At 44.6% G+C, this 70861-nt stretch overlaps 6 protein-coding genes across 6 annotated transcripts; 3 read left to right on the top strand and 3 right to left on the bottom strand.

Annotated features, from left to right (window-relative positions):
* The first annotated feature begins 20586 nt into the window (after window positions 1-20586).
* On the top strand, window positions 20587-23742 carry LOC124675413 (calcium-dependent protein kinase 19-like). The gene is given in 9 exon segments (XM_047211490.1): window positions 20587-20758; window positions 20761-21390; window positions 21958-22101; window positions 22203-22355; window positions 22436-22548; window positions 22619-22786; window positions 22872-22999; window positions 23254-23353; window positions 23433-23742. Coding segments are annotated over 9 exon segments (1557 nt in total). The 5' UTR covers window positions 20587-20715; the 3' UTR covers window positions 23511-23742.
* Window positions 23743-24512: 770 nt separating this feature from the next.
* On the bottom strand, window positions 24513-32935 carry LOC124674068 (tRNA wybutosine-synthesizing protein 2/3/4). The gene is made up of 11 exons (XM_047210101.1): window positions 32477-32935; window positions 32199-32389; window positions 29576-29841; window positions 28700-29125; window positions 27379-28536; window positions 27114-27243; window positions 26535-26770; window positions 26310-26445; window positions 26153-26229; window positions 24840-24946; window positions 24513-24744 (listed from the first exon to the last, which is right to left on the bottom strand). The coding sequence occupies exons 1-11, from the start codon at window positions 32913-32915 to the stop codon at window positions 24644-24646; spliced, it is 3267 nt and encodes a 1088-aa protein (XP_047066057.1). The 5' UTR covers window positions 32916-32935; the 3' UTR covers window positions 24513-24643.
* A 3486-nt stretch (window positions 32936-36421) lies between these two features.
* On the bottom strand, window positions 36422-39808 carry LOC124674616 (pentatricopeptide repeat-containing protein At1g05670, mitochondrial). The gene is made up of 3 exons (XM_047210658.1): window positions 37444-39808; window positions 37233-37345; window positions 36422-36910 (listed from the first exon to the last, which is right to left on the bottom strand). The coding sequence occupies exon 1, from the start codon at window positions 39806-39808 to the stop codon at window positions 37652-37654; it is 2157 nt and encodes a 718-aa protein (XP_047066614.1). The 3' UTR covers window positions 36422-36910; window positions 37233-37345; window positions 37444-37651.
* Window positions 39809-41047: 1239 nt separating this feature from the next.
* On the bottom strand, window positions 41048-46084 carry LOC124675122 (trafficking protein particle complex subunit 5). The gene is made up of 8 exons (XM_047211193.1): window positions 45894-46084; window positions 44491-44579; window positions 43872-43935; window positions 43237-43314; window positions 42584-42660; window positions 42437-42503; window positions 42246-42353; window positions 41048-41153 (listed from the first exon to the last, which is right to left on the bottom strand). Exons 1-8 carry the CDS (start codon window positions 45963-45965, stop codon window positions 41124-41126), a joined length of 585 nt encoding a protein of 194 aa, XP_047067149.1. The 5' UTR covers window positions 45966-46084; the 3' UTR covers window positions 41048-41123.
* A 1139-nt stretch (window positions 46085-47223) lies between these two features.
* LOC124674184 (protein RRP6-like 3) lies at window positions 47224-55824 on the top strand. Its single transcript, XM_047210221.1, has 11 exons — window positions 47224-47470; window positions 47552-47650; window positions 48974-49057; window positions 50157-50243; window positions 51219-51339; window positions 52839-53017; window positions 53095-53133; window positions 53528-54036; window positions 54126-54624; window positions 54762-55396; window positions 55585-55824. Exons 1-11 carry the CDS (start codon window positions 47330-47332, stop codon window positions 55652-55654), a joined length of 2463 nt encoding a protein of 820 aa, XP_047066177.1. The 5' UTR covers window positions 47224-47329; the 3' UTR covers window positions 55655-55824.
* Window positions 55825-56071: 247 nt separating this feature from the next.
* LOC124674185 (ATP synthase subunit gamma, chloroplastic-like) lies at window positions 56072-57478 on the top strand. The gene has a single exon (XM_047210222.1). It carries the CDS (start codon window positions 56160-56162, stop codon window positions 57243-57245), a length of 1086 nt encoding a protein of 361 aa, XP_047066178.1. The 5' UTR covers window positions 56072-56159; the 3' UTR covers window positions 57246-57478.
* Window positions 57479-70861: the final 13383 nt, after the last annotated feature.

Genomic DNA, 70861 nt, shown 5'->3' with positions numbered 1-70861 from the left:
GAACCCTTCCAGAGCCGCCGCCATCGCGAAGCCAAGATCTAGGGGACAGAGGTCTCTGTTCCGGCACGCCGCCGGGACGGGGAAGTGCCCCCGGAAGGCATCTCCATCGACACCACCGCCATCTTCATCACCGCTGTTGTCTCCCATGAGGAGGGAGTAGTTCTCCATCGAGGCTAAGGGCTGTACCGGTAGCTATGTGGTTAATCTCTCTCCTATGTACTTCAATACAATGATCTCATGAGCTGCCTTACATGATTGGGATTCATATGAGCTTTGTATCACTATTCATCTATGTGCTACTCTAGTGATGTTATTAAAGTAGTCTATTCCTCCTCCATGATGTAATGGTGACAGTGTGTGCATCATGTAGTACTTGGCGTAGTTTATGATTGTAATCTCTTGTAGATTATGGAGTTAATTATTACTATGATGGTATTGATGTGATCTATTCCCCCTTCATAGCTTGATGGTGACAAGTGTGCATGCTATGTTAGTACTCGGTATAATTGCGTTGGTCTATCATGCACTCTAAGGTTATTTAAACATGAATATCGAATGTTGTGGAGCTTGTTAACTCCGGCATTGAGGTGCTCTTGTAGCCCTACACAATTAGTGGTGTTCATCATCCAACAAGAGAGTGTAGAGTGGTTTTATTATGTGATCAATGTTGAGAGTGTCCACTAGTGAAAGTATGATCCCTAGGCCTTGTTTCCAAATACCGCAATCGTCGCTTATTTACTCGTGTTACCGCATCTTTACTTCCCGCAATATTACTACCATCAACCGCACGCCAGACAAGCTATTTTCTCGGCGCCGTTACTACTGCTCATATTCATTCATACCACTTGTATTTCACTATCTCTTCGCCGAACTAGTGCACCTATACATCTGACAAGTGTATTGGGTGTGTTGGGGACACAAGAGACTTCTTGTATCGTGATTGCAGGGTTGCTTGAGAGGGATATCTTTGACCTCTTCCTCCCTGAGTTCGATAAACCTTGGGTGATTCACTTAAGGGAAACTTGTTGCTGTTCTACAAACCTCTGCTCTTGGAGGCCCAACACTGTCTACAGGAAAAGGAGTGTGCGTAGACATCAGTCTACGAGGAACCCGATCTTACCGGCGGAGTGGAAGGAGTAGACTATGGGATAGTCTACGGACCCGATGACACGGAGGTGGAGGAGTAGTGATAAACCCTAGCATCATAGAGCCGAGCAACGTAGAACTTACCTAAATAAGTTGTTGAGCTCTCTTTTACATATGGTTATGAGTTGTAATCGTACTTAAGTAGTATCTTAGGGTGTTCTCATAGGACCTGTGAGAATACCAACTTGTTAAGACAATGTTTGTAATAATATATGGAGTGTTATGACCTGCAATGTTTCTGTTGTACCACTCTGAGGGATATGGCAATTTGTGAAGAAGTCCCTTCACAAAGATCATATCAACGACTTGTATACTACAACATGCAGTGGTATGCTAGGTCACCGCAACTCCTGACGTCAACAGTTGCCTGTGGAATAAATGGACTACTACTACTACGCTACTTCGCTTCCGCTATGTGTTTTGTAATTGATCAATAGGTCATCTATTATTGTAATGAGACTAGATCATGTGATCCTTTAAGTTGTAAGACTATTATGTGTTGTAATGAATGATGTGTTGTGATATCAATCTATTATGTCTCGCAAAAACAATATTCATGGGATTGCGAGGAATGGCATAATAGGCATCTGGCTTAAAAATCCGGGTGTTGACAAGTTGGTATCAGAGCCATTGTTGACCTTAGGAGACCCTAGTTAGAATGGACGTCTGAAAAACTTAGTTCCAAAACCAATGAAGTGAATATTTGTGAAAACTTATTCTCACTCTTATCCTTGAGATCTTTTTCAAATGAGAAATTCATGCTCTACTTTTCCGGGTACTATTACGTAAAATTTTGCACACTTGACCACTTCTCTAACTTACTCATCTTAATTGCTCACAGATGGAGTACCAATGTGAGTCCTATCAACTTGGCCATGGAGGAAACCTGATGTTCGAGAAGGATTTGAAGCAGCTAGTGGAGTATTTAGGACGCCCGTATCCCGAGTTCTTCAGAATACCCCTCAACCATCCATCGGGAGGACCACCCCGGTGGGAAGTTACTGCAGATCTGAGAGGAAAGCTTGGAGCCCCAATATGGGAAACCATCTGGTTTTCTGTAACGGGAAACACTTGGAAGGATGGAATAGCCAAAGCCATGCAGGAAGCAATTGCCCGTCCGTGCGGACAGAATGAGAACAAGATCAAGAACACTCGCTTTGTTTACTATCCAAGACATGACCCCATGGGAAGGCCACTAACCATGCCACCGCACCCGGAGATGAACTACTATGTGGTATGCCTTGATTTCCTGCTGCACAAGACCCGCAAGGAGTTGGACAACGCCCTCGCCTTTCGCCAAGCACATTACCCGTGAAGACGAAGAAGCCACCCTGAAGAGTAGTATCATCAGATCACTATCGTAGCTGTGAGTTTGTATCAGGATCCCCTTGTATCGTAGAACGAATGAATGGTTCTTCAAATCAACGGCGCGTTAGATTTGTAATGTGTGATGTTTGGTATGAATGAAAAAGTGTTGTTGGTTTTTACCCCCGCAACACTACTCAAATTTTCAAGTTATGAACTTTTTAAACTTAACAAAACAAACCATAGAAATTTCCCTCTTATCCTATCATCTATCTCAATGTTCAGATGGCCCCACCAACCCGCAGCACCAACCAGGACGCAATGATGCAGATGCTCCAGATTATGATGGCACACCGTGAAGCCGAGAGAGCTGAAAGACAAGCCAACATAGCTGCACTGCAACAAATAGCTCAGAGCAATCAAGGCCATGGAAACCACGATCACCCTGGGTCGAAGCTGAAGAACTTTCAGAACACCAACCCACCCATGTTCAGCAAGACCGAAGAGCCTTTGGACGCAGATGACTGGCTCCAAACAATGGAGAACAACCTGGAAGTTGCGGGAGTTGAAGCCGCAGAGAAAGTACTGTTCGCCACCCACTATCTGTCAGGACCTGCCACAGCCTGGTGGAAAAGTGCCCGCGCAATGAATGCCGGACAAATGATGACCTGGGAAGACTTCAAGTTGAAGTTTAGCAAATACCATGTGCCCCAAGGACTGATCAAGAAGATGAGAGACGAGTTTCGAGAACTCAAACAAGGAAGGATGTCCGTGGTGGAATACCGCGACAGATTCCTCACGCTGTCAAGGTACGACCCGGATGAGACCGACATCAATGAGAAGACAAAAGAAAGATTTCTGAACGGACTGCATGACGAGATGCAAACTGTGTTAGTGAACATTCCGTTCGCTGACTTGGAAGCCCTGGTGGACTCAGCCATACAGATGGAAGGGAAGCTGCATCAAGACAACGAAAACTGTAAGAGAAGGATGATGAACCAGAGTGGACCCCACCATACCCAGAAGTACCGCAACAACTCCTCTAGAGGATTCACCCCAAGACACAACAAGCCAACTGCTCAGAGTTATCGCCCCAACTACACCAACAACAACGGAGGACCCCCGAAGCCCGGAGGCAACAACAACAACAGCCACAACAACAACCCCCACAACAGCAACAACAACAATGGGAACAACAATACCAACACTGGCCCAAGGACTGGGAGCAATGCTACCCCCATTGCCCCAAAGGACAAGTCAACAATAACCTGCTATGAATGTGGAACTGTGGGTCATTACTCCAATGAATGCCCCAAGAAGCTTGCCAAGACTGCCCCCAATACCACTACACCTGCTCAAAGAACAACGCCGCTTCGCAGGAAGAAGGAACCAGAACAACCACAACGGCCGTCTCTACCACATGAATGCCACTGAAGCCCAGGAAGCACCTCGTGCCATGCCAAGTATGTTTTCCTCGTTAATCAAATTGCTCAATCTCTCTTAGGAACCTAACTTTTCTTAAAATCTCAGGACGAGATTTGTTTAAGGGGGAAGGGTTTGTAACATCCCAAAAATTTCAAAACAAAGAAAATGAATTTCCCTTTTTCCAAATTTTGGAACCAACAAAAACTTTTCTTAAATTAAGTTTGATACATAGTACTCATGCTTAATTCTTGTGCTTTTGCCATGATTGTTTAATTATTATTTGAAATAATCTTAAACCCTAAACCTCACCCCTCCTTTCACCATCCAAGTTAAATCAAAATAAAAAGGAATTAAATAAGAAAAGGGCCTATGTGCCTATGACTATTTTTGTGGAACTTTTACTTAGACCTTTCTACCTTGTGTAGATGTTTTGAAAACATTAAATCAACCCTACCTAGTGCTCAACCAATCAAATCCAAGTTGAAAACCAAGTCTTTTTAAAAATAAAATAAAAATGCCATAGAGGCATATGAGAGTAAAATAGCAAATTTGTGAATTTGAGAATATTGACCCTAAGACTTGTTGTCAATGGTTGGATCACTCCTCTATACCATTTCAACACTAAACCACATCAAGTGGGTCAAGAAAAATCAAATTAAGAATCAAATGCAACATATGCATAGAGGCATATGTGGCACATAGCCATTTTTTCCAAACCTTGACCTATGCATTTATATCTTGAACAAATGGTGTGAAATCATCTCTAAACCTAATCTAACCCTAAATGGACCCTAACCCATGCCCAAGTAAAGCAAGATAAACAAAAGAGGAAAATAAGGAAAATTGACATATCACCTCTTATGTGTTTATGGCCATTTTTGCAAATCTTTGAACTAGACCTTTTGGAATGGTTTCAATGGTTTGGAAATGTTCCTAAACTAATAAGAATCACTTTGGAGTCAAGAAAAATCAAATCAAATAGAGATAAATGAAATAGTGAGAAAATTCCATTTTCACTCACATACACTTTAGCCAATTTTGCAAATCTTCAACCAAGGCCACATTTGCTTGGGCCATTGTTTGTAAAACACTTATATATCAATAACACACCCTTTTGAATCAAAGAAACCCAATTCAAATCAAAGAAAAATTCAAATTCAACATACATGTGATAATGGTCACTTTGCCCATTTATGAAATGTTACCCACTTTGCACCCCTGGTTTGGAAGTTTCGTAAACTAAACTTGGTCAACTCTTGCTACCTCATCCAATAACATGTCAAGGTGAACCACTTTGATGTTGACCACCAGTGTTGACTCTGCCTAGGTTGACCAGAATAGAGATGCCAAGTGGAGACATTGAATCAAAGAGAAGATCACCTCATATTTGAATCTTGCAAACCTTCACCAAATTGACCACCACCACCACCATTATACCTCTTTAAATATATGAATGAGATGCACCAAAAAGATTTTCAAAATTCAAATAAAAATCTCATGCGGCCATTGTGTCGAGCACTTGGCAGGCAACATTCCAAAATTGTGATATCCCTCAATACCCACTAGTTTTTGGGCTAAACCACTTTAATCTTGTGATGATGTTGCTCCTGTACCTCCTCTGTATCAAGCCCTACCCTTTTGCACCGATTAAAGTGAAGGAATGATCACAATCTTCACCATGCCGGCCATGATAGACACACTCATGCCAAACCCTACCCTGGACCTCACCTCTCCCTCCAACCTTGCCAAACTAGCCTCTCTCACTCTACTGAGCATGCTAGGAAAGATCCCAACTCCAAACCATGCACGACAAGCCCTGGCCGCGACGTGATCACCACGCCTGGGCGCGCCAGAGCGTGCATCGGCACGTTACTGGACGCGCCAGTACACCGCGTCGCCTGGTCGCGTCTGTCCTCCCCTCGCCTTCTCCCTTTGCACGCACGATCTCCACTGCACCAGCTACACCGTAGACAACCTCGCTAGCTCGAGGAAGCAACGTCGCCGTCGCCATGATCAAAGGATTTCCTGCCAGTACTGCAGCACTCATTTGCACGCGCCCGATCCATCCTGTCACCCTTTGGCAGCGCTAGCTAGACGTTGAGCATCGCCTAGCCGTCGCCTACCTAGCGCACCACCTCACCTGCCCCTTCACGCCCTCGAACGCCGTCGCCACCGATGACCTTGCTCGCACCCCTCGGCCTCAATGCTATATATAGAGCCACTCCCGCGCCTCCTTCTCTACACAAAACTTGCTCCCCTCCTCTCTCTGATCCTCCTCGACCTCTCTCCCATCCACATCGTCGCCAGTAGACCGCCAATCGACAGCTGAAGCCCGCGGCGGTGCTGCAGAAGAGGCCGACGATTGCCGCCACCATTGGAGTCACTGTCGGTACTAGACGAACCGCCGTCGTCCGCAACACCGCCGTGCATCGAAGCCGTTGATCGCCGGAGCCCCAGCTCGCCGCCGACCCCCTACCTCTGCCGTGCCCGCACCTCCCTCTCGTCGACGTAGACGACGCCTGTAAGCCGCACGATCTCCTTCTGATCCTACGTCCCACGTTCATCCATACCGATTCGGTATTAAAACTCGCTGACCGCTGGGTCCCACTGTCAGTTGGCCTGCAGCATTAGTTGGGCTGGCCCCTTTACCTTTTCAAACCAATTCGGCCCATCTGTGTTCCCGCCTAAGCCCAAGATTCAAGTTCGTTTAATCCCTTTTCAGTTCAAATTCAATACTGGTCTTTGTTAGAATTCAAATAGTTTCAAATATACAAACCCAAATTTAGTGATTTAAAATGTTCCAGAATCCTTATGAAATGATCTAACTAATCCCACTGGTTTGATCCCTAGAACTATTGTAGAATTTGAACAGAAAAAATAACAAGTCAGAGACTTTTCAGTTTTCAAATAAATCTAGAAATTCAACCATATTGAATTTTGAGGTGATTCCACCTCTCATAATTCACATTTCACAAACTCTAATTTAATATGTAAAAATATGATATGGGTTCTGTACATGATCATGGGCTAGAAGCAAAATATTGGCTATGTAGTCAATACTAGCCCATTTCAACTATTTCAAATTTTAGGAATTTAAATCTATGAGGTGTAGCACCTCATTTAAATCACCTTCCCAAGTGTTATGAAGTAATGTGATGTCCTTAGTTAGATGGTCTCACACTTGCTCACTTGAGGATATTAAATCACAAGGGTTATTTAAATTGCATGAGATGTTGAATCTCATTTAAATCATGTTTCTCAAATAATAAGTGAGAAGTGTTGACCTGGGTCAACATGTGATCATACATTGTTATTTGAGAAGGTTAAATATTAACAACTTTTCAATGAGAGGAAATTATTTCTCCACACTAAAGAGAAACCCTAATTCACATTTCAATGAGAGGAAATTATTTTCCTAACACTAAATAAGAAAACCCTAGCATAATTTTGGGTAGCAATGTTAAGTAGTGATGCTAGATCATTTGTGTGAGCCATTAAGGCTAATTAAGAGTACTTAAGTATTGTTTGGTGATTGTATCCTCGTATTCGTTTATAGACGCTAGTACCGGAGAATATCAAGAGGAGGAGGTATTCTACCAAGAGGAAGGAGAAGAAAACTTTGAGCACTACCCCAATCAAGGCAAGCTATTACCAATGCAAGCTAGACTAATGCAAAGCTCTACAAGAGCAAGGCACCATTACATTTTACTTTATGTCTATTGGTCCTATCCCAAATTTTACTTTACAAGCTTTATTGAATTTATCAAAGTTACTTTTTGATTCATGATTCACTTAGTTTAATTATGGAGTAGTACAAGAGCATCAAACTTAGCCTAGAGCAATACAAGTTGATTAGCACCCCTCAGGACTAGTTGCTAGTGCTAAACTAAAATTGACTACTATAGATGGGAACTTGTGAAAACCAATGACTTTGAAAACCTTGGAATGGTGAGTCATTCTACTGAAAGATTTTTGAAGGTGAATATGATTAGTGAATGACTTGGTGAAACTTACCAAAAACTGATGGTTGGGTTCGGATGCGATACCATTCCAATTCTTAAGTATCCCCACAATACCCGAATCCGGGTAAGGCTTAACTGGAAACTTATGTATTTTAGTATGGGTTCCCTCTGAACAAGCGTCATAGGGGTTATGCCGAGGCTGCCTCCCTCGAAAGTGAAATGACGTGAAATGATGTGAATGTCCTACCCAAGCCCTGTGCAGTTCCCAGGTTGATGGTTTGTTTTCACCGGGAGGCCAAGCTCATGGGGAGAGGTGCCTATACTAGGGTATGTAAAACACTGAGTGCGATAAATCAGGGCCAGTTACCCCTGACGGACTATTGCAATTATTGTGGCACAAGTGTACGACCTCTGCAGAGTGTAAACCTATTCGAATAGCCGCGTCCGCGGTCATGGACAGTTGGAAAGGCCATACTATTCCGTCATCAGAACTTTTCTAAAAATATGAATGGTGATTTGTGACTTGAATTGAAAGGCGACTTTGACTTTGAATCACAACTGAGTTGTGGGAATGACACTAATGTTCCCACCTGAGTTAAGTTAGGCAAATGAAGAGGCTTTGATTACTAAAGTGCTTATGAAATAAAACTGGCTTTATGCAAATGAAACTAGAGCTTAGCACCCCCTTACCATAGCTGCTAGTATTTACCTTAGTATTAGTTTGCGAGTACTTTAAAGTACTCATGGCTGTGTCCCTGGCTATTCAAATGGCCAGACTATGAAGACGAGTATCAGAACCCTGAAGAAGGACAGCAGGACGTCTACGACAACTAGGATCACTCCTGACGTCAACAGTTGCCTGTGGAATAAATGGACTACTACTACGCTACTTCGCTTCCGCTATGTGTTTTGTAATTGATCAATAGGTCATCTATTATTGTAATGAGACTGGATCATGTGATCCTTTAAGTTGTAAGACTATTATGTGTTGTAATGAATGATGTGTTGTGATATCAATCTATTATGTCTCGCAAAAACAATATTCCTGGGATTGCGAGGAATGGCATAATAGGCATCTGGACTTAAAAGTCCGGGTGTTGACACCAACCAAAACTGCAGTTCACTTCTACCAATCACACGGAACAACTCGAACTTTCAAACCTAACCAGGACGGAAACTCGCCGCCGGATGACACCCAAACCATGGCCGAGGGCATCACGCAAGCCACAAACGCGACACTGCCCACGTCACTTGTCGTGACGGTTTCCGACGGCAAGAAGGTTAGCCAAAGGACGGCGATCTACAACACTGAAGAGGACAAGTTGCTATGCAATGATTGTATAGAGATTTCACAAGATCCACTTTACTGTGACGAGCAAAAAAGATTTACCTGTTAGACCCGCGTGGGCAAGTACTTCCATTTGCATAAGAAGTTCCCGCCAAACCCCTTCTATAGTGAACGCAAACATCTCTCCCTTGCAAAGACGCGGGCTTCATCCATGTCGAGTGTACCTGGTTCCAAGGCTCATTCGAGACAGTGAAGGGAAGAGCAATAAGCGGTGTCTCGACCGTTGACATGGTAAACCTCTTCCCCTCTTCTCAATATTGCTAGCACATATGTGAGCATATATCATTGCTTGTTGTGTGTGTAGGTCGTTTATGCTTTGGAGCACTTCAAGTCCACCTACGACAACAAGGGCTTCACACCGAGCCATTGTTGGATGTTGCTTAAGGATGCCAAGAAGTGGGAAACAAGATACACCCTGTGGAGGAAACACGAGAACATGATTAAGAAGGGCAATATCAATGGCAATTCGTCAACGAATGGTACCATCGACCTCGAATACGATGGGCAAGGCCTAGGCGCCCGTTTCACCGATGAGGCAGGCGGTGGTGGCCGTACCAAACAGCCAGTAGGCCACAAGGTAACTAAGACCGACATGCACCATCAAACTTCCTCATTGGCGTTCCAAGACACCTGAAAGGAGTTGATGGTCAAGAAGGAAGAGACCATCGCCGAAAGGGAAGAGAGGTGGCGCAAATAGAAAGAGGCAACCGCCAAGAGCTTCGTTGATCTTCAATTTAGAGCTCGTGAGGTGAAATAGGCCCTTGCGAAGTCTAGGCTTGTCGAGGTCGAAGCCAAGGCTAGGCTCGTGGATGCTGATGCCAAGTCCAATTTCTTGGAGGCCGAAGCCAAAATCATGGCCGAGGAGAACCGGATCATGCTAACCGACTTGGCCACCATCTCCGATCCCGGACTTACATTGAGAAGAAGCAAAATCCTAGCTCGCGATGCTTGAAGAGGGAATTGGCATAGATGAATGCCATTTGGTAAAAGTAGGCACTTTTTGGGTGAAATCTATCATTTTTTGGACAAATTGTAAGATACAGTCTCATTTTGCACATTTGGGACAAAACTAGCCACTAGCTGCCTGGAGGGCAATGTCACATATTTGCCACATTATTTGGTTGCCAATTGATATGTTTTTGTGTTGCCATTTGAAATAGTTCTAAATGACATGCAAATAATTTTTGGTTGATTCAATTAGTAATCAAAGTTTGCCTAAAAAAATAAAATGGCCTTGTATTTAAGAACGGAGGAAGTACTTGAAACATGCGAGATGAGTTACGCGTGGATCCGGCCAACGTCGTGGACTCGTCGGCGGGTCAATGTATTCGAGACCAAGCATGAGATCCAACACCAATCCTTCTTCGCCACCTCGCCACCCCCATCCTAGTTTGACTCCAGCGACAATTCCATTGACTTTGACTACGTGGATTGTGTGAAGACCGAGGCCAATATAAGTGTGTGCCTCACAGGCAAGGCCATCCTGGTATCGGCGTTTCAGGGTCCGTTGCTAGCGCTGGTGGATGAGGCCGAGGAGTGGCCAAGCTAGGCGGATGTGCTTAGGGCGTCCCAAATGGAGGTGGCCCCGGCATTGGCGACAATCAACGAGTCCAAACTGGTCGTCATCAAGATCGAGTCCGACTCAAATTAGTAGAAACCCTAATTTTTAGTTTATTTAATGCTCTAGTTCAGGTTTTAAATTCTACACTAGTTTAAATCTTGAACTATTTATATAGTTACTTTTAAACTTGAAATATGTTTAAAAAGAGAGTGGACAAATGGAGGCCGAGCTACATGTAGCTCTTTATTTTCAAAAATTCAGAAATCATATTTATTAAGTTTCAAAAAAAATTGAGAAAAAATCTTGGATGTAGCCAATGATGGAATCTACACCCATGCAAAATCTTAATTTAAAATTCTTAGTACTTTAGGCTACACAAAAGTGACAAATGTGTGGATATGAGAATAGTGAATAGTGCACATTTCAAAACTATAAAACCTGTTAGATTTTATCATTTTTGTGTAGTCTATAATACAAAAAAAAATCACATTGAGATTTTGTACGTTTGTAGATTTCATCATTGTGTACATCCAAGATTTTTTTTTTCAGATTTTTTAAAATTTAAAACTATAGTTTCTGAATTTTTAAAAATAAAAGGTTACATGTAGCTCGACCTCCATTTGCAGTTTTCGGTTTTAAAATGATTAAAAACACGTTTTTGTCCATTTTGGGGGCACAATTGGATCATTGGCTGAACAGTGCGTGGACAATTGTCCGCCACCCGAAACAGGTGGAAACACAAGAGAGATAATAAAGGGAACTTTCTTTTTCATGTTACGAATGCCACAACTCATTTTTTGAACTAATGAATCGACTCCCTCGTTTGTAAAAGGATGTCTTAGATTTATCTAAATTCCGATGTATCCATACACTAAAGAATGTTTAAATACATCTAAATTTAGACAAATTTTATAGCATCCTTTTATAAACAAAACAGAGGTAGTATTTTTATAAACGGAGGTAGTACTTTTATAATAAGAATGTTGTGTGATCGTGCTTGGCGAAGGGATTGACCTGGTGTGATCACATTTGCGTACATGATTGACTGTTTCGTTTCCCATGTTTCTACGCATCAAATGATATCTTGTACAGTTGGATAGTCCTATCCAGTGTCATGTACGTGCAGCCGTGTAGGCGAACCACCTGATCATGCCAAATCTTGACAATCTTTGTTCTGTTTGTCAGCACCCGGTAAGCGAATAGGCGATACCTATTCTGAACACATGCAGCTACTTCCTTGACACTGCCGCTCGCCAATAACAAACTCAAAAAATCTTCGCACCTAGTCGATTGCGCCACGCGCGGGTTGGTGCTCCGCACGTTGCGCGTCAGTGAACAACTGCTCCAACTAAATAAAAGCGACACGGACAATGCTCCAACTAAATAAAACTGACATGAAGAGGGTGAAGGCTCGATAAACTCTTCACTAATCAGTACTCACTTTATTCTGAATTATTTTATATTTGAAATTTGTTTTAAAATAGTTTTATATTTAGATTTGTAATCAACAACGACACAGAAAGCGAAGCAATCCTGCCTTTTCTATTGGATGTCAATACTTTTAATGTAGCATGGATTGGTTTAGTTTACTGATAAATGGAGTATGACCGTATACTTAATTAGAATGGAGGGAGTACTACTACTGCTTAGAGCGGCTAAATGAAGGCCGAGCTAGACGTAACTCAATATTTAAAAAAATAAATCATATTTTAAAGTTTAAAAAACTAAAAACCCGTAGAGATAGCCAATAATGTATAGTACATACAAACATGCAAAATCTCAATACAAACTAATTTATAATTAAACTACACAAAAAAATAAAATCTAACAAATTATATAGTGTTCAAATGTGCACTATTACTATAAATTTTGTTAGATTTTGTTATTTTTGTGTAGCCTATAATAGAAAGTGGTCCGCATTGAGATTTTGTATGCATGCCTCACATATCATTAGCTAACTCTAGATTATACTCCCTCCGTTCTGAAGCACTCTACATTCTAAGTCTAAAATTTATCATGAATTACTCTACATTTTAGCTTTGTAATTAACAGCATAGAGAAAAGCAGTTTTGTTCTCTCTATTGAATGACACTACTTTCAATATAGTTTTGATTTGTTTAAGTAATATTAATAAATGTATCACTATTTTGTCTATATTTTTTAAATGTAGACTAAATTAGAATGAAGGAGTATATAAAACCATGTGGAGGGAAAGCTTTCAAACACGACGATAGCTTGATGTGACTAGGATGCACAATCGCAACAATCCATTTCAAAATCGCTAGCACCTATGGGGAGGGGGACCAAGAACCACGACAAGTGAAGTAGCCTATTCTTGGGAGTTTTTAGCTTAAGGAGTTATTTGGATATGCACAATCTACAAGATCAGCTTCCTTTAAAAAAAATACAAGATCAGCTAACGAAAACCCTTTGCACATGAGCAATAGTGCTTTTATTTTTTAAAAGAAACTGAAAACAACATTTCTGGGTATCAAAAAGTATTGAAAAATATATAGAACTACATATAGACATCTAGTACACATGCCATTTTTTTTTAAAAAATACGTTACATTTTGTACCACACGAAAAAGATAAATTGTGGGATAAAATGAGAGTACTTTATTCCCTTAGATCTCCACAGATTTGTGTTCTTAGCCTACATTAGAACTCTTTTTAATCGAAACTATACACAAGTATACAAAACATGTGCAGGTGTTCAGGTTATTTGTTTGGATTTTCTTGTTTCATTTTTTTCTTAAAAAACGAGCTCCAATGTGCCCGGGAGCACCAAATCATCACTCATCAGCTGATCTATTCAAACCAGGAAAATAGTCTAATGTAATGAAACCTTATTTGGATACTCTAACCACTCGTGGATCGATAAAACTTGATTTTACAGTCCCGATATTAAAATATGTGAAAAAATGGTGTTATCTTTTTACCCCAACAAAACATACGACTGCATATGTTTGATTGCAACATTTTGTTTGTTTGGCCTGATCAATCCACAACAACCTCATTGTTTTTTTTCTAAGGGAACCTGTCGATCTTCGATGCTTGCTATGTCACTGCTCGTAATAACTTTTACCTACTTGACTAAGATAATCTTGTTAGCATATGTGTGCTCATTGGCATTACTTAGTTTTTATGTTGAACTTTGTGTTTTTTCATGTGTTGATTTGATTCTATGATATAATTCGGACAACATGCTTGATGTGTCATATTTTTAACGACCCTTCTTGGTTCATCTGTTGTTATGTGTCTGATGGATATTGGAAGCTTCATGCATGCATATCTACAATATGCCTTCTCTTATGGTTTGATCACGTCCTTTGATTCAATATGTAGGAAAAACTCCATCATTTCTTTATTGGCTAAGATATGCATGCATTTAAAATTCATATACATATCTACATATTTGTGTGAAGTTGGTACTATGCTTTTTTATAGTTATTTAATATACTTCGGACCCAATGAGTTTGGAGACCAAAATGTACTTGAATGAGTTCTAGGTGCAATGGAGAAGTACTGAATGGTTGGCTCATGCACGAGAAATATGTGTGACAACATGTACAAATTGGGACCAAGCTAGGATAAACTTATGTCTATTGCATCATATACCAATGATTTCTCTGGAACAAGCTTCTCTCTTTTATACTGAAAGTATTCAATCTGCATCATGGTTTGAAAAACTATTTGCAAAAGGTTGTGTTTCTTGCAAGTCCTTAGAAAAACTCTTTATTGAAAATATGATCATTTTTGGAAATTATATATCATGGTCACAATTCATCAATCCTAAATATGTCAATTAAGAGTCTATTGGATATCGAATATCTGGATTAAACTAAGTCTATCATTCTAGTAATTCCTCCCTTTGTTTGAGGTTTGGAAACAAAACATTGTTTAATTATAGAAGAAACCAGCTACTCTAATTAACTGATCATCCGCATGCAAACCAGGTATACAACATTTTGCAAGGAAGAGTAAATTGAAAGCTAATTGCAACTAGACATTTGATATGACTATAAGCTCAACCAAAACTATGGTAGATGCAATTGTATATACATGTGAAATAACCTAAATGATATACACATGTACCGCAGTGTAATATCCCCTGAGGGTAATACCCAAAATAGTTTTTTGTTTTCTATTTTTTTTAATATAACCGTGACATCATCCTCTATGGAGAATAAATAATCTAACAGTAGACCAAAGGAATACATTTCAATAATAACATTTTCCGCGGTTGCCACCACTTCCTTTCTTCACTTGCACTGACACACAACAAACAAATAGTAAGAAGGATTATCGTAACGTAAGATAATACATTTTCACCATTGCACAAGATATCTTCTCTTACTATAATATTTTATTTTTGGTGTTAACAACCCCATTATTTTTGGAGCATGTAGTCAATAATTACTAGAGATAACTTAAGAGATGAATCACTGTACTCTATTTTTTTTCCTTTTGTCGAAGTGACTTGGAATAAAAAAATTACCTTGTTAACTATTGTACATGTTCTAACTCCTAAGGAAGGACTCAACTTTTGTGCTAAGAGTAGCGTGCTGAGGGATACCCCGTCTCACTAGCTGGATCTTCACGCATGTTGCAGCATTAAAATGTTTTTCCCTCTTGTTTAATGAATAAGGTACAGTATGTACTTCCTTTTATTTCAGAATAAGTGACCCAGTTTTATCTAGATATAGATGTACTTATAACTAATATAATTTTAAATATATCTAAATCATTTAGTTTCGAACAAAATAAATATATTATTTTGATGATTCAGAGGCCAGACCTTTTTTAAAAAGGCCAAGTTGGTTGATGTTTTGGACGACATGGCATCAGCCATGCACCCATGTGTCCTGGTCCAGTAATCACAGCGTGCGGCAAGCAAACAATATGCGTCATGTGCGCCTAACCAGAGGCATGGGCCCTTGTCGCCTCTGGCTCCTCCACTCTGATACCGACACCTAAGGGCATCTCCAACGCTACGACCTAAACGGATATACTTTTTCATCTTTTTTGTCCGTTTGGGTAGGCTCGAAACAGGAGGACATCCGGTTGTCCGTTTGGATCGCGTACAGACCCCAACGCTGCTGTCCTCCTTTTGCTTGCAAATAGTACTAGTACTAGTACTAGTCGTGGAGAGCTCCGACCCGGCGTGGTGACCAGCTGCTCCTAGGCCACGCACGAGCAAGAGGAACGACCCCAAGCTCGCGCTGGAGTTGGAGAGGAGCACGGCGGTCGGGCACGGCGAGCTCCAGCACGGCCGGGGACAGTCCGCAGCAGCGCGCGTCCTCCCCTGCCCGTGCCCGCGCATGCCCAACGCGGCCGGCGCCGCCCCTTTCCGTCCGCCCGTGCCCGCGCGTGCCCGCTCGTGGCCGACGCGGCCGGCGTCGAGGCGCGCACGGCCAGCTCCGGGCCCGCCCGTGGCCGCCGCGGCCGGCGCCGCCCCCGCCCGTGCCTCGCGCGGTTGGCTCCGCCACAGCCCGTGCGTGCCCGCCCGTGGCCGACGCGGCCGGCGGCCGCGCGCGCACGGCCAGCCGCGGCCCCGCCGGTGCGCCGGCTCCGCCCTCGCCGGGTGCCTCGCGCGGCCGGCTCGAGGGAGGCGAGCGTGGGCGGCCGGCGTCGTGGATGGCGACGCGCGGGGCAGCCGGCGTCGTGCCGAGGCGCCCTCGCCGTTCACCGCCGCGGCGCGGCCCCGTTCGCCGCCGCGGCCCCGCCGCTGCGGCGCGCCGCCCGCCGCCGCGCGCTGCCCGTCTCCGCGAGCGCAGCCTCGCCGCCGCCCGGCCGCCCCGTCTCCGCGGGCACGGCCTCGCTCGCCGCCGCGGCGCGTCGCCGCGGCGCCGTGTTCGCGGCCGCCTCGTCCCGTGTGTCCCGGCCCCGGCCCCGCAGCGGGCGTCATGGGCAGCCGGGCGGAGCGGCGCCTCCGGCCATGGCGCGGGCGTCCAGGGCAGAGCGGCGCGCTGCCGTCTTGGGCTCGGCCGTGGCGAGGCGCGCGGCCGCTCGTGGCTCGACTGCAAGGCGCCGCCCGTGCACGCGCCCTTGGCCGCCACCCTGCACATCGCCGTCGACGAGCTTTGCCGCCGGAGCTTTTTTTGAAGCAGCAACTTCCGGCATGGATGAAAAAAAGTGAGGAGTCGGCGACGGGGTGCGGCCGGCGTGGGCGACGGGAGCGATTGGCCGAGCCAGCCAAAATCCGGTGGCTATTCCGGTCATCTCCACGTGGAAAAAGAGGATAGAGGAGAGAGAACATGTGGGGTCATGTGGAGAAAAACGGACGTCCGAAGGTGTCCCGAGCCATCCGGACAGACGCAAAGTCCGCCCAGATTTTGGTCAGGTTTGGGTCGCCCCGGACTTAAATGGCGTCCGTTTTGCATTTGGGTCTGCGCGTTGGGACGCGTTTTTACCCAAACGGACGAAAGTGGTGTCCGTTTTTGGGTTTGGGTCTCCGCGTTGGAGATGCCCTAAGCACATTTGTTTTGCAGGGTACTTCGTCTTTTCTCCTACTCCGAACCAAGGTTAGGTATTTTAGGGCATCCGAGCGGCATCAACGCGCCGCTAAAAATGGTTCTGCATCTCAATCCAGCGGGCCTGATGTAAGCTGATTATGTTTGTTCGTGGAGACATAAACGCAACTCAAATTCATGATGTAAATGCGTTTTTTGGATGCTGCATGGTTAGCGCACGCGTCCGCCTTGTTTTCTTTTAGGTCCGCCTGCTAGTGATAGCATTTATTTCATCTTCCGCGTGTGAGTAATGGCTTCGATGAAGGTTCGGTTACTTACATCACGTTAATGGCGTTGTCTTGCCTCCATGCGCTCTAGTGTTGGCTCAGGCGACACTTGGACATTTCACCAGTTGAAAGCGGCGCCCAGCCTTTTAAATAGGGAGATTCTCGCCACACCTCGCCTACAACCAACCGCCACAGACATCGCCATGGGAAAGGGATGGCCGTTCCGCAAGATAAAGCACGACGCCAAGACCGGGTCCTCGGGCGCCAAGAAGAAGAAAACCCCGCGCAACCATCGATACGAGTCGGTGGAACACGCCCACCGGCTGTTCGAGGAGAACCAGCCGGTCCTTGGTGGGATGTGGGCATGCCGAGTGGTGGCTGGTACCTCAACCACCCCCGTGTCCCGGTGCCTCCGGTGTCGCACGAGGAATGCCAACGACGCTACTAGATCCGCCGCCGTAGTTTCATCCTCCCACCAGATCTACGCGATGATCCGACCTTCGTCCTCGACTCCTACAATTGGTCCACCATCATGAGGTGGGACTTCGACCCGTGCCGCCGCATGGGTTACCTAGGTGACGTCAACTTCTTCAACTAGAAGCTCCGCGCCCACTTCAAAGATGACGAGGATGGCGCCTTGGAGGAGGATGATGAACTCCAACTACCGAACCTCGCGGAGGACGAGGCCATGGAGATGGCCATCGACAATAGCGAGCTCGACGACCTCGCTAAGTGGGATAGCCTCGTCGTCCAACTACGAGCCTCCACGTTGGCCCAAGGGAGGCCATTGACTCCTCCAGCGCCTCCTCCCGTAGCAGCACCGCCTGCGGCCGCACCATCACCACCTCTGGCGCCACAACAGCCTCTTCATTGGCCGTGGCTTTGGGCGCCTTCGGTCTATATCGACCTCGTCGACAACGATGACAAGTAGGCAACCATGGCGCCCGTTCGGCTTCGTGGTTGTGCGACATCGCCGAGAAGTGGGTGGTGTGGCTAGGTTTTTTTCGGCGAGGGGATGAATGGTAACGAGATCGTCGAAGAGGTGGCTTAAAACAGGAGGTCGGTGTGTGCATTTGCTCGATGGTGGGAAGCTCTGTTGTCACATATTATTAGATTCATCTTTAAATATACCCTTAGATCCAAATTCAGTTATCTAAACATATGAATATGAATTAAAAATATATACCTCCACCATTCTAAAGAAAAAATATATACATCTAAATTTAGATAAATCTACGACAACATTTTTAGAATTGAGCGAATACAACAAATGCATTATAAGCGGATCCATCTTAAAGTCCAAACCAGGAAGTAATTTCAAATTCCATTAACGTGCGAAGGAACCGAGGAGGCGGCGGAAAAAAGGCACAAAACCCATCTAGGGTTCCGTCCTCCTCTCCGGTGATACCGTCGGTCCGCTCCGCCTCTGGTGGCCTTGGGGCCTTGTGGCGGACCATGGTCCCTCGCCAGCGGGGAGTTTCAGTTCTTATTTTAGTTTGCTTTTCAGTCTTTTTTTTTGGATGGTGAGGCGGCGGCTACATCCTGAAGTCAGAATAAGGTCCACCCCGTCCTATCCTCGCTCCGGTGGTGCATCTAGCACCGACGGAGGGCGCGTGAAGTTGTGTGCCGTCGGATCTCTTGGGATACGGTCGGTTTTCGTGTTTGTTGGTGTGGTTTCATGATAGTCTCTTCCGATCTACGGTTGTCATCATTGACGATGGTTCGTCGCTCCGGTGCGCCGGTCCTTTGGGACTTTAGCACGACGACTTCCCGTCTGTCTACTACAACAAGCTCTACTACGACAAGCTTTGCCTGACTTCGGCGATGGAGGGGCGTGGACAGCGGCGCGCCTTCGGCTCGTGCTAGTGTTTGTAATTGTCGCTAGGTGGTCCGAGTACCAATTTGTAATTTTCTTTACTTTTTGGTTTATTTATACTACTGTTGATGATTATTAATAGATCGGTGGATTTCTCGCAAAAAGAAAATTTCAAATTCCATTAAAAACTCTAAATGGTCTAAAAGACAATTCCCAAAACTCCTAACACGGTACGGCACTGCCCCATTTATTCTTCCCTTTTTCTCGTACAGTACCGAATTTTATTTCTTTATTTTCCTTGCCAAGATATCGTCTTGCCCGCGTGTCTTAGTCGCTGTCACGATAGGAATAGGGGCCCGACGCTAATCGCGGTGCCACCACCTGCAATCCACTACCGCGGTCGAGCTGTTCTTGCTCTGTCCTCCCTCCTACTCTTAAGATTTGTTCCTGATTAGACGCCGCAGGTTCCTGTGCGCGCTGGGACGGCGAAGAGCTTCAGAGCTAAGGATCTTTCTCGGTACGCGTCTCCGCCCCTGTTCTTGTTTCCTTACGCTTGCTCACGTATCTTTCCTTGGATTAGGCTGCTACTATTCCGCTTATGAAAAGATCAGGAGTAGGAATTCTCCCCGTGCTTCTTTTGGTAGGAGATTAAGAATTTGATCTGACTACGAAAAGCTTGCCCCTTCTTTGGATCTGACAGTGGTGCAACAGCTTGATGTAAAGCTCATTCCCCACGAGCGCTCTCCTTCTGCGCTTCTACCGAGCAATCTGTCCGTGTCTCCTTGCCGTGCTTATGTTCTTGGATTCAGTAGATTTCTGGTACTGATTCGTCTGCAGATTTGGTGAAACGATCCTGTGTGCTGTAGTTTTCTTCTTTTCCCCTGAGTGCCGCGTTGGCCACGTTGCTTTCTGTCGGCCCTTTCTTTTGTCTCTTGCCCAATTTGCGTGCATCCTTATCTCCTCTGCTTGTTGCTTCCGGCGTCACCAAAGCGACCGCCCAGCTACCTTGTCCTGCAAATTCCTGTGTTCCTTGTACCGGATTGGGAGGGGAAAGAGGTCAAACTTGTGTCAAAGGCAACTTCTTCTTTCCCCCTTCCGCTCTTCTTGTTTGAGTTCTGCTTCTAGATCCAGCTTTGGTTTTTCTTCCCTTGTTCTTGAATGATCTATTGTATTACTTTGTTGATGATTCGTGGATGAGTTCGTACTTGATTCAGTATAACAAATGTTTCTTCATTGTTTTGCTTGATCTCTGACAGAGGTTCTCTTGGGTTTTGCTTACAGATTCAGGTTTTGAATCTGCTCGGCCAACTGGGGTTGCAGATTCAGAACTGGAAGGAAGAATCTGAGTACAAATGGGGCAGTGTTGCAGCAGTGCTACTACCCCGGATTCAAACCAAGGAGGAGGAGCCAATGGCTATGGCTATTCTTCACAGCCAAAACAAGCGCAAACACCTCCTAGTTACAACAACAACAACAACAATGCTCAGCCACCACCACAGGGTGAGGTGAGGTACACACCGCCGGCGATGAACGCTCCGGTAGTCCCACCAGTTGTTGCCCCCTTGAAGCCCATGCCTGACACGATTCTCGGCAAGCAGTTCGAGGATGTGCGCTCTGTCTACACCCTTGGTAAGGAACTCGGAAGGGGGCAGTTCGGGGTGACGTACCTCTGCACCGAGATTACCACTGGCAGGCAGTACGCTTGCAAGTCCATCTCCAAGCGCAAGCTCGTGAGTAAGGCCGACAAGGAGGATATTCGCAGGGAGATCCAGATCATGCAGCATCTTTCTGGACAGCCAAACATAGTAGAGTTCTGCGGAGCGTATGAGGACAAGGGCAGCGTGCATGTCGTGATGGAGCTCTGCGCAGGCGGGGAGCTCTTTGATCGGATCATTGCTAAGGGACACTACTCAGAGCGGGCAGCTGCTACAATCTGCAGAGGAGTTGTGAATGTCGTCAATGTTTGCCATTTCATGGGAGTGATGCACCGTGATCTGAAGCCAGAGAACTTTTTGCTTGCAACCAAGGATGAGAATGCAGTGCTCAAGGCCACTGATTTTGGGCTCTCAGTCTTCATTGAAGAAGGTAACACACATATAATGTATAACATGCATATGCTTGTGAAAATTGTATTTTCTTGGTGGACAACTCTAATAGCAACTGGACATATATCTTGTAAAGTATTGTATAGCTGGAGTAGTATGTATTGATCACTTGGCCAGTTCAGATCAGACTCTCAATGTTCTTTAAACTTCATGCTTTTCAGTTTTTGGAATCTGCAAGCATTTTCTATCGCTAATGCAGATATAATAACACGGTGTTGTGGTTAGTGACTTGGTGGTGGCCGGTGATGTGATGGTGGAGGGATAGAGTTCCTCTGGTCTTTTTTCCCCTACATTTTTGCCATGTTATCTCCTATAGCGAGTATGGCGTGGCGCCATGGTCTATTTTATGACTTCATATCAGTAGTTTATCATCTGCCTCTGAAAGCATAACCACCAGCCTTTTTTTTATCCTGTAAGCCGTTTTGACTGATTCTTTGTTTAATCAAAGAGAATGTGATGTGACAAACTATTTAATCTTTCAAACTTTTGTTATTGTATACACATTAACTTATTTTCATGTGTACTAACTGTCTTCCAAATATATCAGGAAAAATGTATAGGGACATCGTCGGAAGTGCTTATTATGTTGCTCCTGAAGTGCTTAGGCGAAATTATGGTAAAGAGATAGATGTTTGGAGTGCAGGTGTTATTCTATACATTCTTCTCAGTGGTGTTCCTCCATTCTGGGCTGGTATGTTTGCCTCTCAAGTCCTGATGTACTTCCACCTTCTGAATTAAGGTATACAATTAAGCTGTAACATTTTGTTGTCATTCTTCTGTTTTACTTTGCAGAAACCGAGAAGGGAATATTTGATGCTATTCTTCAAGGGGAGATTGACTTTGAAAGTCAGCCATGGCCATCAATTTCTGAGAGTGCTAAAGACCTTGTGAGGAAGATGTTGGCACAAGACCCAAAGAAAAGAATTACTTCAGCCCAAGTTCTTCGTAAGCTTCTTGACAGTACATTAACCTTCAAATATTTGTTCCTTTCACCAAAATCTGATATTTTGTTTATGCTGGATCAGAACATCCATGGCTCAGAGAAGGAGAAGCATCAGATAAGCCCATTGACAGTGCTGTGCTTTCTAGGATGAAGCAATTCAGAGCAATGAATAAACTGAAAAAGATGGCTTTGAAGGTATTATTATCTTCATATGATAATTGAATGCCTTTTTCCCTCTGGTCCTTATAAGCAAATGTGTATGCAGGTTATAGCTTCAAACCTTAACGAGGAAGAGATCAAGGGCTTGAAGCAAATGTTTAGTAACATGGACACAGATAACAGTGGGACAATCACATATGAAGAACTCAAAGCAGGATTAGCCAAGCTTGGATCGAAGCTGTCAGAAGCTGAAGTAAAACAGTTGATGGAAGCAGTATGCACCGCTCCTGAGCTATTACAGTACCTTTCTCAAGCATGATATTGTTTACAATGTATGCTTACCTTCTGATCCATTCCAGGCTGACGTGGACGGCAATGGATCGATTGACTACGTTGAGTTCATAACAGCTACGATGCACAGACACAAGCTCGAAAGAGATGAGCATCTGTTCAAGGCATTCCAGTACTTTGATAAAGACAGCAGTGGGTGAGTATTTTTTTTCTGATAATGGGCTACGTCGCTTTCTACAGCGTCTGATTGTCACGAGTGATAGTTTTGTTTTCCAAATCAGATCTTATCACTAGTGAGGCATGATATTTACAGGTTCACACTTTACTTATGTTTGCTGAATTGCTTAATGGTGTGATACGACAACTTGGCCGGAATGATAGTTGTACAATGCACCCGCGCATGAAACCCCAGGATTTATTTGACTAAGGATTACCTTGATTTTTATGCAGCTTCATCACAAGGGATGAGCTGGAGACTGCTTTGATCGAGCATGAAATGGGTGACGCGGACACCATAAAGGACATCATATCAGAAGTCGATACGGATAATGTAAGTCTGCGTGTTGTCAGTACTTTCTCATGTTTGTTCCTTTCATTTCTTGATGGCGCTCTTGTGGCAAAATTTCCAGGACGGGAGGATCAACTATGAGGAGTTCTGCGCTATGATGAGAGGAGGGCTGCAGCAGCAGCCAGTAAGGCTCAAGTAGAGTCCGTTTCCTTGTAGAAAATGATGTACTGATAGCGAAACTGCTCTTGGTTCTTTCGTTTTTCCATGTTAGCTGGACGGATAAGAAGTTTTTTTGCTTTGCATTGTTGAGATGATTGTGTATATCTTGTGACTTTTTGCTCGTTGCACGGAGTTGCGCAAATGTTGTGGACGTACTTTGTTCTTCTGTAAGTTCGTTTTTTGCAAGTACATCTAATAAAAGAGTATTTTTTTTTTGCAATCCGTGCTTGTTACCCAGCGGAATGGCAGAAGCCTGTTTTGCAGGAAAGGAGTTCAATTTGGTCAGTTGTAAGAGCTTATTGGCCTTGTAAAAGGTAAACAGGTGTGCGTTCTTATTCTGTTTGATGCACACTCGACTGTTGGAAAATATGCCGACATGTGAAAGTGATCAATTGCATGGATGATGGACCGTGCTTGCAAGCGTCGAGCTTCAAATGTGTTCCGGCTGCACCAGCCTCGGCCTCGCCATAAGGAAGAGGTCAAAACTGAGTGGATTACAGACGATCTCTCTGTCCCGGGGACATCCGTCAGATATTTTCAAGTCGGCAGCAATGAAGACGGATGCTTTTGTATTGTCTGTATATGTGACTAGGCAACCCTCAAGTTGCCGACCTGCACGACATCACGAAACCAGCCTAGCCCCCATTTGAGACACCGGCAAAGACTACTGCACATTTAAAAGAAAAAGAAACTACTAGTAATGAAGATATATAGCCCATCGTATGTGAATATTACATTAAGAACCAGAATATGTTTTAGATATTTCAACATACTCTCTTATTTCTTCTTATACGGTTACAACATACTCTCTCTGTTCACTATTTCAAGATGTTTGTAAACCTACACATTAAAACACGTCTGCCATCTGGATACACGCTTTCTCGAAGAAAGCTAAAACATCTTTAAATAGTGAACAAGTCGAGAAACACGGTATAAAGGACAGCAACATATCTGTCATTGTTTTTTTTTTTCGAGAAAATATCTGTCATTGTTCTGTTCTCCTCCCTTGAGAACAGCAGGGCGAGCCACCAAAAGGATATAGCAGTACTGCCTTTCATACAATCCAGAATCCGCAAGCACAGAATGATCTTCTTCAGCATTTTTTTTGCTTTGTCAGTTTGGCCGGCATCTGATATCGACTACGACATGTCGAATGTGCGGCCCATACCATTTGACGCGTTCAACATGGTCCAGAGAGACTTTCCAAGATAGTCCTGAGGCACAATGACATCCCATAGCGTGCAAGGGCAAGAGATTAGTATTTCAAAAAGGAACAAGAGATGCATGTTAACATGTTTCGTTGGTGTACCATGAGTTGTGGCGATACTACTGATGGATTCAACAACATTGTCCAACCAGCGTGCCTCGTCCGTGTCATTGACATTCCCATGTATATGCAGTATGCCTCCATCAACCCTAGTAGGTGTAGCAATAGAACAGAATCAGAACTTGAGATGTTCACGGTGCATCCAACAAACTAATAAATCAGTCTAAGGAACTAGTATAGATTTGCAGAAGATGTAATCTTGGCACCTTGCAGCTCATTCGCTGGCAAAACCTTGTGTCTATAACTAGACTACACACATAAGCGAAACATGTCATCATGATGTAATTAAGGAGGCGTTCACTTTTACCAATAGCTCACTGTAATAAAAAAAGAACACTTCTGATATCTAGTACTGTCTTTACCAAAAACAACAGCTCAGCCTTTGTTTATAGCCTTGCACACTGAAAGAACAGCCAGCAAGCCATTTTTATTGTGTCAATCAACCTACATACATATGCTATTATTTGGTCACACCAAAATGCTAGCATGTACTCCCTCCGTCCCGTTTTAATTAACTTGACCGTAATTTTGCAAAAAAAACCCTGACGATTTTTACTCCGTACCCGCACGTCCTTGTCGTTGAATAGAAGGCATAGTGGGCATACGTTGGACGTGGGGGAAGAGACTGGAGCGGAGGAACCGGGAGGCGTCGGGCCCGCCGTGGCTGTCGTGGACGCCGACGAGCGTGGCGCCCGGGGAGGCGAGCACCTGCGCCTGGTCCTCCATGACGAGGTTGGCCTGTGCGGCGGCCATGGAGATCTCCCCCCCCCCCCCCCCCTGGCGTGCTGGCGCAGCTCCGTCTGCCAGAGCATCCCGTCCGCCGCCGCCGCTCCCGGCGACCATGGAGAACTCCCCCGCGGCGTGCTGGCGCAGCTCCGTCTGCCAGAGCATCCCGTCCGCCGCCGCCGCGCCCGTTTCCCTCGATCCATCGATCGATTGGATCTCACGGACAGTAGATCTTAGGAGTCTATTTTAAATTTGAAACTGTATAGGACGGGAATGTAAAAATCAATTTCTAAAGCGTTTTTTCTCTCCCAAGTTAATTAAAACGGGACGGAGGGAGTAGTATTTTCTGGACCTATAAGCTGATCTTGCTTACAAATTACAACCAGAGTTAAGAACTTATTTTTTTTGCTTCAGATTCTGATTCAGGTTTATGGCCACAACTTTTCCAAACTAGATTAATCTCAGCTAGTCCTACTGGAGTATAGGCCAAACCAAGCTTGCAAACCTCAGTAGACCTCTACGTTTGAAACATCGAAAAACTACAAATATTGGGGGTGCAGATAAATTACCTTAAAGCCCTAACAGCAGTAGCCCAGCTACATTCACTGGAGGGTATCAGCCCGAGACAAACACGGTCAGCAACTCCCTAATTAAGAAAGCATGACGGTAAGTAGCCATCCTGGTACAGGTATTTAGCTCAACAGGTGAAATGTGTTCACCACATACTTTTGGTGCTGTCAGACGGTTGTCTCCTTCAAGTATAACACAGCGATCTGCTACATGGTTGTCCATCACGTTCCGGTTAAGAGCCTCCAGGGCATGTGGATTCCATTCGCATGCATAAACTAACTTGGCATGAGCCCTGCAAAGAAATAAGGAATGTTTTGTAAGAGGGACAAGAAAATCACTTTGGATTAAGAATTTGACGAACAGCTGTCATCGAGGATATACTTCACAAGAAATGGGAGCACAAAGTATCCGATTCCAGAAAACAAGTCCACAACCACTTCATCTCTACAATCAAGCTGTCCCATGCGAAGCTTCTCAGAGCGATTACCAGAAGAAAACATGCATTTTGTTGCATCAAGTGAATAAGAGATGCCATTTTCATAATGGGTCACCCACCCATTGTCACCGACAAGAAGTTCTAATGTGCTATCTCTTGTGCCATTTGGCATGATTTTTCCCTGCAAAAAGGAAAGACTTAGTCAAACACATCCTCAATAGAAGGAACAGCTTTCTACATGGCAAGGGAACCAGCACATGGATGCTATAAGTTACTCTATTCAATAGGCAGCACCGTACATCAAGAAGGATTGTTCCATGGGACACACCATACACATAATTTGTATCTATATCTTCTATAATATGGCATGCCAACTGTTCTAGTTTCAGATTATCACTACTACCTCCGTTCCAAATGTAAGACGCTTTGGTAAGCTGTTTTAACCTACCAAAACATGTTATATTTTGTAACGAATATATTCCTGCTACTGAGCAATTAAGAGTTCAAAACTAAAAGTAACTTACTTGGCGAGCAAGACGTTGTGCCCCGAGTGACTTGGCAATTAGGTGCCAAAGTTCTGCTCCAATGGATTCCCACAGTGGGTCCTTAAAACAAGTCTTTGGAAGCACAGTGATATCACCTAGGGTTTCCCACCTAGCAATAAAATAAATCAGCAAGCAACAGGCCAAAGTAAGAAAAAATCTTTATTGAAAAGTAGGTTTCTATACTATCCGTCCGTTAGTTTCTCAAAAGAAAACTCGTATTGTTAACAGGTCAGTGAGAACAGACCTAGTTGGCAGCTGCTCTAGCAACTGAGAGGGCATTCCTTTTCTTTCCAGTAGAAGAGATACAAGTTCTCTCATGATGGTTTGAGGAGGAGATTTAGAAGCTTTTCGGCTGAGAGCTAGTTCATCTTTCAAAAAGGAACCATGGCAAGATGACAATATTTCCAATGCTTTATGAAGAGTAATGTTAGCGCCTACAAGCTTCTTTTCCGGACACCCCAATAGCTCTTCAGAGATACATGAGTTATCATCAAGTGTCTTGGAATACTGATCAGTGATTAGGGCATGAAAGGTTCTACTAACTGGAAAAAGAATATTGACATTATCGTGGCTGACTCGAACTTTTCTAGCAAGGTCCAACCATCCAAACTTTTTTAGAATATCCTTCCCTAATTTGGCATACTTCTTCTCCAATTGGAAAACCAGAAAATCTGAATCAGCAAAACCATTAGTGGCGGTATCAACTTTTGGCTTTGCATTATGACCAGCAAAGGTGCCATTTTGGTCACGTTCTTGTATATCCAGGGTAGATAACGCATCACAACTTTGTGTAACCATGTCATCTTTCTTGTAAGCAAGGTTAAATATCGATTCCACCAAATGAAGATCAATTTTTACTGGTTGACTAAATTTTGTTCCAAATGCATAGCAAGATGCACCGCCGCCAATAACAACAAGATCATCATCAATGACAATAGGTGAGCTACGGACACAGAGGCAATGACCAAGAGATGGAATGGAGACATGTAACCAGACACTATGCTTTAAGTTTAGCAATGCAACTTCCTGGTTGTTTTCTCTAATAGGGCAACCGCCAAGTATCCCGAGGTAGTGTTTATGGATGAACATGCAATGTGAAAATCTGGGAGATGGAGTTCTTCCACTGGTGATTTCTTTGTTCCACCTGAGTGTTGTTACATCAAAACTATAGAAGTCATCCAGTGCCCGCTGACCATCATGACCACCAAACATGAACAGTTTTGACCCATAGGACACCAGAGAATGTGAATGGCGAGCACATGGCCATTCACTAGCAGCAGGAATCACATCCCACTGCATGCTTTCTGTGTCCAATATATTCATACAAGAATATATGCCTTCATTACTGAGTCCACCAAAAACATATATTTTCAAGGCTGCAGCAACAGCAGCATGTCGGTGCCTGCACACAGAATAAAGAATTTCACTGAATAGTATTATCATAAAATATCTACTGTCCAAAATATGCGTTGTTATCATTAATCTTTCGATAATTGACTGAGCGAGCTCAAATGTTAAAGGAAAACACGAGAGCAAGATAATTAGGAATTTCATCTTGACAGTACCTTGGCTGGAAAATATTTCCACTGCACTCTACTCTTGACCATCTATTCTCCGTGCTTTGCAAAACCCAAACATCATCAAGAATTTCTGAAGGACCAGCCCTACCTCCAATAGCATAAATATGATTGCCTACTGCAGTAATTGTATGACCCAACCGTGGTGAAGGTGTATCTTTAACGATTATTTCCGTCAACAAACCAGATTTTGGATCAAGCAAAAGGGAGTAATTTCTTCTTGAATGCCTTCCTGGTCCTCCAAAACCACCAAAAGTTAGGATGCAATGCTCTCCACCAACAGTTAAGGCACAAGCAGATTGGCCCCATAAGAAGAGTTTCTCAATCGGTTCACCACTAGTCTTCAACTCGGTAACAAAAAGATGGCTACTTTTATTTCCCGATGATGCTGACAGTTTTTCCTCCTGCATTAATCTACAGTAGACAACAGATGACAAAAGGGTTCAGTGATATAGCGGTTGTATCATTAGTCAAATAAAATAGTGAGACAAAATTCAATGCCCAGTGGTTGGATGAGGACTTGTGCAATAGAATACGTATGATTTAGTGCAGGAAAACAACCATGGCCTAGTAACTACGGCTGACAGGTAACAATCATTGACTTTCTGACGAGCAAAAACACAGCAGCAGAACCTTGCACTGCCAATTTTTTTAATTAAGCCAATATTTAAGAAAAGAATATTTTCAGGATTATTTGAATATAGCCAAGAATACATACCCAGCATGTACCAATAATCTTCTAACTATAAAAATGATGTCAAATACTCAAATATGCATTCCAGGATCCAACAGGTCAAAAAATAGCATCACTATGAAAAAGTAAAATACAAATAAGATGGAGAAAGTAGAGATATAAGAACATGCCGTTCAGCATTACCAAAACCATGCTTGGCACCGTTGTTGCGTACAGGGTTTCGATTTTCAAAATATGATCCTTCTATTGAATTCTCACCAAATTCACCATCACTTTTGTCACCAACGTCACAATTATAGACACCGCTTCTCTTTTCTGTTAACAGATCATCACGTGTCTGTACACTCTGACTGAGTGGCAACTTAACTTCCGGGCCCAAGCAACGATCATCTTCTTTAGTATGATCATCTTGCAACCTGGGTATACCTGGCAGACCCTGGCAGTTTGAAAGGAAACAATATGTTACGAGACAAAAACAACATTGCTCAAATTCTGAACAATTATTCTACTCAAAAGACAAAACATTACTTTGGCAAGCCTTCCAGGATAAAATACAGACATCATAACACCTAACAAACACAAGTGGCAGGGAACACGAATACTGTGCCCTGCCCCTGTATCTCTATCCTTAACATTCTCATTGCATCCACTTCAAGTGCATTTAGCCCAATTAGTATAGTGACACTATAAAAAAGCTTTAGGCTGGGCAAGCTGGCATAATCAACTTTGAGGAATGACCTACATCTGTGGATATTTCAGGGTATTCTAACTTTATAAGTCAAGCTTTTTGTGCACCTTTGGTTCTGCTAGTTTTGGGGTCTTTGACAACGGTAAGGAACAAAAGAGGGTCTTACATAAACATATGCAGCAATGGCACCGATTTTTATGCTGGAGACACCAGTGGCGGAGCCAGCATCCAGCGACACTGGGCAGCCTCCCGGGCTCTTGCCAGTGTATCTCCTTTGAAGTTTGGTACAAAAGGCTGGGTTAACTACTACTCAGTTCCTTTGGAAAAATGCTAATCAATCTGGTTGTACTTAGTTCTTGCCCAGGCTAAGAATGGGCAAGCTCTGCCACTGAGTTGCATGATGTAAAAAAAAAATAACATGGAAAAAGAGCCATGCAGTTTTTTGAAGGTCAGAGTAAGTAGCAAAAGACCGGAGTTCTGAATCGCATGGACTTGAGATATACTTAATGCGACACACAAGGACAGAAAGAGGCACTAGGAAGAATACACAGAACAAATACTTTTATTGCTCGGGCTAACACTTCTTACGCAGTGTCTTCGTGCCTTGGCTATTATCCTCCATCCAAATAAACTTGGTACAAGCATATCTAACAAATAGCTCCACTCAGCGAACAGTAATGTAATGTACTCCACAAGATGTGCTCTGCCTCTACTAGCAAGTTGAAATGCATGGTGGCTAACAGCTCAAGAGTAACTCGACCTAAACTGGTCATGTTCATGATAACCTCAACTACTAGGTCACTAACCAAGTAGGTGTAAACTAAGCTCAATCAACATGCAGCGCATAGACATTAGAACTTTTTGATGTGCAGAATGCCTCAGTCATCAAGTGAATGGGCCCAAGGACATATCCCTGACGCCGCGCAACCATAACTAGAGACATATGCAACAAGATCAACTCATTCATCTCTTAATCTTCTTATTATTTGAGTACCTCTTCTCAGAGCATCAAAGCAGTGTCATCGTGAACATCTGCCACAATGAAATGAGCCTTCACCTTTCTTCGGATTGCGGAATTCCAAACCAAAGTAACAGTAGTCCTGGTCCTGTAGCAACAAACGGTCGCCCTTATCGAAGATGTGTTTATTTTTACCGGATCTGGGGCTATCTTCTTTCTTCTATGGTGTACATTCCCACCTGGCTAATATGGGTGTAGGCGATCGTCTGAAATTTTAGTATCAAGAACCACAACACATTATCCGCCACATAAGAGTTCCATCTTCTCTCCCAAGGCTCACATCTTACATTGTCGCCTCTCAATTCCATCTTCTATGCATGAAGGCTGGTTCCATGATACATCCCCTACAAGGCTCACCCTTGCTTTAAGAAATATATGTGCACGGTAGGAGAGAAGACTAAAGAATACTCTATGGTGGATAACATGTTGCAAGCCTTGAAGCCTTCTGACACTCATTTACATCCTCTACAAATTCAGGGATTTATGTGTGATATCACTCAAATAAATGTTCGTCAGCTAAAGGCATTCAAGGGATGCACAACAAGTATGAGGTCGAGCACCTACTGCTCACCCAAGCTAAGTGGAAATCTAAATACATGGACATGACTCTGAGAAAAAGATTGCAAGGCGAAAAGGCGCACACGAATTTTGTTGTGGCACTTACTGACACCGAATTAACAATGCTTTGATGCTACAGGGGAGGGCTTGGATTTTCAGATATGTTTGCACTGAGTAATGAAACTGTAGTTGAGGCCGTGCATAAGGCAAGGTTGCAGCATTGCGCAGATAAGAAGTGTTCACGTTTAAAAAAAGCAAGCTGGTTGCGTATAATCTACATCTACCTTGTCAGTGGCCTAGTAGTTGGCCAATGATTGATTGCTTAGTTGCTAGTTGAGCACGTTTTGAGGAGTAGACTGCATTAGTTTTGGGAGATATTCATTGGAAGGTGCCGTGAGTAACTGAGTATAGAACCGCGGTGGTTACCCATAGTGAGAAGTTCAATATGCTTTTGTACAGTTTGCTTCAGTGCATGAGATATTAGAGAAGGGAAGTGAAAATATCTGCTAGAATGCAGAATCAATCATACCTTAGACTGCAAAAGATCCAGAAATCCATCCATTCGCTTCTTATTTGCCTCCATTTTACAGTTGGCGATGCTAACAAGGTACCGGATGTACTCCGGAGAAACTACAAGCTCATCAGTCAGCCCAAGAGGCACCTCCATGCGAATTGAAGACCTTATTGCTACCATCGCACGTCTTTGCAAGCTTGTGATACCTACATATGGCATCAATATCAGGCGAAAGTTAAGCACGCCACATAGTAAAGTATCTGCTTAAACCCGAGACGTACAAACCGGCTCACCTGACTCCCGGAACCCCGCATGGATTGCGGCGGCGACGAGCGACGCTGCCGCCGAAACATCCCTGCACTCCACCGCCACGATCATCGGCTCGAACCTGAACACCAGCTCATCCCCTGCACCCTTCTCTCCGCCTCCAGTCCCGCTGAACAGGAGCTCCACGACGGCGTCCGGGTCCGCGGGGTCGTGCGAGATGTACACCCACCCGCCGCCCCGGGCCTTCTTCTTAGGCTTGGGGTCGCTCGTGTGGGGCTTGGGCGTGGGCTGCGCGAGGACTGAGATGCGACCGGAGCAGGAGGAGGTGGTGAAGAGGTCCGCGTGGGAGTTGAGAGCATCGAGAAGCTGGGCGATGGGGGCGTCTACTCCGCCCTTTGGGGACTTGTCTGGCGCCGGCGAGGAGAGCGCGGCCAGCGCCGCCGCTTTCCGGCGAGCGAAGTCCATGGTGAAGCTACGATGAGGTGTTCTACGAGGAGGTTTTAGGGTTTGGGTTGGGCTTTCCCAACCTTTAGGCCTCGTTCGGTTGTGGGGATTTATACCCACTAGTGGATCTACTCCGGGGTGAGATTGGGTGAACCCCAACCATCACCCGATTCCCCTATTAACCTCTCTCCCAGTACCCCTGCTTCTAATTGTTGTTCGGTTGACCCACGCTCCCGCACCTCTTTTTTGCCCTCCCACAAGCAGCAGGCAACACACAGGATAAGCAGTAGCAGGCAGCGCATGAGATAAGCAGACAGGAGATGGCTGGCGTCAGGGACGGGGTGGGTTGGGGGGTTGCCGAAGATCCGGTGCTTCCTGATCGAGCGGCTTAGGTCTTCGATCCTGCATCCATGGCGGCATCAGCGTTGAGGAAGGGAGACGGGACTAGAGGAGGTCCTCTCCACCAGTTGGTTGCGCGGCCGCCGCCGTTCCCGTCCGCTCTGTTCGTGTCGTCGCCGCCGCCGCCGCCGCCGCTATCGCGAGAGGGAGAAGCGCGCTCTGTTGGTTGTCTCTGTCTTTTGCTCTGTATCCTTTCGGGATGGTATCCACGGGTCGGGTGCAGAGTTTTCAAAACCCGGTGGATTGGGGGATTTTCTGGGAATACCGGGCGGGGTGAAACGCATACAGGTTTTAACCGAACGGACCTTTATACCGAGACCGGGATTAAAACGCGGGGCTCCGATCCCGGCCGACCCACCGGGTTTGTGCGCCGATTCCGACCGGGATGGGACGAAACGAACGAGGCCTTAGGCGGCCACGGAAGAGGTTTTGTAAAAGAGAATTGGAGAGTGGGCTTGGAAGTCAATCGGGCCTTGATTGAACAGAGCGAAGCCAGTGCAGGGTCGTGAAAAAAAAAGTTTAAACCCTTTTGGATTGTAGAAGTTTCTTTTTGTTCCCAAAAGTTCACCCATCAATTCAGCAGCAAGAATATCTGAAAATACAAAATAAAATACAGGTGTTGCACCACCTAGCGATGACTACAAGCACTAGAGCGAGCCAAAGACGCGTTGTCCTCGCCCCTCCCTCATTAGAACCGGATAAAACTTATCGTAGTAGAGCTTGTTGTGGTAGATAAATGAGAAGTTGTTGTGATAAGCCCCCCGAAAAAACAGCTCATAAGAGCAACAAGCACCTCCGATAAAGATAAGCGTAGATCTGAAAGGAACATCGACCAAATCAAACAAAATATGGTACCCATGTTTCTATGGATTATACTAGGCTCAGTCGAAATATTGAACAAAAACTGGAGGCAAGCCGAAGTAGGGTCAAGGATGAAAAAAAAAGGAATGGTTACTGTAGCACGTTACTGTAGATGGCTATAGTAGCCCAAACAACTCAGGTTTTAGCAAATCAGCTCATCTTTAATATAGGTAGTTATAGGTATCATCTTTGAGTTGTGTATGAGAGTGGTTAAAATGCCAATAATGACTATCGTCGAGTTGTGTACGGGTTAAGAGTGGTATTGAAGGGGTGGAGAAGCTAATGATGACTGTGAGTGGAGGTCTTGAAGTTATGGCTGAGAGGTGTATAAGTTGCGTTGAAGATTATGCAGCACGTCACCTTTGGGTGATGTCGGGTGGTGGCAGCACTGGAGGACTACATTTTGGATGATGCTCGTTGAGTACCGAGTCGTGATTTTCAGGGTGAAACCCCAAGTTCTGGATTTTATTCGTTGTATCTGGCAATGACCTTGCTGAAGGTATTTTTTTTAGCTCAAACTTTCTCCATGGTGAAAACTTAAGATCTTCGATTGGGCGATGATAATGTTTGTGCATTGTTTCCTTCCTCGAGTCGTTGATTTTGGAGTCTCTTTTATAGTCCGAATGTTGTTTTTGGTAGTGGTTAGAGTGTTATTGTTACAAGTTTCATCACCGCAACGGGTCTTTCTTTTCTTTTTCTTGGCTATGTGCATCTTTTATGTCTTTGGGCATTTTGTTGGCGCATAGGCTATGTGTAATTGATATCTTCGCAATATTAATATATTTTTATATCAAAAATATCTTTTTACTTCCCAAAGCAAGACACAAAATAACAAGACATTAGCATTTCTTTATGACATTCATGGAGGGAAAAGTAAGAACACAACTGTTGAGACTGCATTTTAAGAAAATTTAAAGAGGTAAAACAAAAAGTCTATCTGTATAACATGCACATAATGTTGCTCCTGATGACTAGCTTGAGCCTAAGAGCATCTCCAGTCACGTCCCCCAAAGCAATTTGGGCCGTGTCGGATAAAAAAACGTTTCTAAAGGCCATTTTTGTTCGGCGCGCCCCAATATGGTGTCCGGCGCCCCGAGCCCGTCCCCGCTACACAGGGGACTCTCCGGGCACGCCGGACACAACGAAATGAGAGGCGAGGAGGCACGGGTCCGACGCGTCAGCGGCTCGGACGCTCAACCGCCGCCTACTTAGCGACAGTGCAGTTGCCGGGAAGGGGAACCGTCGCATTGGCAACCGCGTCGACGCCAACCGCCAGAATGGAGCGCGAACTCCTCGGAATGGCAACCGCCGCTCTCTTTGACTTCTGCGTCGTCGTTCATCCGCGCTCAATAAGACCCGTACGTAGGCGCTTTCGGATCTTCAACCGGCCGCCATTCATCCAAGCTTCTCCTCACAATGAGCTACATCTCTGCCCTTCTGTCTGACAACTCCAGCGAGGGCAAGCCTGCAGGATGGTGCCATTGGTGGGACATAGTCCGGACGCCCAGCAACAGCGATGATTCCCCGCCGCCAATGGACAATGCGAAGGATATGGCAGTTCGTGGAGGAGGAGGCGGAGGAGGAAGGGTCCGAGGAGGCGACGGCGGCCCGTGCGAAGGCGAAGGTGGAGGCAGACACGAAAGCGAAGGCCAAGGCCAAGGCGCAGCCGGCGAGCACCGGCACGATGAGGAGGACACAAGTTCCTCCGACGAGTCGACCGACACCGCCTCTTCGGAAGAGGTGATGAGCAGGAAGCGCCACCGTGATGAGGACAACGAGGCGGGTCCATCATCAAAGAAGAAGTAGTTTAAAATAATTTATATGTAATTTGATTATGTTTTTTCGAAGTTTTTATATGTAATTTGTTTATGTTGCACCGATTTGAATATTAGTAAAGAGTTTTCTTCTATCTATTAAAATTAATTTTTAAGTTTTGGGGGCGAGTTTGGGGGACGCGACTGGGGAGCGACGTCCCCCAAACGCGGCACGAACAAAACACGTCCCCCAAACGCTCAATCCGGCGCCGTTTGGGGGACGCGACTGGAGATGCTCTAAAGCTCTGTTTGTATTATCTTTGCCTTCTTTCCTCTCTCTACAGTACATATAACTTTTGCACAACACAAAATTGATTCTTTACCATGCAATTTATACCTTCCACGATTACCATTGTGGCTGCACATTAGCCACACATGGCTGAATTTAGTTGCGCCCTAATGCTAGTAGCTAAACCAACATGTACTGCACTTTACATCTCAGAGAACCTTCAGTAGTCTCCCATACATCACATATTTTGTTATTTCACCAATGTGGCAAGATGGAGATGGAAGTAAGTGCCCAGTTAAGCACAGTCGATCCCATCATCTCCAATCTTGATGAAGGAATGTAGTGTGCAATAAAAGAATTATATGTAGTTTCAAAGTTATGGGAAGGAGAAAGAGGTCAAATGAGTTCCTAGTATTATCTTCCCAAGAGTTATCGATGAAGGTGGATAGAGGTCCATCGTTCCTTTCGACCTTAATAGTTGGCTAGGAGCACTCATAAGATATTTATTGTGCTGGCTTCTCCCATCTCTTGTCAGTTATTTGCTCTCCTTTCCGTACGTAAAAATCAACATCACCTGATCACCGCATCATTAGCGGTATTTGCCTACCAATTGGGTTAATCCCTGCTCACTTCCCTAGGAGATGATTTATTTACTCGTTGCCTGACCATTGTCCTTATTGCTCAACAATTTATGATGGCAGAAACTGCTTCTCCTGCAATGCAAACAACTTTCAATGAACCACACAATCTTATAACGCCATCCGCTTATATTGTTGTAGAGAATGTGTAACCCTCTTATAATGAAAGAGTAAACTAAGGACAAACAGAAACAAGTAACTCCAATTTATCAAATAATTAGTAATTACTACCGAACATAAAAAAGCATCCATTATAAGGAGAGTGAGATCAAATGCTCCCTAACATAAGAACCCTAAATGGTTGCAGGAATCAAACCAAAAAAAATGGATGGATTATCAACCTTGCAAGATGGTATCGATATAGTAATAACAACAAAGCACCCGATGCAATACTTACTGAAAAGTGAAGCAATAAGTTCACAAATATGCTGTTTATGTCTCTTGCCTTGCACAAACACTTCAGAGTGCATCCCAAATAGCTCCACATCTTGTAACAAAATATCAAGATGGCTGTAGATAAAAGATATTATCAGCATTTAACAAATAAAATAATTGTTGAGCTATTAAGCGACCATGATATATTTCATAATTAGAAGAAAATATTATACCTCAGCTGTTAGTTCAGCATGGCACAAAGGGATAATGCTTTTCGTGAATCTGTTTACGCCTCACATACTGTCCATTCTGAACAAACTAGGATGCCATCTGCCAAAATCATGCTCCTATGGCACATCTTCCTTTGCAAAATCTTAAGCTTGTGCCAGCTTTAGATTTTACATGACTTTCTTCCACCAGCTCATCACAAAATGCAACAGTTTACTCCAAATTATCGTCATTAAAATTGTGATCAATATAAAAACCATATACATCTGGTTCAGCTGTCAAACCCTCCTTTCTCATCTCATCAAATAACCCTCTCGCCTCAGCAAATTTCTTCTTTTTATTCAGCAATCTTATAAGAGCACTATATGCACTTGCGCTGAGTTTAAATCCCTTCTCCATCATTTCATTATGGAAATACAGTGCCTCTTTCATATTTCTTGCCTTACAATGCCCCTTGATCAATATATTGTATGTGTTCTCGTTTGGAGCCACCTCCTGAGAATGCATCCCCTTGTAAATCTGTGTGGTAGATTTCATGTTCTTGTCAATGCAGTACTGCTTCATAAGAGAATTATAAGTTACAACATTTGGGCAAACATTCTTCTCCAGCATCCACTCAAGCAGCTTTTTTCCTCCTTCTACCCTACCTGACATGCAAAAACCATTCATTAGAACATTATAAGTCGCTATACTAGGCTTAATTCCTTTATCTAACATCTCCTGTAACAGGCTGTGAGCCCTGTCAAACTCTCCTGACTTGCAGAGCGTATCTATAAGAGTTGTATATGTATAAACATCCGGTTTAAGGCCTGCTGCTTCCATGTCTGTCATGGTCCTCATGGCCTGCTCCAGATTGCCAAACTTGCACATGCCATTGATCAGGGAGTTGTATGTGTAAACGTTCAGCTCTAATCCCTTGTTGCACATCTCATGCAATAACTCATTAGCACCATGCACATCTCCCTGCTTGCACAGACCATCCGACAGGGCCGTGTATGTCACCAGGTTCGGTGCCACTCGTCTCTGCACCATGTCATTGTGAACCCGAAAGGCTTCCACCATGTCCCCTCTCTTGCAGTACCCATCAATGAGCACTGTATATGTGACAACATCAACATCCAGTCCCTTATCCACCATCTCCCGAAGTACTCTGTCTGCCTCTCTCAACTCCCCAGCCCGACAGAGACCATTGATCAGTGTGGTATATGTAACCCCATCGGCTGCAAACCCTCTGTTCTGCATTTCTTCAAACCACCTTCTTGCAGCTACCAAATCACCCTTGCCACAAAATCCACTCATTACAGTTGTAAACACCACTGCGTCCAATGCCACTCCACGCATCACCATATCCTCTACCACCCTCAAAGCATCTGAAACCTGCCCTTTATTGCATAACAGTGCAATGACGCTTGTATATGCTGTCGCGCTTGACTCCAGTCCATTTGCCACCATTTCATCCAACAGCTTCACCGCGACCTCCAGCTCACCATGGGCGCAGTACCCATGGACCATAGTGCCGTACGTGACAACATCTGGTGGTAAGAGCATTGCATCGAACAGTTGACGCGCATCCTTGAGCCGGCCTGCGCTGCAGAGAGCCTTGAGGAGTATATTGTAGGAGCGGACGTTCTTGTCCGGGAGTTGTTGGAACAGCTCAATTGCTTCGTGGAGCGGAAGGCGGGAGAGCACGGCGTTACAGGGTTCTGGGGACGGGGATAGGCCGTACTGGCGGAGGCGGCGGAGCAGGGCGGCGGAGGGGAGGCAGAGGAGGAGGAGGTCGAAGGAGGCGGGGTCCGACGAGAAGGCCTTGTAGGTGAAGATGAACTGCTCGACGAAATGCCGATGAGGAGAAGGGAAGCGGAGGGCGCGCACGAGGATTGCGCGCGCGGTGCCGGGGTCGCGGACGGCGAGATGGGCGGCGATGGCGAAGCACTGGATGAGGTGGGGGTGGGGGTGGGGTCGGGAGGGGAAGAGCAGGAGGAGCGGGAGGAGGATGCTGGTGAGGTTGGGGTGCGAGGCGAGCAGTGGGAGCGCGAGGAGCAGGTGCAGCGGGCGGAGGAGGGGGATGAAGGGGAGAGGAGGGAGGGATCCTGGACTGGGCGAGGCGAGGAGCGCGGCCGAGAGGCGGCGGGCGAGGGCATCGTCGGCCGGCGATTCGGGGCGGGGTGGACAGTAATCCGGGAATGGCCGGGGCGCAGCGGTGGTGGTGAGAGCACCGTCCTCAAACTGCGGCGTGCGGCGGCGGCTGCGCCGGTGTGGAGAGGAGGTAGAGCTGCAGGGACGGACGGGGCCCACGAGCCGGGGGATAGCCCGCGTGTGGGATAGCCAGGAGGAGCGCTGCGCTGCGGCGGAGGCGCGGCGGAGGAGCATCCGGCGCGGGCGGATACAGGGAGGCGGGAGACCGCCCTGTCGGCGGCGGCGGCGGCGGCGGAAGATGGTCAGGTGGGAAAGGGGAGGAGGTTTGCGGGAGCGCGACCGCGAGGTAGACGAAGCCGCTATGAGCGACACGCCACAAAGGATGGTCACCCTTTGATCGGGATCCTGTGGCTCCCATAATAAGATCTCAAATCATGTAACCCTCCCGTATGCTCCTGTTCTACACTTCTACTCTTAAAAAAAAAATTCTACTGTTACTGTTAGTACATCTTCACTGAAGAGGAAACATTCAGGTGATCACTATCTCCACTTCCCCTGTAAAACCTCATTTTCAAAACAATATGGATACAACTATGGATATTGTCACTTCGATTAGTTTAATCACATACTTTCAACTTTAATCACATAAAAGTACATTTGATCACTTCCTTTGTCTTTCGACTAGGTTAGGTAATTGGCATATCTACTTACTAAAATGGCTAACATAATCTTGTTATGTATCCATTTCCATATCCACATTTGTATCAAAATTCAATACTATCATATTGGTTTTTGTATTTGAAAATTAATCGTATATTTACCACATCTATTTTCACGGAGGTCCGATATTACCAACATCCATTTTCAATTTTCTAAATGCAAATGTCGGATAATTCAGATTATCCACTACCAGTTTCCACCCCTAGTCACACTGGCATACAAAAACTTGTCACAAGATGTACACACTTATCTGCAAAAAAACTTGTCAAAAATATGATCATGTGCTCATTTTAGGTCCTCATGGTCCGTTTATGTTTCTCTTGCGCACATACAATTTGCTAGTTCTCGTGTTTTCCAAAACAATGAAATATGAGCAAGCCCCTTCACTTTGTTTGTTCTTTTTTTTTTCTTTGGAAATATGAGCATGCGCTGCCTACCTATGCTCGAAGCAGCCATGTATGGACGATATCAAACAAGAATGCCTAGACTATAAAAGGAGAACTCTTAAGAGTTTGAGAAGAACAACTCCTTCCCATACGACCGCATGATGTAAGATGGAACTAATAATACTAGTACCGTATATAGATAAAGTTGCATCAATTAATTTAGAACGGAGAGTATAAGTTACAGTAGCAATCAACATGGCGGACAAGAGCATTTTTTTCTTCCAGTCCAACAATAATGCATGTATCACCCTCCACCGCTTATATATTCTCAAACTACTGAGAGCATCTACTTGATTCATGTAATGTTACAGAACACATTTCGAGTAGATTCATCTTACAAACAGAACAGAAAAAAAGTGTTGTGTACATATATAGCATAAATTTTAGCCAAGTCTTGCTTCCCGGTGTAAAACCTGAAAATGAACATTTATGGAAACAAGGTTAAGTCAATGTATCAAGAATGACAACTACAATGTCAAAATAAAAAAAATACAGACTCAAGCCCAATAGATGCTATTTTAGAACACGCACACTTGATGATTTGGACTCACTGCAAAAGAGTATTTAGTTTGGTGATTTGAATATTAGTACAGGTTAAATGAAAAGTACACACTTTAATCTAGTATCATTAACATATTATTTTAAAACTGTCAAATAAATGTATTAGATAAACTTTTGATTCTGAAATATCAATTTCGCAGGAGACAACCGTTTATAAGCTTAAAAAAATACAAATAATTATCTCCAATACAATATGAGCTCAAGATACCCTATGAATGATGTCGTCTAGCAAAAGAGTTTTGTAGGGCATTACATTTCACTGATTTTTTTTTAATTTAAATACACAAGGTGATGACTAGGGTACATGTGTGTGTGCATTATACGCATTTAATTAAACTTTTCACACCATACACAATCATGGTTACGTCTCGCGTGAAAAAGGTTGTGGCTATATGTTCTTTGTATCATAGCCATCCTAAACTACAATACTAGGTCATGCTTAATAGTACATCTGGTAATGTTCAATTGTACGCTTTTCTTACATAAGTTTTCCTTGATATTTCACAATTTCCAGATAGCTTCTCAATCAAAGTGAACACACCATCTAAAGGGGTCACTTTACTGTTAGGCTTCCCCTTATGCTTATGTATCTCCGTATGGGCCCAGATGGTTATGTGTAGATTAAATGAAAAATGACCATGCAAACAGCATATTCTAATTTATTGATAGCCTGCAAGGCTGCAACCACCTAAACCTCCTTGTAAGGCTAGACAAGGGAAACATAGCAACTGCACTCTTTCTTTCCTCAATTGACAGGTGTTTTGAAACCAGTTCTTCCAAGGGTGAGTATAGTTATAATGAAGCACATGGAACAGTAATTTGCTTGTCTAAAATTAAATATTTCTAAAGAATGAAATTACTTCATCTGTTTTTCAGTCAAACGGTAGAATATACCCTTCATTAATGTGTAGCAAATTTCAGTAAAAGAACACAATCTATTTTACCTCTTCAGCAAATTTAATCAAGATTGTTGTCCTGGGCCTCTGCTGGCCTTCAATTGGCACAAAATGCGCCGTAACTACCGCAGGAAAGCCAGCATTATCCAATACCCCCTACAAGAAATTCAAAGAAGTGGTCAAACATTGTTTATGAAAGAAGACAATGTTGACTTAGATATTTGGGCAGAATTTCCCACCCTTACAATCCCTGCAACAAATGCTCCACAGTTGAATGCCCCCATGTCTTTTGGCACGGAAATGAATCTGATCAAACAAAAAGGGTGCCAGGTTTGAGACTTGTAGTGTAAACAAAACTTTATGAAGTTCAAAGGAGTTCATCAAACCGGTTAACAAGCAGCTCCTTTTCACTAATCATGTATTCATCTTCATGCTCTGTTCCTTTCTCAAGTGAGTCAGCCACCTGGAAACAATAAGAAAGCATCTGCTGGGATAAGCAATCAGATAAGTGCACTCTCTCCAGTGATCATAATAGAGCCACAGGCTCCTACTTACTATCAACACATTATAATTGGAAGCGACAATTTCTTCTATAACGCAACTACAGGAAAAAGAGTTAACACTGGAGTAGTATTTCTCTAATTTGGAGCCTTCTGTTTGATATTAGCCTAGCTCTGTATTTTTTTTCAGTATGTGAATTTGTATTTAAATAAGAGCAATTATCTAAACATATTATTATATTATTTTTCAAAGTGCAAGTCAGAAAGATAAGAACTAAATAACATTTTTTCGGTGTGCTTGGTCAGGTAGTCAGGCTCAAACACCCTGGCGGTTAGGCACACATTTTTATGAACACAATAATCAGGCGGTCAGTCCAACAACAAATGAGCCACAATTCTTTTGATGGCACAACTAAGAATGGAAACAGGGAATGAAAAAAAAAGTGCACCCTTTACGAGAATTCCGACAATTATGTAATCACTCAAACATTGTGGGACAGAGTAAGAATTAGAGAACATTGATGAACAGAACAGTGTACCTTTCCAAACAATACTTTCCATACAGTACTGTGAATAAATGATAAAATCCCCAGCAGTCGAGTCTCGCGTCTATTCCCCTGGATTGTTAATTATTATCAACATGACTGTCTCAACAGGATAAAATTTAGAAAGCATATATACAATAAATTTGGAGAGCACCTGGAACTCTTCATAGAAATAATAGCCGATGAATGTTTTTTATCCAACTTAACAATTTTTTTCAACAACTCTAGATATTTTGGTTTATTATCTGCAGCTCCACATTATCCAAGAATTTTCAAAATTTGCACTACAAAGATGTCAATCATATCTGCACAGACCATTATTTTAAAACTAGATTGATTTTAGCATGTTAGATGTTGTGCTATGGATATTGTTCTGCGACTTACTATTTTAAAGAAAGACATGTGATACAAACAGTTATTTTGCTATCTAAAATACATTATGCACATTAAAGGAGATGATTAGGGCATGTCACATGTAACAAAGAAGCGGTGAAGTTTTGACTGACATACTGTTCACCTTTTCATGGCTTTAAGTATATGAACCAAATCACCAATAGATCTATACTCTACTACAAAGCTCTATTTTGGACTAATGAATCATGGAATAAGAAAAAGATTATGCATCAAACCTTCTCTCGGTGACACAGCAGTTCAAGAACTCGTGCACCAACAGCATACCCAGCGTCCTCCAGCCTGTGTATAACTCACAAAATAAGAAAGCAGAAGTATGCCAAGCATACAAGAATATTAACACATGCAAATAGAGCAATGTATTTTTAATGAGAAACACTGTTGAGTGTCTTTGCATGATTTAGCACAACAACATTGCTGTCTTCATCATCTAAAGAGAAGTTACGAGATAGTGTCTTATATGGTAAGACAACCAAGATTTAACCCACAATAAGTAGATACATTAAAACATTAGAGAGATGTACAGGTTGCAAAAAATTGACCAACCAAATGTTACAGTTGCGTCATATATAAGAGAAAAATCTCAACATGTGAATTCCGGATGATTTAAAACATTAGCATACAGCAAGTGGAAAACACATAGCACCTGAAACTTTATGTGACCTGAATATCAAAGACTTAAAGAGTGGCATGTAGCCATGCACTGACTAAAAAGCTGGTACCAGCCACTGGGTACCAATCAAGTCAAGATGAAATGAAATGACATAGCCCAGGAAGGACCAGCTAGTGGATACAATGAACTAGAATACAGGATCATCAACAATATAAATAGACAACCTTCGTTCCAGCTCAGCAATGTTGTCAACTTGTGTCTGATTGTACTGAACAACCTCCGAGAACAAGAATGCAAATGCACTCAAACTGACCTATGAAAGACAAAACATTTATTAAGCTCATATGATAACAAAACAAGGAAGAAAATAAAATGAATCGGCACAAGTTACAAACTTGAAACAGGAATGCTCATCTGGAGATACAATATCTTGTGGACGTTTTACTTGCACCATATATTGCTAATCAATTTGTAAAGAAGACACTAACTAACACTCCCTCCATTCCATAGTTCTCAACTAAAACCACAACAATAATTATGGAACGGAGGGAGTACATGTTTGACCAAACAATAAGCAAGCACACACTCCCTAATAGTTCTAATAAGAGAATCATGTGGACACTGTAATATGGTAAAAGCATATTGAAAAGGAATTTTATGCAATTACATCTTCCATTATTCTCTAAAAAATCTTTGATCCAAACTAGGCGTTGGATGTAAGGTTGGTGTACTGTGTCATCCGATCATTGATGGTTTTGTCGGCCCTCAATTTTATCCCACATGTGAAGGGTGGATAATATATTGGCCTATACTTAAACCTAACACATTTACGTATCCTTCTTATGTCTTATATCTCCAGCAGTCCATCGAATTCCAGCAAGTATGCTTCAGTTCCCTCTGTTACTGCAATTTCTTAATCTAGATAAAATCCAAACTCACCCTCTTTTCCCAAGAATATGTGGATTGGATCCTCTTAAACATAGCCATCTATTTAACCCCTTCAACTAAGGCAAGCTTCGTAGTTGCCATTCATTTCGGCCCTTTTCAAGAAAGAATTCCTTTTTTTTTTGCTTACAGGGCAGAAGATACAGTTTAGGTGCACTTTAATTTACTTCACAAAATGATGTGAGCGGAGAAATGGTTTGGGGTATTTTCCATGTAGTACTAATGCGATGAATATAGCACGCAAAAATAAACACAAAGTAGCCAATCTACGAAGCTTAAACTTAATTTTAGAAAGGCAACTAATAATGAATACATTTAGGTCTAAATATTATCAAAATGAAAGTATCACTAAGGTGCATAGTAACTACCACTTCAAAATATTTTGCTGCTATGCACGATATTGACACATTTCCTTTCCTTCTTGAAGAAAACACTTGAATAGAGTCGTGGGGTTGGGCAATAGTTGGTCCCAGTTTCCAATTGAAGCTACCACTAACCAGCATCCATTCGATTCCAACTTTCAACCAAATTCACATTGCCGATTTAGCACCTAACCCGCAAACCTCCTCAGTTACCTACCTATTAACAGAGCCCGTCGAGCAACAGATATCTAAAAATTTAGCACGCAGACGCGTGTGTGTGCACAGATCTGGAGGGATTTTGGTGTGGGGAAGACGTGTACCTCCTGCCTGCCCCGGCTGAGGGGCTTGTCGAGCACGTTAGCGTACTGCTTCGCCTTCCCCACGCCGATCATCTTGCCCGCCCTCCTCTGGGGCCGCCCTTCCTACGGCTGAGGAAGGGGGAGGCGACCGGCGATCTGGACAGGAGGGGGCCGGATCTGGGCAGGGGGAGGGCGGCGGAGGGGTCGGGCGCCGGTGGGAGGAGGGATCGCCGGCGGCGGGCGTGAGAGCGAGAAGTCGGGAGCGCTCGGGTGCGACTGCGTGGGGTGAGGGGTTTTTCTGATTTGATAACTCTGAACGGTCTGCCTGTCCAGAACTCCAAACCGAGCAAGCTCTGTCCGTCACTACCTAGAGCGAGCGAGAGAGATGTCCACCGTCAACCTCAGGTCGCGCGCCGCCTTGCTGGCGGCCGCCACGTGCTTCGCGGTCCTCGCGGCGGCGGCGGCGCTGCTCCATCGCGGGCGTCGCCGAGGCCAGGCGGCACGCCGCGCCGAGGAGCGGCGCTCCCGCCGCGCGCGCCGCGCCTGCGAGGAGGAGGAGAAGCCGCAGGGCCGGTTCAAGCGCGTGCTCGCGGACAACTCCTACTCCCGCTTCAAGCACCTGCGCCGCCAGGGTGCCGACGGCCACCGTGCCGAGGTCCAGCCGCCGCCGCCGCCGCAAGGTGCGCCACTCCTGTCCTGATCCCCCTCATTTTGATCTCGTCATGGCGCTCATTTGCCATGGACCTGGCGTGTGCGATTGCTTCGTTGTGAAGCTCTCCTATGCATTGCCGTGGCCAACTGGCGAGGCTAAGAGTGGCAGGAATTTACTACGAGTTCTCTGTGGGGAATTTCATCGAACACCACTTGCATCATGGAATTACACTGGGTGGTCAAATTCCTTCGTATTGGAACCCTGACCAGCTGCTAGGTTGTAACTCACAATTTATAAAATGCAGCACAATGCTGGTTCACCACATGCTTCCATTTCCCATCAGTAGCAGTTAGCTAATGGAGGTACTGCCGTACCAGAACACTAGGAATTATATTTTTTTCCTGTATTTATATGATTATACACTTGTACAGCCTTATAGGTTACTAGTCATAAACATCTAAAACTAGTGATTACTCTCATGGTCAGGAAATCCTCCCTAGGCAATTAATTTCAATATTTCGTGCTTATTTACTTTAGGAGCTTAAGCTGTAATTCATACCACGATAGTGCCACGGACAAGCTAAGAAGCTGATTGCATCATCTTTTTAATAAACTTTATATGTTGACTTTAACCAAATTGGTTGTTATTTTTTACCATAACCTGAACGGATTGTGCCTTTTTTCCATTGTCACAGAATCAACACAGAAGATTCACCCATTTGAGGAGGAAATTGCTTCCTTACTGGAAAACCCCACCAAGTATTCGGCTTTTTGTAACTTCACACCGAGCAGCCAAAGCGCAGAAATGAGCACCTCATACAATTGGGTCAATACAGAAGCTCAATTGGAGAATCTGGCTAGGTTGTTGGGTGAGGAGAAAGCTTTTGGTGTTGATACAGAGCAACACAGCTTTCGGTCATTCCTAGGATATACTGCACTTGTGCAGGTAATTGCCAACATATGCATTCTTGATGCTTTGCTGCTTATAAGTTTGTTAAGGTTGTAACATATAAATTTCATCCTGTAGATCTCTACCCAGAAGGAAGACTATTTGATAGACACAATTGCTCTACATGATGCGATGGGTATTCTGCGCCCAGTTTTTGCCAGTCCATCCATCTGTAAGGTAGTGCATCTCTTATATCTGATGTCATTAGGCAACCATTTCTTTTCGACTCTAGCGTTAAGGACTGTTACTTAAAAGCAGTACTTAAATTGATATGCATTTCAGTAACAAACTGGGCCTTGGAAGCTCTAGAACAGTATGTGACTAGGTGCCACGCCGCCTATGGTGTGCCGCTTTTAGCACAGTGCATTTAGGACAGGTAACAGAAAAAAGTTATTTCGTCCTGCATCACATTTTATAAGCCAGTCTTAGCAGTAAGCCTAGAATAGAATATATCTAGAAAAGTCCCTGCTTGATTCGTTTGGTTAGCAACCTGAGCCAATTTCCACAAACATAATTTTGTTATTTCTCTGCATGATTGTTCACCATAGCTCATCGTTCACATTGTGTAAATGGTTGAAAATTCTCTAGGGCCCTCACCTTGCAGTATGCGGGATGCTGGGATGCCCTAAGCTTAAGTTTAAAGCTTCCCTAGCCTCAGGCCTCATAATCAGGATGTGGTTTTATTACACCCAGGCTTGTGTGCTCCCTTTATTTTCAGATTTCAAAAAGTAGGTTTAGAAAACTTTTTTTGAAAAGAAAATCGGTTGTAGAAACTAGATTGAACTATGCATCTTCAAGTTTTCGCTCGAAAATGTGCTCATTTGTAGTTTTCCTGAAAAAGACAAGAGTGTAGAGATTGACAAGCATCTTTGGCTGCTATAAGTTTTTTTGTGCATATGCCACAACAACATGGATTTTTCGGGAAGAATGATTTTTTTATAGCTGAGAGCACATGCTTCCGAGCGATATTTGGCTTTACCACCCAGAAACAGAGCGCCTTAGATAAGCTAGCATCTTTGTTTATGTCAAGAAGCGTAAGCACAAAGGCACAATAATCTGTTACATGACATATCTTGAAGGACAAAAAGTTACTGTCACAGACTTAGCAGTTCCAGTCAACACTAACAAGCACATGGATGTCCACACATAAGATCCTGAGTCTTGTATCCCCAACTTTTCATAATAACTTTTCTGGTGTTTCCTATCCTTGTTTCTTTGTATTTCCCATCTTCAATATATTTAATACTTCCTCGGAATATTGATGTATTGCTTGCCCAGTGACGGAGCTAGGACATCAACCACTGATGTCAAAGCTATAGTGATGTCATGAACAATGATTTATGGGGTCTTTTTGCTCACCATATTTTGTGTTGTTGCTTCACCACAATCACAGTGTACCTCCACCACGGTGCTTGCCTGTGCTTGCCTCAACAGAGGATTTACATTGCTTTCGTTGTCAAAAAGTCATAATCATTTATGTTCTGCCTTCTTGTGCCTCAGATCTTCCACGGAGCTGACAATGATGTTCTTTGGCTTCAGAGAGATTTTCATATTTATGTCGTGAATATGTTTGATACTGCCAAAGTAAGTTTCTCTATTCCTGGGAAGATTTAGTATCATTCTGCAGATACTTATACATCCTGAGAACAGAGTATGTCTGGTGGTTGTCCCGTATATATTTTTGCTTGCACAACCAGTTTAATGTCATTCACTACTTAGAGCCTTAGATGTGCAATAAAACACAATTTTCATTTAACTGCTTCTGCATTTAAAGGGCTTACCCGGTGCTGAAAACTCCATGCATTGTGGGATCTGGGGTTCTATGCATCCTTTCCCTTGCTTTTTATTATGCAAGGAGGCTGATTAGAACTTAACTGCCTTTGCAGTATACAAATAAATTTCTTACACAATGGTTTAGTATTTGGACACTGTGTTTTGTGTTAAGTGAGAGGCACTAGCCAATGCAACCAAAAGTCTGAACTGATGGAAAGGGCTAGGCAGTCCACTTTATACACACATTAACACCCCTCTCACGTGTGACCGGGGAGGCCAACACGTGCACGAAGTCTCAGAGGTATAGCCCAAGGGGCCTATACCATGTACTGAGGTGAGGGGTAATGAACAATTTTAGGATAAGTTGCGAAACCCAGTACTCGAACTCGAGATCCTGGGCTCTGATACCATGTTAAGTGAGAGGCACTAGACAACGCAACCAAAAGTCTGAACTGATGGAAAGGGCTAGGCAATCCACTTTCTACACACATGAACATTCTGTACTAGTGTGGTAGTTTCAGTTATTTTACATATGAGCACTGCTACAGTCAGTTGTCTCTATTTCTACTGTGTTGGTTTGTGTTTCTATTTTCAATCACAAAATTCATTCCCTTAGAAGTATAGTCCGTGTCCGTAAATTCACATTAGTTTATAAGTGTACTAGAGTGCTATTGCAGTTAAGAAACAAAAGTTTTAGTTTATAACACTGGGTCTCTTAGAATTGTAGTCTTTATCCATAAATATTTTGGTCCTTGAGGGTCTTTGTTTCTTGGAACTTTGTTCGTGCCTTTTGTCACTAAAGTTAGCCTATTTTTTTTTTTTACTTTTGTGCTGTCACATTGTTTCTTATTATGCTACGCATGTGTATGAGATTTGCTGAATTACTTGTAAAAAATTATTATATTTTCAGGCATGTGAGGTTCTATCAAAACCACAGAAATCATTAGCATATTTGCTAGAATTATATTGTGGAGTGACTACCGACAAGACAATGCAGGCAAGTAATCTTTCATGTTTGGCTTAAATAGCAAGCTTGCTAAAGCCAGTCAAATGTTCAGTGACAATTAGCATATTTAATGATTCTTCTGTAGCTGGTCAGATATCATGTGCCTCTTCAACTTCTACATGCATACTACTTCTCGGTATTTGAGAAAATTTGTGCACTGTCATGTAGAGCTCGAAACGCTGCACTCTAAAGATAAAGATTCGGTTTATATGTTACTTTCCATGGTACTAGAAATATAGGATGAGATCCAGCGCAGCAGTAGTTCTTTCCAAATTAATTAATGTAATTATGTTGTACCAGTTGTTAAAAGTATTAACTGTCACCATGTGTAATTATTCACGTCACGATACCTTGTCAGCTGGGACATGAGATACTGATCACTGGTCTTGACATGTTTTGACATGGATCCTTAGTTCTTTTCAGCATTACTTACATCAATGGATGCATGCTTCTTTAGTTTTTGTTGTGTTTTTTTTTTGCACGAAACCACAGTTTAGTTTTTGTTGACAACTTTGAGCTTGTGTTCCATTTAATCAACCTCAACCAAGGTTTCGTTACATGAGATACTGATCACTGGTCTTGACATGTTTTGACATGGATCCTTAGTTCTTTTCAGCATTACTTACATCAATGGATGCATGCTTCTTTAGTTTTTGTTGTGTTTTTTTTTTGCACGAAACCACAGTTTAGTTTTTGTTGACAACTTTGAGCTTGTGTTCCATTTAATCAACCTCAACCAAGGTTTCGTTACAGCTAATATTTTCAGAAGTCTAGTAATTTGCATATGAATTCATTTTGGTGTTGAATACGTGACATCCAAAAGAAAAAATTTACACAACTGTCTTATGCTTATTATCAGCAACCCTTTACCTGTCCTAGCAAAATCTCAATTCGTTAGGCATACGGCATATCAGTTTCAAATGTCGAAGTTTCTTTCATATTTGCTGCTATTTCTTTTTATTTCAGCGTGAAGATTGGAGAATACGCCCGCTGACAGCAGAAATGATTGAGTATGCCCGTTGTGACGCTCACTATCTGTTGAACATTGCAAATTGTTTGGCATCAGAGCTCCATTCAAAAGGCTGTGGTATGTAATATGTTCTAACTTTGAAGTGCTATGTCCATATTTCCATTTCAACAGTCCCTTGTGCCATTTAGTATATTAACAGATAATGTATTATTTTGCTGTTCAGCACACTGAGTCAAGAATATTAAATAGGAGTACAGCTGATCTTGATATCCCTGGACTATGGAAGTAAATAGAGCTGATTTGCATCAGTATTTTTTGCATTGTTCACCTTTCAGCCTTTCCTGTAGTCTGCAAATGAAACTTATTTGATGTACCTCTTGTATGCTCATAGCTAATAGCAACTTTCTGGAATTTGAATCTTTTGTTCACAGAAACCATATGTAGCTTTTCATTTTTTGCTCTAAGTCTCCCAATGCTTGAGCTGTGGCAGGAGTTCTGTTGTGCTCTCTGCCTACAAAGATTTTGAAAATGGTATTGCTCCTACCATATATAAACAAGAAATATATTCATATGATAAGAATCGTGGATTTCGAGCTCCCAGACCGGGAGTATGTGGATTGAAAAAACATTGAACATAGCACTTGTATATTCTGAAAGGAGGTCTGAGATGTACTACCTCCGATCAGATTTAATCGACACGGGTCCATGCATACGTACAAACTATCGTTGCCTACGCTCCACGTCAATCTAATCGGATCAGAGGGAGTACATGTCAGAGTACTATAGTTAAATGTACTCCCTCTGTCTGTAAAAGGACGTCTTAACTTTATCAAAATTTAGATTTAGATGTATCTAGACCTATTTTAGTATTTAGATACATCAAAATTTGTCCAAAGTTGAGACATGCTTTTTTAGACGGAGGGAGTACTTTTTTTACGTGGTGTACAAAAAGAACAAGAAATCTGGACATATGTTTTTGGGTACAGAACACAAATGGACAAATATCCCACAACAATTACATTTGCACACAGTATTGCAATATGTATATCTGTGAGCACCTACAAATTAGCCAACCTGTTAGCTACAACACTCTAGATTTGCAAAAGCTGTACTGCTGTAGGCTTATTTATTTGTATTCTTCTGACAAGTATCTAAAACTTATTTGATGACCTCAGCAGGAGCTTTTGCCTTGTAAGCAAATTAATCATCGTCTTAAATATGTGCCTGCACATTCTTGATATGTAGTTAGGGAATGAAACTAACATTAAGGGGGCCAAGAAAAGGAGATTTGGTGATCTTCAATATGTATTCTATGCATTGCTGAACTATGATTAAGAAATGGAACTAACATGAAGAAAATGAGAGTCTGTGATCCTCAATATGTATTTGACTCATCCCTTTTCTATTATTAAGAAATGGAACCAATACTAAGGGATCATGAAAAGGAAATTTTGTGCTAATGAACTGATGATGTTCTATTGCTCAACTGCTAATGAAACACATCTTATTGGCCTTTTAAATTATATCACAGAACAGTTAACTATGCTTCTCAATTTTTTATCCCCTTCTGCACATTTTAGTTAACTTGATCAGTTGTAATATCAATTATGATTCAGATTCTCCCGATGGCAAAATCAATTTTTTCTTGGAGGCTAGCCGTCGGTCAAACATGGTGTGCATGCAACTATATACAAAGGAAATTGAATGCCCTCCAGGAACTTCCTCTGCAGCTTCTATTCTCTCACGAAATTTACAAACTCATGGACTTGACTCCAAGAAGTCTAGTGAAGTGAAGGTGCTTATTTTTCATGCATCTAGTCAGTCTGCTCGCCAGTGATTTCTTTAAGATCTAAACAATTAAATCTTTTGTAGGATCTTGTTCGGAAATTTTGCGCATGGAGGGATTTAATGGTAAGCCAACTACTCTTATTTCTCTTTGTGATTGTGTTTCACATTTCTGTTTGAGTATGCTCTTTCAGTTGTCGAACCTGTTAGTTGCATGTTACAAGTTGGAGACTGGTCTTCCTTCTCTTGTACATTGATTGCTCGAACGATTCTAACCTCTTTCATACAGAGGGGTTAGATACAAGAAAATCTTGTCCTAAAGGTATGGAAAGTGACTAACTTATAACATACCAAATCAAATCAATAAACTTTAGGAGTAGATAACCACAACTGCGTTCGATTCTAAGTCAACAAACCTGAGGGATCGTTGTGGCGGCAAAAAAGTTAACATATACTATCTTAATAGCACTGCAATCTGCATTATCTGATCTCTTCAAATGTTTTTGGGACCCCACTCCAGGCTCGCATGCATGATGAAAGTTTACGGTATATCCTGTCAGACCAAGCTATAGCTGCCCTTGCTGTTAGTGTTCCAAAAGGTCCAACGGAGATCTGTGCTGTCATAGCAGAAACTGAGCTAAGTGCTTCAACTGTGAATCCTTCCTTGACGTCGCCATCTCCTATTGTTGGTGCTCACATTGAAGAACTCTGCTATTTGATTGAGGACACCACAGTGAGCATGGATAACTTGTTTACAAGTTTGCTTGGAAAGTATAAAGACCCAAGTGGATTATGTCGACTATCTGTCTATAATTATAACCTTGTATCACAGCTAAGTTTGAAGCAAACAAATATATTTGCTTTTGCATCAAGTGGAGAAAAGTTGTTGAGAGCACCACATAAACAAAAGGCTTCCCGGGAATCATTCATTAAGAAGTTTTCATGTAAGTCACCAGTTTATCACAACTGCAGGATCTATGCTAGTGACGGAAGACTACTTTGCTACTGTGACCGCAAAAAGTTGGAATGGTTTGTATCCTAGATGTTATAAGTGGTTATAAATATGTAACACAAACATCATCATTAATTTGTCAAACTGATTGATTCTTATTTCCTAGGTATGTTCAACGGGATTTGGCAAAGTTAGTAGAAGATAATCCTCCAGGGATCATGCTTTTGTTTGAACCTAAGGGCCGCCCAGAGGATGAAGATAATGAATTCTATATCCAGAGCAAGAAAAATATTTGTGTTGGATGTGGAGAAAAGAGCCACTATATCAGATATAGAATAATACCATCTTGCTACAGGATGCATTTTCCAGAGCATCTGAAGAGCCATCGTTCACATGATATTGTACTTCTATGTGTGGATTGCCATGAAATCGCTCATTCAGCTGCTGAGAAGTACAAGAGGCGACTAGCACAGGAATTTGGGATACCCCTTTTTGTGCAAAAGATAGTGAACTCGGGTGATACAAGTCTAATAACCGATGCATCATTGTCTGAAGATAAATTGAATGGAACAGGCGTATCTCCTTTGCTGCTTAGGACTGCTGCAATGGCCCTTCTGCGGCATGGGTCTAATATGCCTTTGAAGAGACGTGAAGAGCTAATGCAGGTAATAACATCCTTCTACTGTTTGTGGTTTCGTCTGTATGCACCACTTACAGTTTCCTGCGAATATTCTTTCCCGATTAAACACTTATCTGTTCTTAGCAATAGATCTGTTTCACCGATCCATTCATTTCGTTGCAGATTGTAAAGTCATACTATGGTGGTAGGGACGTGACTCCTGAAGACCTGGAGAGGGCATTACTTGTTGGTATGAGCCCCCATGAGCTAAGGCGGCTTGAAAAGAAAAAAGGGTATCCTCAATCTTTTAGAGCTCAGACTCAAAACATTATTAGGAAGACCAACAACAAGACCATCTTAGAAGACATCGGACATGATTCGGAAAATAACCATGCTTTACCTGAGCAAGATTCAGATGATGGTCAACAAGGTACTGATGGAATTGGGTATGATGGTCAGGAGGAAGATTCAAGTGTCAGCCAAGGAAGCGCAAGTTTGTTAGTCGGTATGGATGATTCCACTTCTGATTCTAAGATGGAAACGCTTGGGACAGATGACTTGCAGCTATCAAGAAATGGGACTCATGTAAATGATCATCTGGATGAGGATTCTACGAGCACCGACAGTTCTATTTCCAAGCATGCTGAGAAGAAGATATCGCTGCTGGGACATGGGCATCACGGTAAACAAGTTGTGGAGCTTTTGCTGGCCAAAGGTGGGGAGGAGGCTGTTAACCAGTTTTGCCAAAGATGGAGGCATGTTTTCGTAGAAGCTGTCCACCCCCGTTATTTACCTTCTGGCTGGAATATAAATCACAGGTAAAAGATCACCCTTGCTGCTTGATCGGTTAATTGCGCGATAGCTCAAATTTCGTGTGCTTGGAATGGTCGCTGTAGCTATCTGCTGCCAGTGGCCTTAGAAGTTTATGTGTCTCTGCAAATCCTGATGCTCTCCAAATTTATTTATCTTTAGAAACTCGGATATTTACCGAGCATCTTCTGTGCAGTGGAAGAAGAGATTTTGGCGACTTCAGTGTCTACAAACAACCGAACCAAGAACCTCAGCCTGCTGAGTGATTAGAACTTTAGGAGAGGCTGTCAGTGCTCCCTTTAGGACTTGAAGAGGGGCTGGCATTTTATCAAGCCCATGTTTGTATCACTGGATTCTTTCGGTATGTGGCACCTGGCTTGTTTCGAAGAATTTTGTATCAATTTGACACAAAGTTATTTGGATTCACTTGGACTAAGTAACATCTACTGTAGTATATCCTCAGTACAATTCCAGTATCCATTCATGTCCTCTCGCAAAGAGAAGTTTTTATTCTTGTTGCTTTAAGTGGTGTATTATTCTGGCAAGACGAGAAATAAGAAGCGAGAAATGGAAAATGGCTCGGCTAGGCAGACGGCCAGGGCGCGCCACATAATCCGTGGCAATCTCCGCTCGACCACTCAGCCCGGCTTGAAAACCCCACCTGCTCACTTCTCCACCCAAACCCAATCCAAAATCTTTCCCTCCCTCCACTCCGTTCCACTCCGCCTCCGCCTCTGCGGCCGCCGGTGACGCCCCAGGCGCCAGCCAGCCATGTCGTGCTCCCACCTCTCCACCGCGTGGTCCTCCTCCGCGCTCGCCAGCTCTTCCACCCGCCGCCGCGCCTCGACCGGCGGCAGCAGCAGCAGCAGCCTGGTGGTGCGGTGCTCCCTCCGCGACCTCCGCAACCGCATCGACTCTGTCCGCAACACGCAGAAGATCACGGAGGCGATGAAGCTGGTGGCCGCCGCCAAGGTGCGTCGCGCGCAGGAGGCCGTGGTCTCCTCCCGCCCCTTCTCCGAGGCCCTGGTGGAGGTGCTCTACAACATGAACCAGGAGATCCAGACAGAGGACATCGACCTGCCCCTCACCCGCCAGCGCTCCGTCAAGCGCGTCGCCATCGTCGTCCTCACCGGCGAGCGCGGCCTCTGCGGCGCCTTCAACAACAACGTGCTCAAGAAGGCCGAGTCCCGCATGGAGGACCTCAGGCAGCTCGGCGTCGACTACACCGTCATCAGCGTCGGCAAGAAGGGCAACGCCTACTTCCAGCGCCGCGACTACATCCCCACCGAGCGCTTCCTCGAGCTCGCCGGCATCCCCACCGTCAAGGACTCGCAGGCCATCTGCGACCTCATCTACTCCCTCTTCGTCGCCGAGGAGGTGGACAAGGTGGAGCTCGTCTACTCCAAGTTCGTCTCCCTCGTCCGCTCCGACCCCATCATCCAGACCCTGCTGCCCATGTCCCCCAAGGGCGAGATCTGCGACGTCAACGGCATCTGCGTCGACGCCACCGAGGACGAGCTCTTCAAGCTCACCACCAAGGAAGGCAAGCTCACCGTCGAGCGCGAGAAGATCAAGATCGAGACGCAGCCCTTCTCCTCCGTCGTCCAGTTCGAGCAGGACCCAGTACAGATCCTCGACGCACTCCTCCCGCTCTACCTCAACAGCCAGATCCTGCGTGCACTCCAGGAGTCGCTCGCCAGCGAGCTTGCCGCAAGGATGAGCGCCATGAGCAGCGCCACTGACAACGCCATAGATCTCCGGAAAAATCTTTCTATGGTCTACAACCGCAGGCGCCAAGCCAAGATCACCGGAGAGATTCTCGAGATCGTTGCTGGCGCCGACGCCCTCGCCGGCTGATTCCTCCTCGCAACCTGACCTGAGCTGCCGCTCCCGCTCCCGCTCTTATATATAATTCTTCTTTGCCTCTTTTTCTCCTCTCTTCTTCTCTTGTTGGCCTGTGTCTGTTATAATTTCTCCTCATAGCACAAAAATGATGTGTCTGTTGTACTCAATTCCTCGTCGCGAGATACACAAGATTCCACTTTAGAGATGCGAAATGTATAATCCAGAGTATCTATTTATCTTTGCAATCTTGCCTTCTCATTTTCGCAAATTTCTTGACAGAAACCGTGGCAAACTATTGAAAGAATAGAATACATGATCTAACTTAGTACTCCTGAATTCTCAAAGAATCGTACAGGCCGGTGGAAACAAGCAAACAATTACTCATGTAATGCTCTGATTTGATGGACATTTAACAAATAATCTACACTGAAATTTCGAGTAATGCTTTAGTTTGATCAACAAATCTTGTTTTCTTCCTTCTGGGAATAATCAACAAAGTCCCGTTAGGGCGAGGTAGGGGAGAGGAGGTGCTGGTGTGGGTAGAGGTAATGACGATCAACGAGCCTCCAATCTTATGCTTGATCTCTCTTTTCCACTTGAAACCAACTATGCCAGCAGGTTATTACCCCATTCAATTCAAAATCAATTAGGACCTAGCTTTTTTTTTTTTGAGATAACAACTGATGGAATTCAACAATGGCGAAACCGATTACAAACGACTCCACAAAAAAAGGAAAATACAATATGGACCCAGAAGACCACACACCGTACTCCCAAATCGCAGTCAAGCCCATCGTCCTCATCGTCACCACCCAAGTACAGAGACCGAACCCGGAAGCCACCCGTCTTCAGACACCATCGAGTCACCGCCGCCACTTTCGCCACATTGGGCTTTGAACACCGCAGGAGTGCCCACCCCGAGGGGTGAGAGCTAATAATCTTTTCCAGACCATCGGGCGGGCGGGAGCTGGTGGAGACCAAGCAGAACCTCCAAACCACGGACCCCGAGCAGTAGGTCCCAACCATCGACGTCACGTCAAGCCACCTCCTCCCCTCGCCACCATGGCCGGCCGGAGAAAGCTTCACGACGCGACAGTCGCATCTCAAGAAAAAGACCATAAAAACCTTGACGAGGAAGGCGATTGTACCGTCCCCTTCCACTCCCTCGCCTCCACGGCCGACCGAGGGGAAGACAGCAGTAACAATAGCCCTCCGACTCCGACTCCCAAAGCTCCACGGCAGAGTCGACGGACGACCCCGCCCGGAGAGACCACGCTCCCCGGATCCACCGATCCGAGAGGAAACCAGGCCGGCGGCTCGCCGGCGCCGCCACACGTGGCCTTGCCGAGATGGGGACCGAGCTCCAGCACCTTTATTCTGACGCGACGCCGCCTCCACCATCTCGGCAGCGCCTCCCGAGACCCTAGGGGCCCCCCACCACCGGTGGTCCGAAGATCCGTCGCCAGGAGGGCGATCCCATCATGCAGGAAGCCGATCCACCACCGTGGAGACGACCACGCTGCCGCACAGCCACGGCAGCTCGATGTCGGAGTCGCTGGAGGCGCACGCCGCCGCCACCGGGGGAGTCGCCACCGCGCGAGGGACGGAGCCCCCGCCGCCGCCGTCGCCGCCAGGGCCTTTCCCTGCGGGTCTTCCGGCGGCGGCGAGGGGGAGAGGGCGCGGAGGGGGATGGCAGGCGGCCGGCGGCGGAGATCGCCCCCGAGTTGCCTAGGTTAGGCGACGCGAGGGGTTTTTAGGACCTAGCTGAATGCACGTGCATTGCACTGGCACGACCCCTTCAATCCATGTCCTCGTCGCACATGTAAATATTTTGTGCGTACTAAAAAAAATCTAATGCGTGGAAAGATAACCACATAATATTCAAAACACTGTTTGTAAAATTTGTATTCCATTAAATATTAAAGTTGTACTTCATATGCTCAAAAACATGATACACCCTAGTTGGCTGCGACGCGACGACAACCGCGAGAGTAGACCGTGTCGGAGTTGGAGCTCGACGCGGTAGGGGCGGCAACAACGAAGGAGAGGAATAAACTTGGGGATTGGGTTGTGTGGCACATCGACACCGGAGAGGATCTTTGGTTGCCAGCTGTAGAGGGAAGGCCCGAGTGGTGGATGGATTGACCGTGGGGAAATTAGCTAGGGCAGGGTGTTGAGGCGGTGTGATAACAGAACCCGTGGTTGGGGGCGACAGGCATGGGCGATCCTACGTACATATGAGTGGGGGCCTAGGCCGAAATCCCTTTGTATTTATACATATTTTCAACGGAAATTACTCAAATCTTGCAAATATATAGAAGAAGTGCCTCCACTCAAAGAAAATGTCCTCACTCATATATTTTTCTAGGTCCGCCACTGGTAGGCAGGTGGTGGTGCTAGGGATGGGGAGGTCAAGAGGGGGTGATGAGGGAGCACTGGAGTGGAGAGTTGATGAGAGGAAGAAGACGACACGTGGACTGTTGGATGGGTGATCTGATGGCCCCAAAAAAGTGACTAGGATTTAGAAAATTGGATTTGCTAACTTCCCAATGCATTAGCTCAATTCTTGGTTGACTCTTAAACAATTAGATTAACTACGTCGTGATTGGCTCTAACCATGAGATGCATCATCCCTTGCAAATGATATTTTCTCAAGTGTACATGGGGTTGGGGTTGCAACCGAGATTTTTACTAATTACTTCATTCGTTTTGTTTAATTTATATTTTAGAAAAAATAAGATAAACTAGTGTTGCATTATTAGTACTACTTAGATATGTAAACAAGCAATCCAAGCTACATTAAAAATAACAACGTCCAATAAAAAAGCAAAACCATTTTGTTTTCACTGTTGTTGTTAAACTAGATGATACGCCGCGCGTTGCTGCGAAAAACTATGAGCAAATTGTGACCCATGAATAGGTTGTTTCGAAATAAATTATGGTCATCAACGATAGAAGAAAAAATGGATCAAGAAAATTTATGGAATCACTCAAATATCAAAATAATGCTAACCAATTGCTGTTGCATTAAGATGTAGGTGCAGAACTGTACGCACCAATATGGTCTTACAAAGAGCTTGTCAGCGTTGTGTTAGGATTGATCTCCACCGCACCAGAGCCCAACGGCTCTGGCACGACCCCTTGACCTCGTTCGCGCCCTGATCGGGGGTGCCCAACCGTTCGCTGGTTGGTGGTCCTCTGTCGCCTGCACTATATAGAGTGGTGGGGGCCAGTGGCACTCGGTACGAGGTTGCCCTGAGCTGCCACTCGCCCCACCACACGACCCACCGATTAGGGTTAGTGTAGTGCAGTCGGGAAGCTCCGTCGCCACCCCTCTCGTTTGACCTCACGCTGTCGTCGTCGCCGCCGTCACCATGTCAACGTCGACGGGTTCGTCGTCCTCCAGGAAGAAGGTAAATGTTCAGACTGTTTCTCTCCCGGCACAGATCTTACACCTAGTTGATCTAGCGAAGTAAACATTGGTATCAGAGCCTCTCTGGTGTGTAGATCTAGTGCCATTATGGGTAGAAAAGAAACAGAACGCAAAATTAGAAACCCTAGTTCATCCCTGCGAACAAACCCTACCGAAAGAAAAGGGAAAACAAAGATTCCTACTGGCCGGGGCCTTGGGCTCGCCGGCAAGAAAACAAAGAACAGGGGAAATGGGTCCACTGCGCCGCCACCGCCAACAGTCACCGGCTGCTAGCGCACGCCGGCAAAGAAAACCGCGCCGCCACTGACCCGCCTCGGGCTGCTGCTGCTCGAGGCAGGGGCTCCGCCAAAGAGAACCGCGTCGCTGCTGACCCGCCTTGGGCTGCTGCTGCTTGAGATCTGCTCGAGATCAAGGCGCCGTCCAAGAAAAGGGCGCCGCCACCTGAGCCGCTTGCCGGTGGTGCGCCCACGCTCGGGTGCACGCACGCGTCGGCAAGAGGGCCAGGGGGCGCCGCCAGTCCTCCTCCGACCGGTGGTTGCTGCCGCCCAACGCCAGTGAACGCGTGCATTGTGCCGCCAAGGTGGTGCTGGAGAAAGAAAGAGGGAAAGGGGAGGCGCTGCGCGCCTGCTCATCGCCGGCACGTTGCTTGGCTGCGTGCGCGGGGGGGGGGGCACAGAGAGCTACAAAAAGGGGTGAAGGGCAAACGAAAATGGTCTAGGGTTAGGGTTTGGCCGTTGGCCGCCCTATTTTATACGGCCCGAAACAGAAGGCTGACCGTCGGATGGATCCGACGGCCAGGATCCATCGTGGGCGACGCGTGCTCGGGCCGTGTGGAGGCAGCGTGCAAGCCGTGTTCGGGCCGCGATAGCAGGCCGCGGACGGGCTGCGGCGGCAGGCCGCTGGCTGGGCAGCGTCATGAGCGTGGCATTGCCGCGTGCCGCGCACAGCGTGCGGGCCGCGTGAGCCAGCAGGCCGTAACGCAACGCGCCCGAGCGGCGCGCAAAGAAAGCTGCTCGCTTGGGCTGTGGGCCGCTGGAGCATTTTTAGGCTGCACAGTTTTTACAGTTTTTTCTGTGTATTATTATTTACAGACGCATTTTAGGCATTTTAGGGTCATTTTTTAGGCCAAATTTTGTCTATTTTTTTCTGAATAAATAGGACCAACGAAATATTTATTCAGAAATTAAAAAGTAACAGTAATGTCTCTGAAAAGTTGAAAAGTTAATAGTTTAAAGTTAAAGTTTCCGCTGCAATAGTAAAAGAAGCATTTTTTGTCAACATTTTTTGTGAGCAAATTGAACTAACGAGATATTTGCTTTAGGAAATAAAAAGTAACAGAGATGCTTCTGAAAGTTTTAAAGTTTAATGAATTCAAAGTTTCCTTTGGAAATAGTTAAAGATGCATTTTAATGATGCAAATAGTGATTATTGTGTTTCAAAGTGATAATAATCAAAATTTTAAAGAAAATGATTAAAGTGATTATTGTGATAATTATGGTTGTGTTATTTTTTTGACCAACATTATTAATGACATGATCGTGATTTGTTGCAATAAGAAGTGCATTTATCCTCTATTTCTGCCCAACGGTGACATAGTTTTAATTGCACAAACAGTTGTATGTTCTAATTTTGACCAACGTTGGATTATTGCATGCAATTGTTGTTATGATCTCATTTCATTGTGGTTTAAAGGAGGGTACTACTTGATGAGCTGCATCAAGGATGTTCCAACCCTCAGAGGTGACAACTACACTGAATGGAGAAAGAAGGTCGATTTGTGCTGAGATGGACTGGGTTCCCACAGCCGGTCTGACCAAAAGATCCAGTCAGAAATGACAACGATAATGATGCTGCATGGCAGAATAAAAGGTGGCCAAGTGCCATTTATAAAGAATACAATTGAGACCGCTATTGTGGGCTCAATTGCAGAGTGTGCTTCCTTAGGGAATTATCTTGAAAGAATAAAGAGCCAGTTCACTGGTTCTTCAAAGATATGTGCGACCCAGCTGCTGTAGCAACTGGTGACAGAAAAGTACACATGGACAGGAAGGACATGGCAAGTGTGCCATATGGTGTAATAATGCTTATGTGGGTGTTGTCTGTGTGTAATGTGAGTGAAAAAGTGTTGTCCGTGTTGGACAAAGAACAAAAGAAAAGAAAAGAACTGATGAATCGTCGAAATATGTCATTGTGGCTTAGGCCATATTTCGAGGGGGAGAATAGAAAGACTTGTTAAAAATGGTATTCTTCCTCCATTAGAATCCTCAGACATAGAACAACGCATCGATTGCATTAAAGAAAAATTTGTAAAGCAAATTAAAAAAAGGTGCAAATCGATGCACAGCCACCGAGATATGTGGATCATTTTCTGTGAAAAGTGTGGATGGCTATGATTCGTTCATAACATTCACGAATGATTACTCCCGATATGGTTATATTTATCAAATAAAAGAAAGAACAGAAGCGTTGGATAAATTCAAAATATTCAAAGCTGAAGTTGAAAATCAGCATGATAAAAGAATAAAGATAGTTAGGTCTGATCGTGGAGGGGAGTACTACGGTCGACATACTCCATATGGCCAAATCCCTGGACCTTTTGCAAGGTTTCTACAGGAGACTGGAATAGTCGCCCAGTACTCGATATCGGGCGAACCTCAACAAAATGGGGTAGCTGAAAGGCGCAACCGTACCCTTATGGATATGGTGCGCAGTATGATGAGCTATTCCACCCTACTATTGGGATTGTGGATTCAGGCGTTAAAAACCGCTATTCACATTCTAAACAGAGTACCAAGCAAATCGGTGCCTAAAACGCCGTATGAGCTATGGACAGGGAGAGTGCCTTCTCTAAACCACCTGAAAGTGTGGGGGAGCCTCCGCTGAGGCCAAAGTATTCAATCCAAATATCGCAAAGTTAGATACCAAAACGAGTCGACTGCCATTTTATTGGCTATCCTGAAAAGTCAAAAGGTTATCGTTTCTACTGTCTAGAGAAATACACAAAGTTTGTGAAAACGAGACATGTTGTCTTCTTAGAAGACGAAATGATGAGGGGGAGCATGGTAGCTCCAAAAAATGGCTCCCGAGTCATCGGATTAGGTGCATGCACCCTTTTCTCCTCAAGATCAATTTTCAGCATGATAAAAGAATAAAGATAGTTAGGTCTGATCGTGGAGGGGAGTACTACGGTCGACATACTCCATATGGCCAAGTCCCTGGACCTTTTGCAAGGTTTCTACAGGGACTGGAATAGTCGCCCAGTACTCGATGTCGGGCGAACCTCAGCAGAATGGGGTAGCTGAAAGGCGCAACCGTACCCTTATGGATATGGTGCGCGAGTATGATGAGCTATTCCACCCTACCATTGGGATTGTGGATTCAGGCGTTAAAAACCGCTATTCACATTCTAAACAGAGTACCAAGCAAATCGGTGCCCAAAACGCCGTATGAGCTATGGACAGGGAGAGTGCCTTCTCTAAACCACCTGAAAGTGTGGGGGAGTCCTGCTGAGGCCGAAGTATTCAATCCAAATATCGCAAAGTTAGATACCAAAATAGTCAACTGCCATTTTATTGGCTATCCTGAAAAGTCAAAAGGTTATCGTTTCTACCGTCTAGAGAAATACACAAAGTTTGTGGAAACGAGACATGTTGTCTTCTTAGAAGACGAAATGATGAGGGGGAGCATGGTAGCTCCGAAAATTGATCTTGAGGAGAAAAGGGTGCATGCACCTAATCCGATGACTCAGGAGCCATTTTTTGCGCTACCATGTGCACCTGTACCGATGATCCCAGCGATTGTGGTGCAAGCGCCTGTTGTGACTCCACCCATGACAACGATGAGTGAAAGTTCGGAACCTGTCCGTCAGGAGCCGAATGAACCATTTGTTGAGCATGAAAGGGAGCAACAACATCCACCTCCTGAAAAGTACAAAGCACGACTTGTGGCAAAAGGATTTACACAAAGAGAAGGGATAGATTACAATGAGACATTTTCTCCGGTCTCATGTAAGGATTCCTTCAGAATCATCATGGCACTAGTTGCACATTTTGATTTAGAGTTGCATCAAATCAATGTAAAGATGACATTTCTAAACCGAGATTTAGAAGAAAATGTCTACATGAAACAACCCAAGGGTTTTATCATGGAAGGCAAGGAAGAAATGGGATGCCGCCTAAAGAAATCCATTTATGGATTAAAGCAAGCCTCCAGAGAGTGGTATCTAAAGTTTAATGAAACAATTAAGAGATTTGGATTTAAAGAAAATATTGAGGACAATTGTGTTTATGCAAAGTTTAAAAGTGGGAAATATATTTTCCTAATCTTGTATGTGGATGATATTCTGCTTGCCAACAGTGATGTTAGTCTACTGCAAGAGACAAAGAAGTTCTTGTCCTCAAATTTTGATATGAAAGATCTTGGTGAAGCGTCATATGTTTTGGGCATAGAAATTCACCGAGATAGAAACAATGGAGTATTAGGACTATCACAAAAGTCTTATTTAGAAAAGATTCTAAGTAAGTATAATATGCATAAGTGCAGTGCCACACCTGCCCCTATAGTCTAGGGCGATAGTTTTGGGAAACATCAAAGTCCCCAAAATCAATACGAGCTCGATCAAATGAAAGCGGTTCTATATGCTTCGGCTATATATTGGAAGCCTACAGTATGCACAAGTGTGCACTCGCCCTGACTTAGCTTTTATCACCGGAGTACTCGGTAGATATCAAGAAAATCCAGGTTTTGAACACTGGAAAATGGTAAAGAAGGCATTGCGTTATGTAAAAGGCACAAAAAACTACATGCTAACATACAGAAGATCTGATTCCCTAGAAATAAGAGGGTATTCAGATGCAGATTTTGCGGGGGATAAAGATGATAGAAAATCCACATCTGGATATGTATTCACCCTCGCAGGGGGAGCTATTTGGTGGAGAAGCTCTAAACAGACGATAGTTGCATCATCCACGATGTATGCAGAATTTATAGCATGTTATGAAGCCACGGGGCAGGCATTATGGTTAAAGAAATTTATACCCGACTTGAAAGTGGTAGATTGTATTGACAAACTACTAAAGATGTACTGCGGCAATGAGCCTGCAGTATTTTATGCTCACAACAAGTCGAGTACAACTACGAAACCGATTGAGGTTAAGTATTATGTTGTGAAACACAAGGTCCAGGATCAAACAATAAGTCTCGAGCATATAAGGACAAAAGATATGCTTGCGGATCCGCTAACGAAAGGCTTACCACCCAGCGTGTTCAAGGAGCACGTAGCCGGCATGGGTTTAAGGGAAAGTCTTACCTATCCTGGATCATAAGAGGCCCAAAAGTAAAAGAATTTGTTTCAAAACAGAGAAGTGTATTGTGGCTGTCTGATTCTATCGGCAATAGAGCTGTGACGATGAAACATGCCCTATGGACTGATCCAAAATGAAACGAATAAAGTGAAAGTATAAAGTTAAAAGAAAAGTTGAGATCAAGGGGGAGAATGTTAGGATTGATCTCCACCGCACCAGAGCCCAACGGCTCTGGCACGACCCCTTGACCTCGTCCGCGCCCTGATCGGGGGCGCCCAACCGTTCGCTGGTTGGTGGGCCCCTGTCGCATGCACTATATAGAGTGGTGGGGGCCAGTGGCACTCGGTACGAGGTCGCCCTGAGCTGCCACTCGCCCCACCAGACGACCCACCGATTAGGGTTAGTGCAGTGTCGACGGGAAGCTCCGCTGCCACCCCTCTCGTTCGACCTCATGCCGTCGTCGTCGCCGCCGTCACCATGTCAACGTCGACGGGTTCGTCGTCCTCCAGGAAGAAGGTAAATGTTCAGACTGTTTCTCTCCCAGCCCAGATCTTACACCTAGTTGATCTAGCGAAGTAAACACGTTGGTGTTGGTGTCATCCGGCCCTTTGAAATCCTGTACGTGAGAGAGTAAAAAAAGAAGAAAACTGGTGCAACCTACATAGGGGTCGTCAATGCCAGGCCGAAAAATCTTGATAACCACATAGTGATAGAAAAGGTAAAGTATAGACTATATGTAACTCAATTTCCCTTTACGTCCTAGATTTTGCTAATTGAAATATTGATATTACCTTCCAGGATCATTTACCAAGTGCATGGAGCTCATGTTAAAGTATGATAATTGTTAATTGAAATATATTATATATTACCTTCAGATCTGATAAAGTATGAAGAACCTAGCATCTTGGTTTAATTTGACTCATGTTAGTACATGTGTAATACGTATGTTCAGGCTACAACAAAATTTGAGTGCTCGCATTTCATTCAGCTGGTAAGTGGTAAGTACAATCAGTATGATACTAATTGATCAGTTCATTCCTTTGCTTTTCCATGCTCCATATTCTTACGCATGAAGGATAACTGAAAGTCTGAAAGTAACATAAATTGTAATAGAATGATATATTCTAATTGAAACTTAAACTGATTATTATATACGGCTGCCAATGTTTAATCAACAACGCATATCATATCATACTTCTTTTGTTTGCTACTATACACCGTTTGGCAAGCTATATTAGCCTACCAGCATACAACCACTTCCAGAATACACACATGCCTAAACTGGAATTCTTTAAGGCAGCGGTGATCAGCAAGATAGAAAGCAGATTACCTGGACAGTCATACACTCTAGCAGACGGTAGTGATTCAGTTGAAACAAAACACCAGAGAGGGGGAGAACAGGCACCAAGGCAATAACACATACAACCCTGATTAACCAAACAAATTTATTCCATATGAGCTACCCAATTTGTTCAACCTGAACAAACAGAGTACTCTAAGAGTTCAGTAATTTCTTATGTGATGTGTGTGTGGTCCAGCTGCCGTCCTCCATCTTGATGAGCAACCCGTCACATATGTCATGGACATTCCGATGGATACATGGACGCCTATTTCTCCTCGATGCATGTCAATGGAGTATAAACATCTACATGGCACAAACACACAGAAAGGGTTCAGTACTAATCATGGTCAAACAACTCAAACCCAGAGGGGAAGTAACCTCCACGGCTGCACCTGTTGACCAAGAACCCCATGGCAGACGCATCAAAGTTCCTGACGGGAGAGAAGCGATCGCAAGGCGGCTCAAAAAACCCATCTAGGGTTCCGTCCCCTCGCCGGCGACGCTGCTGGTCCGCTCCGCCTCCGGTGGCCTTAGGGCCTTGGAGGTATGGCGGACCACGGCCTCTCGCCGGCGGGAGGGTTTTCGTTCTTTGTTAGGTTATTTTCAGTGTCTTCTTCGGGATGGTGAGGCGGCGTCTCCATCTTGATGTCAGAATAAGGTCCTCCCCGCTCTATCCTCGCTCTGGTGGTGCGTCTAGCATCGGCAGAGGGCGCGTGGAGTCATGTGCCCGGCGGATCTCGCGGGATCCGATCGGTTTTCGTGTTCGTTGGTGTGGTTTCAGGTCAGTCTCTTCCGATCTAAAGTTGTCATCTTGGGCGACGGTTGCTGCTCTCGGTGCGCTGGTCCTTTGGGACCTTAGCACGACGACTTCCCGTTTGTCTACTACAACAAGCTCTACTACGACAAGCTTTGCCCGGATCCGGTGATGGAGGGGCGAGGACATCGGCGCGCCTTCGGCTCGCGTCAGTGTTTGTAGTCGTCGCTAGGTGGTCGAAAGACCTACTTGTAATTTTTATTACATTTGGGTCAGTTTGTACTGCTATTGATGATTATTAATAGATCGGTGGAATTTTCGCAAAAAAAAAAGTTCCTGACGGGAGGAGGACGACATAGATGTGTCAGGCACTGCTGTTCTCCTAAAGCATCTAACGGCTGGCAATGTCCGTGAAGGATCCGACGACTTCAGTCACTCCAAGCTTAGGATCAGGCTTAGCCATGTAATGGACCAACTATCTGTAATAAACTAAACAAGCGTGGTCCTACTCCTCAGTATAAAGGGGTAGGAGCGGGAGGATGGGAGGCACGCTATGCAAAAACCCTAATTTTTATCCCTTGTCATGTTTATTTTCTTGTGTATCTGGGCACGAGTCCCTCTTCCTCCTCCTTCCTCAACGTCGGCGGCCATCGAGCCCTGACAAGGTGGTATCAGAGCACCGATCCTCTGACCACGGGTGAGCAACGGCGACACCCACCCTCCCTCCCACGCTCCCCGCACCGGCGGCGCCTCTTTTCCCTCCCTCCCACCCACAGAAAACCACCACCGGTTCCCAAATTCCCCACCGATGTCTGACCGCCCAAGATCCAGGGCCTCGACGCGGTCACGAAACTCCTCCCGTGGCAGGAGTCAAGATGATGCACCAGTCATCGGAACGGCATCGACAACCGACGCTGAACTGGCGGCGCTGCGCGCGCAACAGAGAGTGGAGCGCGATGCTCGCTCCGTCGGACGACGCCTCCGCAACTACCAGACGGAGTCGTCAGCCGCCATCAACATGCTCACAAGCCAGATGAAGAACATGGCGGGCATGATGGCGAGGATGCAGACCAGCATCGACAGGCTTGCGCCCCCTGAAGGTACGAACAACACTGATACTGGCCAAAACCGCGACTTGGTAACACCTCCTCCTCGCTCAAGCGCGCCGCTTTCACCCATCCCTGAGGTTCGGACACCACAATCCACACCTGCTGCACAAAATCCTCCACCTTTCCCCCCAAACTTAGGCCGCTTAACACCAGCGTAGCTGCCTGTGCCACCACGCACGGAAGATGTTCGACAGAAGTCTGTGTCTGAATCCAGTGCGCAGACAACAGCGGTGCAGGCGCACAAATCCTTCCACCCAGCCACAATACTACCAGCCACCAAACTCATCAGCAAGCACTTCCCACACACCGCCTCCTCCCCAAAACCCCCCTACCACCCAGACTCATCACATCACCCACGATTCCCCATACCCACAGCCTACACACTAATACCACCCTCCACACAACCACCAGATCACATCCCACACCACACACCCTCCACAATCCTATAACCAGCAACACCACCAACCACCCACACAGCCAATCCCACACAACCGTTTCCACACGCCACCCACCCCTGCACCGCCACACACTTACTCACATCACCACAACACTGAGATACAATTCCGCACGCCTCACGTGGAAATACCAACATTCCATGGAGAATCGCCTAGAGCTTGGCTGCTAGAGTGTGAGGATATTTTTGACTTGGTGGATATCCCACCAGAAAGCAGAGTTAAATGGGGACTAGCTCATATCAGGGGATAGGCAAAAACATGGATTAGTAGTTCTGGCTTAAATTTGCAGTCTCTCAGCTGGCAGGACTGAGTCAGGTATTGATCGATCGATTTCCTGACAATATTGCCAATGACCTGATGGACCAGTTGCAGTTGCTCAAGCAAAACAGTACTGTTAATGCATATATTGACCAGTATGAGATATGGATGACTCAAATGAAGAGAGAAAGAAGCTATCTTCCCCAAGACTTCTTTGTGGACAGATTTATCAGTGGATTAAAAGACAGCATCAAACATCTGGTTCAATGCCAAAAACCAGAATCTCTATTAAAAGCTTATTGGTTTGCTCGCAAGTATGAACAAGCTTACCTGGTAAATGTGAAGAAAGTAGTACCTGTAGTTCCTGCTCCAAGGGCTTATCCTCCACAAAGAGATAACATGAACATACCTCCTCCACAGAACAGGGCACCAAGAGAGTGTTGGCATTGCCATGGCATATTTTTCCTGGGACACAAGTGCCCTCAAATGCAGCAAGCAATCAATATGATTGAATTCCAAGGGTATACTGAGGAGGAAGAACACCTGGATATGCTGCTCTGTGATCCACCACCACCAGATATTGAGCACATGCCCCTCTTAGCAGCCCCAGCAATTGCTCAACAACAAGCAGTAACCCCTGTAATACAATTACCACAAGCAGCAGCCCCCTTGGCAGTACAAGCAGATGAAGCAGTTATGAGCATATCTTCAGCTGCATATAATGGGTGCCCTAGTGATTCCACCATATCACTCCTCCTCCACATCAACAAGGCACAGGCCATTGCTTTGGCAGACACAGGGAGTACAAGTACCTTCATGGATCTCTCTTTTGCCAAGAAACACAAGATCCAGTTGACTCCATCCACTGAAAGAACAGTAAAAGTGGCTGGTGGTGGAACTCTTTCTTGAACTTCCATAGCACACAACTGTAAATTCAATGTCCAAGGTCATGAGTTTTTCACTGACTTCAGAAT

The sequence above is a fragment of the Lolium rigidum genome, chromosome 7 (assembly GCF_022539505.1).
Source record: "Lolium rigidum isolate FL_2022 chromosome 7, APGP_CSIRO_Lrig_0.1, whole genome shotgun sequence".
NCBI classification, from domain to species: domain Eukaryota; kingdom Viridiplantae; phylum Streptophyta; class Magnoliopsida; order Poales; family Poaceae; genus Lolium; species Lolium rigidum.
The sequence above is the reverse complement of the archived record's forward strand: the minus strand, read 5'-3'. Positions and strand labels throughout refer to the sequence as shown.

What these genes read in the sequence shown, in the direction of transcription:
- LOC124674068 (XM_047210101.1), bottom strand. Translation starts at nt 32,915, where the DNA reads ATGGACTTCGCTCGCCGGAAAGCGGCGGCGCTGGCCGCGCTCTCCTCG. An exon ending in ACCGTCTGACAGCACCAAAA is followed by an intron (nt 26,230 to 26,309) that starts GTATGTGGTGAA and finishes TTTCTTAATTAG; the next exon opens with GGAGTTGCTGACCGTGTTTG. An exon ending in ACTGCTGTTAGGGCTTTAAG is followed by an intron (nt 24,947 to 26,152) that starts GTAATTTATCTG and finishes TACACCTACTAG; the next exon opens with GGTTGATGGAGGCATACTGC.
- LOC124674616 (XM_047210658.1), bottom strand. Translation starts at nt 39,808, where the DNA reads ATGCTCCTCCGCCGCGCCTCCGCCGCAGCGCAGCGCTCCTCCTGGCTA.
- LOC124675122 (XM_047211193.1), bottom strand. Translation starts at nt 45,965, where the DNA reads ATGATCGGCGTGGGGAAGGCGAAGCAGTACGCTAACGTGCTCGACAAG. An exon ending in AAGGAGCTGCTTGTTAACCG is followed by an intron (nt 42,504 to 42,583) that starts GTTTGATGAACT and finishes TTGTTTGATCAG; the next exon opens with ATTCATTTCCGTGCCAAAAG. An exon ending in TTGTTGCAGGGATTGTAAGG is followed by an intron (nt 42,354 to 42,436) that starts GTGGGAAATTCT and finishes AATTTCTTGTAG; the next exon opens with GGGGTATTGGATAATGCTGG.
- LOC124674184 (XM_047210221.1), top strand. Translation starts at nt 47,330, where the DNA reads ATGAGCACCTCATACAATTGGGTCAATACAGAAGCTCAATTGGAGAAT. An exon ending in GCGCATGGAGGGATTTAATG is followed by an intron (nt 53,134 to 53,527) that starts GTAAGCCAACTA and finishes ACCCCACTCCAG; the next exon opens with GCTCGCATGCATGATGAAAG. An exon ending in GGCTGGAATATAAATCACAG is followed by an intron (nt 55,397 to 55,584) that starts GTAAAAGATCAC and finishes TCTTCTGTGCAG; the next exon opens with TGGAAGAAGAGATTTTGGCG.
- LOC124674185 (XM_047210222.1), top strand. Translation starts at nt 56,160, where the DNA reads ATGTCGTGCTCCCACCTCTCCACCGCGTGGTCCTCCTCCGCGCTCGCC.